Here is a 72,089-nt window from a genome sequence, read left to right as displayed (position 1 = left end):
CCTCAGTAGATGAATGGATCAAGAAAATAAGGTATATATACAAAATGGAATTCTATGCCTCTATCAGAAAGAGTGACATTGCCCTATTTCTTAGGAAATAGAAGGACTTGGAAAAAATTTACTTAAGTGAGGTAAGCCAGGCCCAATTAAACATAGGTCCCATGGTTTCCTTTGTTTGCAATAACATATATTTGTGAGACAAGCAGAAACCATCAGATAAGTAGATATTAGGTGAAATGAACCCCAATATAACATTTATAAGATAATTTCTTTGTTGCTTTGCAAGTCCCTCCCCAACAGTATAACCCCTGTTTTAACTGTATTTTATGTTGGTATAATTTGTGGAGAGGAAGGGAAAAAACAAATCGTTTAAATAGGGATACAGATGGACCCATTGCAACAATGAGCTATACAAGTCATTATTTTGAAAAATGAACTTTTCAATTTTGGCCTTGGGGGGGGTAGGGGAACACCTGGTGGGGGGATGAGAATGTGAAATGGCAACTGGAGAGGAGGCAACAATTCTTGATAAGAAATGTACTCATTACTTTGCTCGTGTAATTGTAAGCCCTCTGTACAGTATTTTCACAATTAAAAAAAGAAATATAGTATTCAGAAAAAAATATATAGAATGATGGCTAGAAAGGTGGCTTAATTGCAGAGCACTTGCCTTGCATTCTTGAGGCCCTGGGTTCGATTCCTCGGCACCACATAAGCAAAAAGAAAAAATCAGCAAGAGGCACTGTGGCTCAAGTGGTAGAGCACTAGCCTTGAGCTAAAGAGCTGAGAGACAGCGCCCAGGCCCAGAGTTCAAGCCCAATGACTGGACTCCCCAAATAATATATAGAGATAATTATAAGATATAAAATACTTAAGACTTGGATCATTGTAGCATTATCAAATGTGTCCCCTGTATCTGGTGGATATATTTTCACTTCTGTTATAGTGTCCTTTGAATTATGAAAGGTTATCATTTGATGTTATCCGGTTCATTCTTGCTTTTCTTTAGCCACTAATGAGCATCCTGAGCATCTAGGATAACAGGCATGACATATTGGTGCATGTTTGCCTTTCACTATTTTAAGGGTTTTCCCCTTTCGTTTGAATTCAAACATTGTCCTGTCAGTAATTCTGCCCATTCTCAAACTGTTGTTCTCAAATATGATAAGCATCTGTTTGATGGGTAATTGTCCTGTTCATTGTGTTTGACATAGTTTTCATTGTTTCTATTGATTTGCCCTTCCTAATTATTTCATATGATGATTAGAATATTTAATATATAGACTTCAGGTTTGCCTCTATGGAGATTGTAGAAGTCATGACAAAAGACAGCATTGGGAACTTTATACATAAAAACGAAAAAATTTAGTTGGACAAACAACTCTTGAATCCATTTTGACATCAAAGTCAGGAAATTCACGTGGAATATACCATGGAATCTATGAATTTTTAAATTAAGATATAGCTGTTATTTTGTATTATGAAAATAATTTGTAGGGACAAAAGGATGGACTGGCACTTTTGAAATGGAAGAAACTTAACCAAAACATTACTACGTAGGAAATAAATAGTACAGCCTTCCACAACTTCAAAGAGGTAATGATTCACAGTTATCCTTTTGGCAATATCAAATGTAGTTTCTTCCAACTTGTTCCTCAGACCCGGTTTAATACAATGGTTCAACAGAAGGAGATACAGAGTATCTTGCCTATTTCTATTCCGAGCAGCAAAAGGCAAGGGGGGGGGGGTCAAGAGTCCTTTAGTTTGGGGATTGATATCTCCTTCATTATGAAGTAAGAAAGATCCATTCTGGTATTATTCAACATATAAGCACTGTGCAGGAGTGCCAAGCCATTCAAAGTTATTGCATGAATATCTGCCTTGAGCTACCAACTCATGGACAATGTCTAAATGTCCACTCTAGGCTTCCCAATGAAGAGGGGTATACTTACCTCATCCTAGTATACATATGCATGGCCTTTTTGCAAAGTAGTCTCAGCACTGTAGTAAGCCGATTAATTTTGGCATCCCAAAGAAGAAATTTGCATGGAATCTTCTCCATTATTTTCTTGCAATTGATACCATTCCTCACGTTTTAATCTTGTTCCTTGTCTTTATCAGAATTGCCTAACCAGAAACTTTTATACCAGTGGGAATGAGGTGTCCATGTATTTCCCCAACAATTAACATTGGTTGAAATGTTCAGAAAAATCCGGTGAATTTTCTGCATATGTTTTTTCACCATGATTTATTTTCTCTTTTTCCATTTTTACTATTTTAAATTATTCTAACTGGAGAGTAGTGAATTGATAGAGAGCAGAGGAAAGATTTTCCTCCGTATTCAAATGCACAGACTGAAAATGAGGACCAGTGGTGTCTTCATGTGTAGCTTATTCTAGGAATGAGAAAATAGGAAACAATGCCTTCTATGTAAATGATTTGGGAAATACCATGGTATAGTATAAGAGAACTTACTATTCAATATATGAGCTTTAAGAGCTTTCTAATAGATCCATTATTTATTGGTACCCAACATTAGAAAAAAATGTATAATTCAGTAGTAAAATAGAAGCCCTTTGCGTGACTACTTAAATTCCTTGTTTTTTAAAAGACACTTGTTTTCATCTAAAAAAGTAGGCCTATCTATTGTCTTCAGGTGATTTTGATGATTGAAGATGCTTAATGAGGAGCCAACATGCATTAGTAGTCCTTTGATATAATTAAATTTCATTTTTTCTTCTTGGATAATATAATGATCAAAGCAATAGTTCAGAATCAGCAAAAAATAGTTCAGCATCATACTTCCAATGCAAATGGATCACCAGTAACTAATCCTCGATACCATTTTCCACAAAGTTTTGTCACAGGTACAATCTGTCCGTCTTTTCTAGCTGCTTTCCTAGCCTGGACCTTTTCTTTCATTGTGCAGGAAATGGGTGATTCAACCGATTTCAGTCAGATCTGTTCCTAGACTTATCAAGGATTTAGATTCGTTTTTTAAAAATTAGTTGTGGGGCCTGGACTCTGGGCTTAGGCACCGTCCTTGAGCTCTTCAAATCAAGGCAAACGCTCTACCACATGAGCCACAAAATCACTTCTGTGGTTCTGTTTATGTGGTGCTGATTTGGGAAATGGCAGAGCAGAAAGTGAAATGATGCAACCAAAAATATAAAAGGAAAATAAATTGGGATAATTATGGAGCAACCATGTAATCTATGAGAATCATGAAAGAGAGAGAGGAAGAGAGATACAGATGTGCAATGACCTAACTAGCCACAAAATACATGCTTCTGATCAATTTACAAAGCAAACAATTTTATTTTTTATTTGTTAAAAAAGATGGAAGTAGAATTTATGTATTTACTGGAATTAAGTAAATATATTTATATTGGCCTATATAAAGAGACATAGCTTTGACCAAATTACAGACAAGAATCTTAATCCTTGGGTTGGGAAGGTGGCTCAGTGGTAGAGTGCTTTTATTGCAGTTTACTACAGTGCGGAGTCAACTTTCCAAACAGGCCCCTCATATCAATACTAGGGATGAGGGTGAGTATACCCTCTTCATTGGGAAGCATAGAGTGGGCACTTAGACATTGTCCATGAGTTGGTATCTCAAGGCAGATATTAATGACATAACTGTGAATGGCTGGACACCCCTGCACAGTGCTTATATGTGAAACATATTGCAACAGCACACACACACACACACACACACACACACACACACACACACATAAACATCATATTTCTACTTAAGTATTTTTTGTGTATGGTCTTAAGAAGAAATTTACATTAGTAACTTCAATTTCTGACAGAACAATATAATAACTATACAACTTGCTTATATACTCTCAATATTAAAATTGCTATCTAAGTATGTGCAATAGATAAGCATAGGAAAAAGTAGGAGCCACACTGGTGGCTCATGTCTTTATTCCTAGCTAATCAGAAAGACGAAGTCTGATGATTGTGGTTTGAAACCAGACCAAGAAAAAAAGTCCATTAGATTCTCGTTTGAAAGTAACCAGCAAAAGCTAGAAATGGAGCTGTGGTACAAGCAGTAAAATGCTACCCTTGAGAAAACAAAAACAAAAACATAACAAATTCTGGGACAGAGCTAGGCCCTGAGTTCAAGCTCTAGTATTAGTATTTAATTAATGAAGGAATGAATTAGTTAATTAATTACCTAAAATAAATTAAGTGGTCACATGTGGAGGGGCAGGTAAAATGTAACAACCATGGTGAAGGTATTATGTATTATTTTGTAATGAGGCAAATTATCATTTGTCCTAATCACTAATGTTTTATTTGAACTTTTTGTACAATAAACCCTGAATTTGGCATGCGTGTATATGTGTGTACATGTGCACACATGTGTGTTTATGTGTGTGTGTGTGTGTGTGTGTGTGTGTGTGTGTGTGTGTGTGCTGTTGCAATGTTGCTTGCCAATATGAACAGGGTGAGGCTGAAAAGAGGTGTGTTGCAATGTTTTTTATTTATCAGTGTTGTGTCCTGTCATTTCAGTGGAACCACCCTTCTGTACATTTCATTTGTTTATAACATCATCATAATCAAAGCATTTACAACAATATGTTAGATAAAAGAGATCATTTTCAGCTCTTAGTATATGTTAGGTAAAAAGATACACATATAATTAGGCAGTAAGTTATTGCTGTAAGATGACTGTCAGTACAAAATATTTATTTGACCTTTTAAATTGGTTATATTTTTAAGAAATACTCATGGAGTGATTTTGACCGACTTGACCAAATAGTTATTTCTCTTTGATTATTTCTGGGAAACTCAAGGTCGATAAACTCTTTCCGGATTTCTGTTGAAAATAACTTTCTTTGTAAGATCGTATCTATTCACACTAAGATAATAAACCCCGTATATTTAAGGTTTGAATATCCCATCATATTGACTGAAAATCAGTATTGTGGCTATGCTTGTTAGATATATATTTCAAATAAAACCATAAACATGTGTCACCTCCAGATTGTGGATGCATTTGAAGTTGTTTTGTACATACAAAGATTTCTTCATTAATAGTTCTTTTGTGGGAGTAACTGTCACAACTTTAACAAATAAGGCATTTTGAATATCATTTACAATATAAATAACATCCCAGAGTGAGTCTTGCAAATTTGAAAACCAATTAACTATTTTAGTATTATTTTAGTTCATTGACTATACAACTAAAGACATTTCTGAAATAAATATTATTAAGATCTGAAAATGTAAGTGGGTATATAGGCTTTTTATGCTTCATTTTATGATAAGCCAGTTTTTATGAAACTAAAAGAAATAGAATAAAATAATGTAAGTGAATTGAGTAACCTAATTATTAGTATAATTTTGCTTTCTATTAGCACAGTCCTTTGAATGTAGATGATGCAGTTAAATTATTTTTTGTGTCACTGTGCTTTAGTTATTTTTAGAATCTTTGTAGTTATCAGAGTGAATTTGTAGTATAAATAAAGGCCTTTTAAAATGATTAGGATTAATCTCCAAAGAAAATAAGTTATTTTCAAGTGTTAATAGTTTATAATTGAATCTTCAGTATCATAAGAAATTTTGAAATAATTTGGTAGTATTGATGTCTTTTTTTAGGGGATGGGGCCCAGTAGTGGTGCCTGAACTCTGGGTGCTGTCCCTCAGCTCTTCAGCTCAAGTCTAACGCTCTATCACTTGAGCCACAGCGTCAGTTCTAGCTTTTTTCTTTTTGCTTGGGTGGTGCTGAGGAATTGAACCCAGGGCCTCATGCATGCAAGGCAAGCGCTCGACCACTGAACCACCTTCCCAGACCTTCATGTATTTTTAAACCAATAGTAGTTCACAAGTTGGAGAGTCTTTAATTCATACTTAGCTCTTGGTGTCTATGATTTTTAACCTCTGATTCCTAACATTAATGATAGGTCAGAGTGCATTTTTGGGTATAGGAAAGGTAAAATATTTATCTATGGTCAAAGTTGATTTTTATATCAGACTTGCTTTAATAGAATTTCTCTCAAAATGTTGGGTATAAAAAGCAATCAAAATACTTCTAATGGTAAACAACTTAGTTGAGCTACAATGTGGAAATGATTGGTCCATAAGACCTGCATAATGTTTCCATCAGGAATTGGGGAGGTCATTCTTTCAGTAAGACAGTGTTAAACAGAGATAGGTTCCCCAGGCCGTGCAGTGTTGAGTGAAGGGATAAAATATGATTTCTACTATTTTGAGCTAGATATCAAGAATGTTATACTATAGCAGTTCCTTTCACCAGGTAGGTATGCATTGATTATGAATTTTGAGTTTTCATATTACAGTTTCCTATTTTCTAACAAAGATAAAGTGAAATATTATGAGTGTCCACAATAATTATGGGAAATTTTCCTAGAATTAATAGATTAAGTGCTGGTATTTTAGACTTAAAATAGTATGAGGTTAATTGATACAGTGGGAGATGAACCACAGGCTAACACTTACAAGGTGTGCAATGCTGTACTAGTAATTCCAACTCTGAAGACTTCAATATCATCATCTGAGAATTAAAAATGTAAGGAGTTCCACTTTATGCGATTATTGTGAGGATTAAATTATATACCATAAGTAAAGTACTTGGAAAAACAATCAATTAGCATTTGGCAAATTCTACCTCTTATTTTATCATATGATGAATTCTAACATTTTTACTGTGATTTTATATGTGCAATGTGATGTATTGATATTCATTGCATTGATCACTTGTCTGTCACTATGAGGAAAATACCTGCAAAAAGAATTTCTGAGGAGGAAACTATTATATTGACTCATGATTTAAGAGAACACAGTTTAAGATTAAATATCTCCATTATTTTCAATTATATTTTTATTATCTTAACTAGGTGTACACGGGAATTTCCATTGAAAAAGTTAGTTTTTTAAGTAAAATTGATCTTTATATAACTTTTCCCTACCCTTGCAAACCTCACAGAACTTAAATTTTTTCTAGTTTCATATTATTTTCATTGAATATAATATCTTCAGTCTTACTCCATAACTCTCTTTATTCTTTCCCTTTGACTTCCCCTCACATCTTCCAAGTGATAGTTTTCTTGGACTCACTTTTTTGGATTAAAAGTTCAATTTTGTAGGAAATTACGCCTTTTAAAAACTGCTGTGAAAAATGAAAACTTTGGTTAATACAGTTGTTTAACTTGCATAAAATTCTGGCTTCCAAGTACGCGACAGAACATGGGTCCTTTCTGTGTCTGGCTCTGACTTCGTTTACTTAACATATTTTTAGATCTATCCATTTCTTTGCAAATAATGTAACAGTCCTCATAATGGATAGGTGCAATCCAATTGTGTATATATGACACACTTACTCCAACCATCCCTTCGCCAAAGGGCATCTTGGCTGTTTCCATAACTTGGCTATGGTGAATAGTGCAGTAATGAGCATGGTTGTGAAAGTGATTTAACTGTAACTTTTTGGAAGAATTCATCACTATCTTTCTGGGAGCAATCCTCTAGCCAGTTTTCCAGAATAAACACATCCTTCCCTTCATCTCCATCACAACGTATTGCAAGTAATCAAAAACACACTAACCCATACAGGACTCAATAAGCTAAGACCACACTGTGCCCATATTCTTTCAATATATTTTTAATAATTACATAAATTTAGTGAGAAACTTCTATGTACTTTCCTAATGTGAGAATGAGATACATAACAACAGAGTAAAAATAAGAAATATGCAATTAATTAGCTATTATCATATTTAAAATCTTTTTCACCTCTAACTCATAGACTCACTTACTATTATTTTAATCTTTATTTGATTACTTCATCTATCCCCTAAATTATAACAGACGAGTTAAATACAGACAAAAAGTGTGGTTTGATTTTGACACTCATGTGTGAGGATGCACAACATGGGCAAATAGATGGATAGGAATTAATAGCAATTACCCATTTTGTTAAAGTAGAGATGGTTTTCCCAAACTGATTCATATTTCATTCAACAAAAAAACCTGTAACAATTCCCTTTGTTTTGTTCCTCATTCACTTTTGTTTCCATTTTATTTTATAATGAAGGATTATTTCATATATGTACTGTAGATACAAAAATATGTTAAACTATTTCTATACATATGTATTGATATATACATACATACATATATTACACAGGTTACAATGATAATTTATAACTTCTGTAACTATACAATTTACTAAATTATTAAAAACATCGACGGTTCATGCCTGGAATTCTGGTTACTCCGGAGGCTGAGATCTGATGAACATGGTTTAAAGCCATCCTGGGCAGGAAAGTCCATGAGCCTCTTATCTCCAAACAACCAACAGACAATCAGAATTGGAACTGTGGCTCAAAGTAATAGAGGGGTAGCCTTGAGAAAAAAGCTCAGGGACCTCACCCAGGCTCTTAGTTCAAGAACTACAATCTACCCAAAAAAATCTATTTAATTTACACCTGTGTAAGTAGAGTATTTCCATCATCCAAATGCACATCCATGCTCATTTGCAAGGTAACTCTGTTTTGTCTGAAGTACCACTAAACAATATCACTTAAGTAGAAAGCATTGGAACTTGGGTTCATTCTATATCTTTCATGAATTTTTCTCAACTCAAATACTCAATTGTTACACTTATTCCAATTATTTAAAATCATACCTTTTTTTTCTTTAATACCCCTAATATTACAGTTTGAATTCAGTGTCTTGTGCCCCCTAAATGGGTGTTCTTATCACTTTGTCATGTGCCAGTCCTAAATTGTCCTGATTATTTTTCAGATAGAAACTGGCTTCCTACTGTGTATGATTTTGGCCTCAGTCCATTTGATGTTATTCTTCCTTGAATTTAGAATAATAAGTACATGGTATTATGTACAGATCTTTCTGTCTAGTCTGGGCTTTAGCCACTGTTCTCACAACAGTTCACTTCCAAGTCGTCAGGATTTTCATAAGCTTGTCATAGCTGATTGTTTTTAAATCTTTGCATTTCCTGCAGGTTCTTGAGTACTGAATTAATTTGTGTTTTCTTGTCTTGTTTTGTTTCATTTGAATGTATGTGTTGAGTTTTTCCTCACTTTTCCTTTTGTTTGTTTCTTTCCCTGAAGTTCTTACCTAAAGTGCTGAGAAACCAATTCTTCTTTCTCAAGATAGTCAGGATGAACATTATTTATTCCAAACAACTTCAGTTACATTTAAACACCTTCATATCCATGAATGATATAAAAATGCTAAGCACTGAGAAGGTTGTTTTGTTTTTACTTTCATGGTAGTCTTTGTCATACACAGATCATGAAATATATGAAGATAATATAAGTACAGATGCATGTCAGGAGGAGAAGAACCTATTATTAATTGTTTGACAGAGGCTTCACTTCTAGGGAAAGAAATATATTGCTTGATGCAGGATTTCACAAAATCATATTGCTAGGAAGAACCTAAGCAATCATCTAATACTATGGACTTAAGAGTGATGAATTGACTTCCTGAATAATTTACTTTGGTGTCAAATAAAAGCAGGCTTCCAAAAAGAGAGTAGATTTTAGAGAAACATGCTGAATTTTATGTAAATAGGTCCTTAGCTGATTTTGTTAATTTGTGGACTAATGCAGGGAAATAAAGTACAGCAAAGTAAAAAATTAAAGAACTTCACATTGAAATACTCATTTGTGTGTGTGTTCATGTGCATGCGAGTATGCAAACGCACATGTGCATGTGCTTATGCATGCATTCATCATTCTTGAGGCTTGATAGTCCCTGGCAACTATTCCTCAGCTTCTGTGCCCAACGATAGTGGGCTACCACTTCAGCCACTTCTGTTTATTTTTAGATAATCACTTGTATATTAATGATTGGAATGGCTTTGAACACTGGTCATCAGATCTCAGACTCCTGAGTAGCTAGCTAAGCTTATTCAGCCTCTGAGTAGCTAATGAAAATTCTGCCTGTCCTCTATGCTTCACTGCTCTTTTATTCATTTCCTGAGGTAATCACAAGCCTAAGTCTTATATATGTCTAATTGCTTTAAAAATACTGTTACTGCTTGGCAGCAGAGGCTCCCATCTGTACTCTTAACTACTTAGGAGGCTTGAGAACAGAACCCAGGCCAAAAGTTTAGTGGAATTCCTTCTCAATCTATAGCTGGGTGCATTGGATCATTTCCACCATCCTTCACTATCTAGTTACTATGATTGGAAGGACTGGGGATCCAGGCCAGTCACGATAGCAGGCTAGACAAGTTGGTGTTCATCTCAGATGCCATTGATGATGGGAAGGCTAAAGGACAGATCAGGTGCAAGTTCTTGTGGAAAGGAAACACCTATTCTAAAATTAGCCAATGATACGACGCCAGCCTAGCTAGAAAAATATACCCAGAGTTGAAATACCACAATTTCCCACAACCAAAATAAGTATATATGTGAACATTCAAAAACTTAGTACATTAAAATACATATCTAAATGTTCATTCTCTTAACATCACATTATCTTACCTTTTCCGCTTTAATCACACATATACTAGATATTGCAAATAAGGGAAACCATAGGACCTATGTTTCCTTGGGCCTGGCTTACTTCACTTAATATAATTTTTTCCAAGTTTTTCCATTTCCTAACAAATATTTTTTTCTTTCATACATGTGTTTCTAACACATTTATAAGATTACTTATTTGTTGCTTTGTATGTCCCTCCCCCACAGTATAACCCCTGCTTTCCCTATATTTGATATCATTATAACTTGTGGAGGAGATGGGGAAAAACAAGTCGTTTAAGGATACAGGTGGACCTTTTGCAACAATGAGAAGTACAAGTTGTCATGTCCAAAACGAGCTTTACAACGTTGGTGCCGGGGGGGGGGGGGAGCGGGGGGAGGGGAAGGATTGGGATTGGGATTGGGAGGGGGGAGACTGGGAAGGGATATGAAGGGTAAACAAAGGAGGAGGCTGCAATGCTTGGTAAGAAATGTACACATTATCCTGCCCATGTAATTGTAACCCCTCTGTACAGTATGTTCACAAGTAAAATTAAATTAAATTAAAAAATTAGGAAAATCTGTTCTTTGCTTTAATATCAGCTTTATCTGATTATCATATGATGTGAAAGAATAGTTTCTTCATTAAACTTATGATAATTTAAAAAGACCTAGAAAATTCTTTCTCACTTATTAAGTGGAAATGAATAGCAAATTGCCTCATTTCTTACATATTTGCCTACCACTATAAATTCATCTTATGATTATTATTAATAGTAATACATTCTGATTTATTACTTTACTTTTTAACAGTTTTTAAACTTTTTGCTTTTCTGCTGAAGTTGAAGTATTTAATTAGTATCATCAAACTATATTCCTTGGGTATTTAGGGCAGTTTTTTATAAAGTTTTTAACCAATAGCTTCTAAGAATTCTTAATTGGTATATCATTTGATTTATATTTCATTTCAATTTATTTTTATTTTAATGGTAATGTACACAGGGGTTACAGGTACATGAATAAGGTAAGGTTATGAGTACATTTCTTAGGGAAGGAACTTTGTTATCTCTTCCATTGATTTTTTAGTACACTCTAAACAAGAATTAGTTATGCTTTTGCTGTTGCTAGTGATCCATAGGTACTTTTGCTTTCTTTCTTAATGCATTTATATTATAAAATTGATATAGAGAGGATTTACACTTAATTAAGTCAACTTAAGAGTACACTTCATTTTATTTTCTAAATTTGAAATTTTGGGCTTAAATGTTTTCTTTTGTGTCTTTAGTGTAATTCATTTATTTCAGAGTTGTAGGATTAGTTAATTTATTTTTGCATGATTTTTACACATGTAAATTATTCACACACATATATTTTGCTTTTATAATATTTAACATGTGACTATTTAAAAATTGTTTTCTTAATTTTTATATGGTTAATGATTTGAAATAAATTTATTTTCTTATAATTATAAACATATTTGTCCAGGTAACAAATACTGTTTTTCAAGAAGCACATAATGTATTAAGAAAGGCTTCATTGGGCTGGGATGGTGGCTCAGTGGTAGAGCGCTTGCCTCGCATGCATGAGGCCCTGGCTTCGATTCCTCAGCACCACACAAGCAAACAGAAAAAAGCCGGAAGTGGCACTGTGGCTCAAGTGGTAGAGCACTAGCCTTGAGCTGAAGAGCTGAGAGACAGCGCCCAGGCCCAGAGTTCAGGCTCCACGACTGGACCCTCCCCCCCCCCCCAAAAAAAAAGCAAGGCTTCATTACTTGGTCACTTTTTGGAAGTATTTTTACTTTAATTAATAAAATAGTTTGAGTTCAGCATGGTGATTTTTGACATCCATTTTCTAGCTATGGTGGGAAGTGTAAATAGGGTTTGTAATTCAGGAGATACTGAGAAACTCTGTCACCTTATTATAAAACTATTCAGAGTGAATTGATTAGAGATATAGCCGTCGCTAGTGTTATATAGGGCACCTCCCTATCATATTCTAAATCTTGGGTTAAAACACCAGTAACATCAATCTTTTGTCAAAATAAAAGGACACATGTTTCAAAATGTTAATTATTTAAACTTAATTGCAAATATTCTCTTTTATTCTATTAATTTTCAATTTACCTAATCTATTAAAATCCAAGTATATTGTGATTATTTTATTTCTACTGAACTTTTAAATTGTATGAGCAATATTATGATTTCATATATTAACATACTTTTACTATTTGTGATAATTTCCACCCTTTAATATGATAATATCAATATTCCAAATGTGTGTATGTGGCGTGTTTATGTGGTTTTTGTGTGTGTGTGCTTTGTGTGTACTTTGTAATGCTTGGGAGATCACACCATTGCTTCACATATGCAAAGCCAATGGTTTACCACTGAGCAATACTGCCTAGTTATAAACCAAATAGTGTTTTAAACCATAAGTTTCAATCTTTCATTCCTAGTATGCTTTTTCAAAATTATATATAATAAAATGTGATCCATATTCTATCCATGCTAGCAATTTTTATTGTTACATAGAATATTCCCACTGCCTTTCCACTTCCAAACTCTTGTGTTTGTTATTGATAAAGGTTTTATTTTGCTTCTTTTCTCTCTTCATTCTTTTTCCCTTTAGAGTTTAGCTAATCTTTCTCTTATTGCTTTGTGAATTAATTGTCATATTCCTATTACAATTTCCTTACATTGTAACAGGTATATACAATGCTTTATTGTCTATTTTCTTTTTTTCCCATTTTCACTGACTTTTGGTCCAAACTATTAGATGCATTAAAAAGAAACTTGACTCAGGACACTTTACTTTTCTCCTTCTCTTCTCTGAAGTCATTTTGTTTTTTGAAACACAATATCAATAACATATAGCTCCTATGTGGTCCATCATTCTTTCCCCTCTCACTCTCCTCTGTTGTACAGCTCAAGTTGTTATCATTCAGATTTATTATGCTACAGCATTATCTAAATCTTAAATCATTCCTAAATTAATTTTAGTTGTTTCAAGTATCCTCTAAAGACATTTCTCTATATATAATATCTGGGGTCTTGTGTTTTTCCAAGGTGAAATTATGATTGACTATCAAACATCTAGATATCTCTGTAGAATATTGGTCCACCTGCTCAATAAACTCGTATGTAAATTCAAGGAAAACAGGTCAGTCAGAACAATCTTGTAAAATTGTGTAGCTTCAGGCTTCATACTAGCTTTGAATCTTTTTACCATGTTTAGTAGTGAAGACAACATAGTTCTACTACAATAGCAGACACATAGAAGAATGTAAGATTTGTCAAAAATAAATTCTCAATTTTATGGTCAACAGATTTTGAAAACGATCCTATGATTTTATGAAATAAAAATAGAATCTTAAATGGGTATATTGGCACTATTGTCTCTCGAGATTTAAAGAATGATCTTAGACTACTACCTCAATCCATTTTTGTTTTTGTTTTTTTTTTTTTTTTGTCATTCATGTGGCTTGAACTCTGGGCTTAGGCGCTGTCTGTGTGCTATTCCGCTCAACGCGAGTGACCTACCGCTTGAGTCACAGCACCAGATCTGGTTTTTCTAGTGGTTTATTGGATATAAGAGTCTCATGGACATTCCTGCCCGGGCTGGCTTTAAACTGTGATCCTCAGATCTGAGGATTTACTGATAGTGAGCCTCAGGCACCCGTCCAACCTCCATCCTTATACAAAAATTTAAAATAAAAAATGATTATCAAACTAAATGTGAGATGTGAAAACCTATAAAACACAAATGTAAAATTTCATGACATTGCATCAGTAAAGGTTTCTAAAAATTTGACATGGAAAGCATTAGTGGCTAAAGAAATGCAAGAATAAACTGGATTATATTAAGCGATAGCCGTTCATAATTCAAAGGAGACTATAACTGAAGTGAAAACATATCCAACAGATACAGGGAACATATTTGTTAATGCTACAATGTTAATGCTACAATGATTCTGAATAGTAAGTATTTTTATATCTTCTAATGCTATATAAATTTTTACCTGAATAAGATATTTCTTTGAAGAACATATGTAAATTAATAGTCAATAGGAGCAGCATATGAAATAAGTTCCTCTTTATTATCTAAGAAAAAAGACAAAGAAAACTCACTAGTATTACCTTAATATAAAAATACAGAAACAGGAACTCAATTTTCCATTTTTCCTAACATTCCACAGAAATTAGAGAATCCAGTAAAGATATAGCAATCCAAGGATGGTATAGGATGTTATAGAATCACTAGCTGGTGAAAAAGAAGATAACAATAATGAATTTCCTGATACAATGGGAAACAATATCTGCAACTTCAGATTGTGATATAGCTAGAAAGTAGTTTCCACTAGGCCGTCTTTGATATTTTAGGTTTCTTTACACAGCAACATTCCTCTCAGGAAATGATTTTATTAATACTCAAGGGTTTGCAGCTTATAACCCAGCAACAAATATTACTTCTAAATGTAAACACATATGATACTAGGAGTAACCAAGGCTACTTCCATTGCTATAGCTGATAAATAATAATGATCTGGGGAATACTCAGTCTTGAACTTTTTCATACCTTTCTTCTTCTCCACCATGAGAAGTCCAAGGCAAGATACGTAAAACATTATCAGACGATTTTTAAGTGTTTTATTGTTCAAACTGAAGGAAGTACATTTTCACACTTTGGGGGCCTGACTTTCAAAGAGACAGACCTTCACAATTATTTTATAGACAAAAGTTTACTGCTTTGGATTAGATGTTTTCTAGCCTTTCGGTTTTGTTCTCTATTATTTTGGCAACTACATTTAAAAACATGATAAATCTATCATGTGTATGTTGGATTGTTCAAAGTCAAGCCATCTCCAAACAAAGTGAAAATACTGTACAAAGGGATTACAATTACATGGGCAAGGTAATGAGTACATTTATAATCATGCATTGTAGCCTATGCATTTGTTTCCCCTTCCCATGCCTTCTGATCTTCACCCCCCCCACAAAATCCTCCCCCCCAACCCCACACCAAAATTGTAAAGTTCGTTTTCGACATAACGACTTGTACATCTCATTATTTCTTTTCCTTCTAATTGGTCAGCTTTGATGGCTTAAAATTCTTTGTTGAAGCTTTCTTTTAGATCTTGTATGAACTTCACTTCCTTAATTTGGTGTTCAGTGTTTATTCTCAAATCACTTAGTTGATTGGTTATGGTTTCCTTGAACACCCATTCCTTCTGTTGGGTTCCATTCAGCATTCCCTTTGTGGTCTCCCTGACATACTTCAGCTCTTTGGTAATGGATTCCATGAATGCCTTTAGTGATTTGGTGTATTCTCATCCTGTTCTCTCAATTCCTGTATTACTCTTTGATTAGCTTCCTCACTTTCACACAATTCTTGTAGTTCTCTTTGAGTGTAATCAGCCTGCTCATGCCATTCCTTCCTTTCTCTTTGAGTGTTCTCAAGCTGCTCACGAAATTCCTGTATCAGCTTTTGAGTAGCTTCCTCATGTTCATGATATTCCTGTATTAACCTTTGGTTTGCCTCCTCTCTCTCCCTATCACGCTCATACAGAGTCCTTTGTGAGTTTTCAGTCTTTTCATTTACCATGTTTACCAGCAATGTTTGTAGAGCTATTTGGGAAGTCTCCTCTGGATTATTCATTATCTGTTCTGTCCCTTGATTATCATGAGTGGGAGTTGAGATACCCGGACTTGCCATTTTTCTGGCTTACTCTGCCCATTTGGGATGAAAGTAACACCAGTTTTGTGCTAGAACACTATATTAAGGCATCAACCAAAGTCTGTAGTTGCACAGTCAAAAGTCCACAGATACAATCTAGTTCAACATGAAACAACTATATATTAATGGGCTACAAATCACAAAGAAGAATTAGGCAAACCAGAAATTATTAGTTTTAGGGAGAGATGTTGGTAAAAATAGGAATAGAGGGATGTGGGAAGGCACAGGGAGAGTTAAATTAACTAAGTTCTAATCTCAAAGCCAGAAATAGGTTGGATAGAATGAAAGTTGAGAGAAAGAGGAAAAAAAGAAGAAAGAGTAAGAGAAAAAAGAGACAAGAAAAAATAGAAAAGAAAAAAATTATAAATTAAAATGTGCCATGCTAAAAAATTATGCAAATTTAAAACAAAATGTTCTGAGAGGAACGTGGATAAAATGAGAGAAGGGGACAGATATAAAGGAGATATGAAAAACTTAAAAAAATGCTTAAAATATTATATAGGTATAAAGAAGTAGTACTGTTATTAAGGAATTTAAGTCTAAGAGGTTTGAATTGAATCATAAATTTCTGGATTAAATGTGTACACAATGGTGGATAAGGTCTAATAATCGACTATGGGTACATCTGAGGATGTGCAGAACATCAATTAAGTCACACAAAGAATAACGAAAGAGAAGAAAGGGTGAAAATAATGAGAAAGAAAAAAAAAGATCAAAAGTTCAGTAGAGCTAAACAAAAAACAAAAAAAATAAAATTTTTAAAAAGAAAAAAAGAAAGAAAAATGCACACACACATATACCCCTAAAATAAAAATTGTAAGAGGAAGCAAAAAAAGTTACTAGAAAATAATTTTTTAAACATAAAAATTATAAAAAAGTTTTAGAAAAAAAAATTTTATACAATGGACCAAAAAAAAGTTCTTGACTTTTTTTTTTTGAGGGGGGGGGCAGGATAAGAAGATCCTGTATCTTCCGTTTGTCCATAACCACTCTCTTGTTGGAGTGTCTCGTCTGCTTGTGGTGTTTGATTTTCTTGTGACTTGGTTGGTTTCTTAAGTCAGACTGTTTGAGCAGACCTCAAAATGCTTTGCTTTACCCAGGATTTTGTGTTCTTCCACCCAGGCTAGTTCAATGGGAAGGAGATCTGCTTTGAGTATCAGAAAACAGGGAGATAGCTGTTTGGTTTGGAAATGCTGTGATGAGGCTAGGTTCTGGGTAGAGTTGAGGCCTTTCAGCAAACAGTAGCATTTCACAGAGGGGCTAGCTTGTGAGACACTCACAGAGTCCAGCCTGGAGCCATATTCAGGGTTTATGTTTACTGACTTTCCATTGATTGACAAGGCTGCTGTATGGAGGTGAAGCCCCTGGCTCTGTTTACCCAGTGAAGAAAGCCACTCCTTGGGCTGGTGACACCGGCTGGGTGACTTTTCCCTGGGTGGAGCTGAGTGTGGCAGGTCAGGTTATGTTCTTGTAACCTGCTAAATGACTCTACTTTTCTTCCAAGGCCTGAGTTGGAGCTAGCTGCTCAGCTGGGCTTTTGTCAGTATCAAAGTTGGAGATCTCCAACTTTGTAGTGTGGGGGGAGGGGTGGCTTTCCCTCCTCTGCTCCCTGAGAAGGAGTGAGGATGTGAGACTTCTACTCACACCAAGTCTTGGTTCCTGTGTCCTCTCTGGTCTGCAAACTACAGGATGAAGATGCCTGCTCCTTTTCAGTTCTTGCTGGTATTGAGTAGAATCCGTTCGCCCGCCGTGTCTGGCTCCTTCATTTGGGACTCTCTGTCCTGCAGGTATGGCGGCAATGGCCGCCCTCACTGCAGCTCCAGCCGCAGCCGCGGCTGCTGGCAAGTGCTCAGATCTATCTCCTTGCCTGGATTTTCCCTCTCTGGCCTAACTCTCTGTACTGTGATGGCAGACTTGGTATGATTCTCTGGCTTAGGATTGTTCACTGGAACACTAAAACTGCTTTCTATGCGAGAACTCGTTTAGCCTCCAGCTTCTCCTCTGCCATCTTCCTGGAACTCCTCCAAACAAAGATTTCTGTTCCCTTCTTCACTGCTAATTAAAGTTGAATTCTTGCTCTTTAAATGATGACAAAACGTGTTACTTTAACGAATATTCCAATTGCATCAGGTGAACTCAGGAGTGTCTGTGATTGCTTTTTAAATTGTTTCCAAGTATTTTCCTCCACTATTTTAATTATTGCCTTTGTTCTGATCTTCTAATCAGGAACACAGAGTTACACAAAAAGATCTTCTAAAGATATAGGATGTTAGGCAGAAAAAAAATATATGTATAATTAAAGATTTTCATCTATTAAGATACTGAAAAGCTCAGAAGACACCTTGCTGTTACTGGCATGGTTATGATGACTTGAATGTTTTGGTTCTTAAATTAAGTGAAATGCATGTAAAATGTTACAGTTGTTCCAAACAATGATTATGGCTTATACTTTTCTGCTCCAATGAGACGAAACCTCTGTCAAGGTTGGAGGGCATATCGATTTTCTGCTAGAAGTGTTAATGTTAGAAAGTCAAGGGAGATTCCTAAAACAGCACTGCCTATCACGAATCAGTTCATTATACTTATGGCATATAAGTATATAAACATACAAATATGAATTGAGTGAGAAATGTCTGATTTACACAATTGATTCAGTGTCAACTAAAAGCAGAAAACACTTCTTGACATTTATATAAACTAGTATATCTAGTGAGGATTTAAAAAATTTTAGAATATATATTTTAACGTTTATGTCAAATTATTTGTTTATTTTTAACTGTTTATTTTATTTTTTTTTTTTTTTGTCGGTCGTGGGGCTTGAACTCTGGGCTTGGGCGCTGTCCCTCAGCTCTTCAGCTCAAGGTGAGCGCTCTACCACTTGAGCTATAGCGCCACTTCCGGTTTTCTGGTGGTTTATTGGAGATAGGAGTCTCACGGTCTCTCCTGCCCGGGCTGGCTTTGAACCGCGATCCTCAGATCTCAGCCTCCTGAGTAGCTAGGATTACAGGCGTGAGCCACCAGTGCCCGGCTAACTGTTTATTTTTAATTGTTGTCAGTCGTGGGGCTTGAAATCAGTGCCTGAACATTGTCCCTCAGCTCTTCATCTCAAGACTAGTGCTCTACCACCTGAACCACTGCCAGTTTTCTGGTGGCTCATTGGTGATAAGAGTCTAACAGACTTTCCTGCCTAGGTTGGATTTGAACCAAGATTCTCAGTTCTCAGACTCCTTAGCAGATAGGGTTGCAAACATGAACCACTGGCTCCTCGCTACACTATTATTATTTACACATTTATGAAAAATGGAGAGGTAATCACATTCATTTATATGTTGTGTCATGACCAAGCTACATCATAATCATTAATTTCTGTATGTAACATTCCTTTTTAGTGAGACTTCTAAAAATCTTATCTTTTGGCAGTGATGAAATATCTCTTCTTAAGTATAATCACTTTGCTTCTTGTGCTATACAATTAATATATTTACTTTTGGTGTTGGAAGTCTGTTAATTAAACTTATATAAAACAAGAAATTAATATGAAAGAAATTCATGGTTCTATTACTTGCTTTAGGAAAACAATTATGTCTGTTGTTTTCAACTATATTTCTGTGGGAATGTGTAAAATTAATTGATTTAACTATTAAAATCGATAACAGTTACATTATATCAAGTTGATTCAAACTTGAATGTGAAAAATTGCACACTTAACCCAAATATACCTCCACTTTCTTCTACCACATATTAAAATACCAGTAAAGCAAAGCTTGGTGTTAGCAGCTCATGTGTAGAATCCTAGATACTCAGTATCCTAAGACCTGAAGATTTTAGTTCAATGTCTGTCTAAGGAGACAAAAATGTGAAAACTTATCTCCAATTGTCCAGCAAGAAGGAGAAGTTGAGTATATGGCTCAAGGAATAGAATGTCATCAGCCATGAGCAAAAAATGCAAGGGAGACTATCAAAAATTGAGTTCAAACCTTAACAATGGCATATACACACAAAACAACAAAAAAGTAGTATGAACATGAATAATGATGTCAAAATAGTAGAGAAGATCATGAGAAATATTGTGTAAACATCTGGAAGACAGAAATCATTTGACAGGGTTTTAATTCATGAGAGGGAAAAGTCGCAGTCTCATTAGTACAATCTCATTGTACTGATTGTGTTGAAATCTGGCTAATGGGTAACCCGTGAAATAGTAGATTGGATGACCTGACATAGCAGACATTGCCAGTAATTAAGCGCCATGTCACTCTGGTGAAATCTAAAATTGTGCTTGTTGATTTAAATAAAACCTCATGAAAGAGAGTGTTTGGTTCACATATATAAGGATCTTTATTTTGAGGCTTCAGACCAGTGCTTTTGTTTATCACCACTCCTGCTTTACATTCACTCCCTTGTACATCTAAACCTTACTAAACTGCACCAAGCCAAGGCTTTGAACTAGAGCCCCCTGCCTTAATCCCTCCTTTCTCCTGTTACAACACATTTCACATGCTATCTCTGTCTTAGCATTAGTTGCTGTCATCCTAATCCCCACCAGAAAACTCTTTTATTCATGCAAACTTACAATAAATAACCTAGTTAGAAAAAGGAGTAAGGATTTAGCATTGGCTGAGGCTCTCATCTGTAGGTTTGTTCCCTAATAAATCTGTGCTATACTATCACTTTTGTCTCCATGGCTTTTGAGTCTGACAAGTGATTGATTAGGTTTGATGTAATCCAATTTATCCAGACTTACTTTGGAAGATTTGACCTGTGCCAAGGAGACCTCGTGTTTCCCGTAACTCTTCCTGTAACATTTCTAAGTATCTGGACATTGAGGTTTTGGTCCATTTGGAATAGATTCTGGTGCAGGAGGATATATAAGGAACTAAATTCATTTTTCTGTGTATAGCCAATTCTACCGGCACACTTTTTTGAAGAGGCTGTTTTTCTACCCTCCTGTGATTCTGGCTTCCTTATCAATGATTATGTTCCCATAGGAGTGGATTCATTTCTGGGCCTTCAATTCAGTTGCATTGATGGAATTCTGTGCTTTCATTGAAAGAATGGCATTACACAATTCCAGAGGAAATGGAAAGACTGGAAATTAGCTAGATTTAAATAAATATATGTTGCATGGTTTTCCTCATTTGTAATAACTAGATATGTCCATAAATCTACAAATTATCAATAGATAGTAAAGGACAAATAATTACAATTGGACATGATTAACTAACAGCACTGTAACCATTCACATGGCAAGAACAAGGGAAGCTATTCTTAAGAGAGAATCAAAATGGCTCAATAGCTATGTGCATATGACCATATAAAGTGATGATTATTGCAATGAACTCTAAGAATCAATAATACATGTGAAATACATATATCTGTATATAATTTTAATAGATGTCATAAAATTAACCGACTTCTCTGTAATCTCAAAAGCAAAATTTTAAGTTCAGAAGATAAAATTGAAGAAAGTTTTCAACACATATACTAAAATACAAAAGGGAAAATGTAAGAGAGAAAAGATAAGATGAAAATTAGAGTAGCTATCTATTGAAGAATTCATAAACATTTTCCAAAACTATACAAGAGAGTTGGGGTACAGCTCAGTCGTAGGACTAGACTAATATATACAAAGACATGGATTCAATATTCAAGAAGGACAAATAATAAGTTAATATATAGCAACAATAAAATAATTCTTTGAAATAAATACTTTCATATTAGAGAGGCCTGAATCCTACCAGTAAGAAAAAAATACTTTCAATTCTTGTATCCAATGACATGAAAATACAAGAATGAAGAGGAAATGGTTTTCCTTTTCTATCCTTTCCTTTCCTTTTCTGCTTTCTTCTTTTCTTTTTTCCTTTGGCACTACTGGTGCAAGAAGCTAAAGCTCTGACACTTTAGATTATTTTTCAGAGGATGTCTTGCTTTTGGCCAAGCCTTCCTTGAGCAATAATCTCTTAACTATGGCTTCCACAAACGGGAGATAACAGGGAAATTACACTATATCTAGCTTTCTTTGTTTTTGTTGTCTCTCACGAATTTACTATTAGATCTGGCCCTGGATATCAGTCTTCTAAAATTCTGCCTTCTAATTAGCAAGGTATATTTCATCTCAGGTTGGACTCAGACAATTTTTCAATGTAAACATTCAATATAGACTTCTGTTTTCTACATATCATTAAACTCAATCGAGGTTAGGATAGATCTTTATGATGTTATAAGAAGAAAACAGAGAAAAAATACAATCCTCAACAGAAAGAACAGTGCTGGAAGAATACCAATACCAAATTTCAAACTTTACCATAAAGCCATAGTAAAATCAACAGCTTGGTACTGGCACAAGAACAGACCTCAGGACCAATGGAATAGAATTGAAAACCCAGAAATGAACCTACAGACCTATAGCCATATAAACTTCCATAAGGGAGCTAAAAAATATAATGGAAGAAAGACAGCCTCTTCAGTAAATGGTGCTGGCAAAATTGGTTAACTACTTGTAGAAAACTAATGCTAGATCCTTTTATATCACCCTGCACCAGAATCAACTCCAAATGGATCAAAGTCCTCGGAGTCAAAGGAGACACTCTGAAAACATTTCAGGATGGAATAGGAAAAAACCTAGCTCTCTTTGGCACGGGCTGAAATTTTCTTAATAGAGACTCAGAAACACAAGAAATCAAAGAAAGAAAGCCCACAGATTGGGAGAAGATCTTCACTAGCCATACAACGGACAAGTGTCTCATATCTAAAATATACCTGGAACTCAAAAAATTAAATCCACCAAAAACAAATCTTCAAAGAAACAACTGCCCAATAAATAAGTGGGCTAAAGACATGAAGAGAAACTTCTCTGAAGAGGAAAGAAGGATGGCCAATACACACATGAAAAAATGCTCAACCTCTCTAGCCATAAAAGAAATGCAAATCAATACAACATTGAGATAACAACTCATCTCAGTTAGAATGGCTGTAATCAAGAACTCTAATAACAACAGATGCTGGAGGGGATGTGGACAGAAGGAAACCTTACTGCATTGTTGGTGGTAGTATAAATTTGTTCAACCACTTTTGAAAGTAGTATTGAGGTTCCATAAATGACTCCACATAGAGCTCCCCTATGACCCAGCAATCCGACTTTTGGGCATTTACCCAAATGTTCACAAAAAAGACCACACTAAAGCTACCAGCATGACTATGTTTATTGAAGCCTTGTTTACCATAGCTAAGCTATGGAACTAACCATGATGACTCTCAGTAGATGAATGGATCAAGAAAATGTGGTATATATACACAATGGAATTCTATAAGTGAAGTAAGCCAGTCCCAAAGAAACATAGGTCCCATGGTTTCCCTTATTTTCCATAACTGATATATGTCTTTCAAGCAGAAAAAGTCAGATAAGTTGATGTTAGGGAAATGAACCTAAGATAAGGATTCAAATGTTATTTTTCTTTCACGCAATTGTTTCTAACACATTTATAAAATTATTTCTTTGTTGCTTTGTATGTCCCTCCCCCATGGTATAACCCATGCTTTCATTGTATTTGATGTTGTTATAATTTGTACAGGAGAAGGGAAAAAACAAATCGATTAAATAGGGATACAGGTGGACCCATTGATAGAATGAGACGTACAAGTCGTTATGTCGAAAACGAACTTTACAAATGTGGTGGTTTGGAGCAGGGTTTGTTTGGGGGGGAGAGGGAGGATAGATGGGAAGGGGAAACAAAGGAGGAGGCTACAATGTTTGATAAGAAATGTACTCAACCTCTTGTGCATGTAATTGTAACCCTTCTGTACAGTATTTTCACAATAAAAAACACAAATAAAAGAACACAGAGAAATCCCTTGAATATTTTCCAGTTTATTTATATATTTCTAGTATGACATCACAAGTAATACACTAATACTTCAAAAGTACCTTATACAGACTTCAGTTATTTAAATTATTTTGTTCAAATATTAAGTCTATCATAGTTTTATCAACTCTATATGAATATACCATATTTACAGATACGTTTCTTACCAAAAATAAGTCTTTCTCGTTCTTCACTTTTATAATTAAACACACTACTTCTCTTTGTTCCAACTGAAACCTGTTTTATCCTGGCAACCAATGCATTTTTTTCCTCTGATTTCTCGATCATGCAATAAATAAGCTTTTAGGATTGCCTTCTTATCTTTGGTAGATTATTCCCAGGTATTGCATGCCTTAATATTGTATTGTGTTCACTCGAGTTGCTTTTTGGTTCTGTCATTATAAAATTTAGCATAATTTGTTTCCCATTCACCTGAAAAAAGCCTGAATTGATTTCCATTTTTTTGACTAAAGGAAATAATGCTGCTATAAACCTCTGTGTTTTGGCCTTTGGGTGAAAGTTACATTTTATTTCTATGAGACAATGTGTGAAGAGATCAATTCCTGTGCTATACTGTGAGTGGTTGCATATTTTATATTCTAGCAACCTGACAAAATTTGTTCAGAAGTGGTTTTCCTATTTGACATCCTGACAGTTTCCAGTTTCTCTGCTTCTTGATAGCATTTAGTATGGTCATTATTGTATTATGGGAAGTTATTCTCATACATGTTTATGATGTAATTTTAGTTTCAATGTACATTTATTTGATGACTGATGATGTTTTTCTTGTGCTTATTTTCCACAAGATGTATTGTTTTGGTTTGTAATTGATGTTCTTTTTTAACATTAGGTTTTGAGAGTTCTAGGCAGAGTCTAGACTTCAGTCATTCTTCAGGTATAGGATTTGCAAATATTTTATCCTTGACTACGGGTACCCTTCATCATCATTATATTCATCATCATCATCTACATCATCATCACTGTTAGTACTACTATTATTATTTTTGTACATGTACGTATCCTCTTGGGGTTTGAACTCAGGGTCCTTGAGATTTCTTGCAATTTGTTAACAATTTACCATTTGACTCATGCCAAACTTCTGCCTTTTTTGCCATTAATCAGAGGTACGATTCTCAGGGACTTCATTTTGTTGGCTGCCTTCAAATAGCAATACTCAAATCACAGCCTCCCAAGTAGCTAAGATGAGATACATGAGCCCCATACTCCCAACTTCTATTCACTACTTGCATATGAGCTTTCACAGACTAAACTATTTTACACTTTTATTGATTTCTACTACATCAAGCTTTCTTTTCCTATAATTTTAATGCCAAATTTAAGAATTCTTCATTTCAAAAATTGTCAAGACATCTTTCTGTGCTTTACATTTACATCACTATCTTTGTTTTATATGCCTCGTTTTAATCCTGATTGAAGTTAATATTTGAATAAATTATGTTTAAATCAATGTTCACTTTTTAATTCTCCCCAATACTCTCTACCCTATCACCACTTATTAAGGAGAATGTCATTCCACAAATGTTTGGTTTTACACTCATTAAATTTACCTTGATAATATGTATATGGCTCTAATCTGGTGCCCTACAGACCCATTGAGTTGTATAATCTTTCCTCTACAATTTGTATAACAATTTTACACTAACCGTGTTAATATTGTACAGAGATATATATTCCAGTTTATTTTTCTTTGTCAATGAGTCAAAAAGTGCTGATCAAGTGTTTTCAAAAATTGTCATAAAATTATAAATAAAACTGTGAAACTGGATACTGGTGGCTCATGCTTATAATCTTAGCTGCATAGGAGGCTGAGATCTGAAAATTACTGTTCAAAGCCAGCTGGAACGGGAATGTGTGTGTGAATCTGATCTCCAATTAACCACCAGACAACCAGAAGTGACACAGTTGCTCAATGGGTAGAGGCCTCACTTTGAGCTGAAGAGCTGAGGGACAGTGCCCAGGCCAGATTTCAAGCCCCATGAATGACCAAAAATAGCGGTGTGGGGGACAATTAATATCTTTGTTCAATTATATCCTCCAACCCACAAAAACTATATGTCTCCATTTATTTAGATTTTTGCTTTTATATTCAGAATTGTATAATTTTCAATGACAGTGGGTGAATAGCACTGAAATACATTTTGACGATGTGTGAAGCTAGCACAAAGCTATTCTAAGAAAACAGTTGAAAATTTTAGGGGCAATGGTAATGGAGAAAGACAGAAAAGGTTAATAAGGCCCTTGATCAATATGTGAGTGTAAAATATTTCAGTAAGATTACTTCTTACAAATAATATACACCAACTAATAAATATCTTCCAAAGGCATTGGTATTCAAGTATGACACAAATGATATAAACAGATTTTGTGTTGAAATGAAAGAAAGATAGATGAGAAAACGTAGCAATTGTGTAAATTAAGAAATTTGGTCAATATTTTGAGGGCTCATGGCTCACTGGATTAAAAGTCTGTTGGTATCTAAGATAATACTTAAATGTTAGACATGAGCCTATCTGTAGAGTGCTTAAATCTATTGTTTTTGAGTCAGTATTCTTTTTGCTGTTGTTGTTTACATGGACTTACTTTGGAAAGACTAATATTACATGGGAGAAATGTGTAAAATAGAGTACATTATCTAATTATATGAGGTTTTTAAATTGGCCCATCTGTAGATGTAGAATATGAAATAATTGCTGCTCAAGTGGAGGGTAAGTTGAAATTATGGCAGGAAATGACTACTAATACATATTGTATTATTTTGAGAGGGTAGTGATGATAAAATGTTCTAGAACTGAAGGTGATATTCATAGTCCAACTCTTTAACTTTCTAAGAATTGTACTTTATTGAAGAAATACAGATTGCATTTGCCTTAAACTTAGGAAAAATTTTAGATTAGTAGTGGGTGAATATGAGTGATAATTTAGAATTTAATATCACACAATTCTCAAAGGTATAGGTTTAGTATGTTGATGAATAAGACTATCAATAAAATATGATGTGATATATCTTCTGAGTGACTACATATGACATTGTGAATCAGTGAATATTCTACAAAATTATGTAAATTGCGGGATGAAATAGAATTGAGAGGGATGAGAGATAATGATCATCATGATGCAATATATTGGACTGGGAATGTGGCTTAATGTAGACTTAGTGGTATTGTTTTATATGCATGTGTATACTTGTGTAATACCCTCAATGGGCATGTCAATATGTTATTATATGTTATTGTAAAAGGTTTTGCTATGCATATTCCTGTATATGTGTCTCATGGGACATATGTTGAAATATATTTTGTATGTAAAGTTTTGATTCAAAATGTTGTATCATAGCGGCAACTTTATGTGTAATATCTAAAAGATTGCCTCTATGTTTAACAAACTGACAATATCACTTTAAGTGCCAACAACCAATGTATAAGGATTCCAATTTCTAGATAGTGGTTGTTCAGTGCTCTCTTATTGTTTCTTTTTCCACTAATCACTATATGTATGCAATGTCTAGGTATGTTATGACCTTTCAATATGTTCTTTGGTTGTTTGTATATTAGTATAGAGATACTTATTTGGATTTTTTGCTATATGTTACTTCCCCAGCCCTCGGCCCCTCTATAGAAGATTGGTAAGGGTCCATCTCTTGCAGATTCCTCTTGCAGGTCCCATAGGGCACCTTACCTCCCCCCAATAAGGGGAGTAGAGTGGGGGCCTAGGACTGTCAAGGGCACCCAATTCATAGGGGGTAACATTCACCCTCGTTTTGACTTCTACTGTGCATGTCTTGCTGCGTTCTTGGTGGAATTTGACCCATTCCATTTCTTTCATACTTCCCAAGTCCTCCTTTACTCCCTCTAGGCCTAATGCTGCCTCCTTCTCCTTCTTCTGTGAAATAGCATTACCCATACTAAGGGTTTCACGTACCTTGAGACAGTGTTTAGCTTCAGCCAGTATCTTTTCCTTTCGAGCCCCACGTTGGGAGCCAGATGTCGGGTCTTTGTCTGTCCCACGAAAGACGGATGGCGTCCAAGGAAAGGTTAGTGCGGCCGCTCACCTGTTCCCCAGCCTCCCTTAGCCCAAGAGACAATCACACACAGCGGGAATTCAAATCAAGCAACGACTCATTTATTAACACAGAGCAAGCCCTTTCTAAAGCAAAAGACTGCGTGGGAGGGGAGGAAATGGAACCAACCAATCACTGTAAAGGTCACACCTTATCATGTGCCTAAGTTTCCATAAGCTGTTTACACACTGAACATAAACAAATCAGGCTCTGCCCACTCAACTTCACCTCAGGGCAATCTTTGTTGCCTGTGTGGCCACACTGTCCTCATAAGTCCTGTGTCATGCCCTTTATGAACTCATAATCTGTTTTAAACCTTATAATATTTCATTTAGGATATGTGATATCAGAAATCCACTGTGACATCATGACCATTATGACATCATACAGACAGACATAGTGAACATTGTGATATCATAATCCTCCTGGGACTTCAAGAAATTTGCAAGGACACCTGCCTTTGTAGATACCACAATCCATTCATGAACTCATATTTTCTGTGATTTCATGACAAATGAGAACCTTTATGCCATTTGGATATCACCAACCAATTGTGACATCATAGACCTACTGTGACCCATTACCTGTATGGCATCACCAACTAATTATAACATCAAAACTTTTGTGATGTCACATTGTGACATGATGATCATGACATCTGTCAGTGTGATGTCACAGTTGTCATGATGTCAGTGGATTTCTGGTATTTCATGATACATAAAATATGAGGTTGAAAAATAATGAGGGCAGATAGGTCTAAGATATCACAATGTTAACATAACACAAAAGTTATGAGGACAGATGTTAGTGATATCACATTGTGTTAGTGATATCACAATGGCACTGTGATATCACAATGTGATTATGACTTCAAAATGGTTATGTAGGTTATGTAGGTACAAAAATGTGTTTCTGATATCAACTCTCATGCCACATTTGAAATACAATGAAATCACAGAATAAGCATTCACAATGTGTCTATGATGCCACAATGAGAATTGTTGTCATAATGGGATTATGTCATTGAGTTTGGTGATATCACAATGAGTTGATGCTCTCATAATGAAAATGTGATGTCACACTGTTGAGGATGTCACAAACACTTTTTGATGTTATAATGGCATGTCTGACCTCAATTGTCAGTTAACAACAAGGATATGGGTACACAAAGGGACTGTGCTGTTAAAAGGGCATGGATTTTTCAAAGGAGCTAAGAGGTCATAATAGACTTGAGATGTCACAAAGGAATCATGATGTCACAATGACAATATTGTCACAATGGGTTTGTGATGTTGTGCTGATGATGATGTCAAAATGGGATTGTGATGTCACAACGAGTTTGAAATATCACAATCAAATTTCCAATTTCAATTGCTACTAGTTCACAAGGAGGATACTGTAATAATCAGCAGGGCCCCAATAATCTGTAGGGTCTGATAATCAGCCAGGCACCATTTCCTGGGTAGCTGGAAAGGACAAAGTATGCCACCAAAGAAGGTGGAGCATTCTGTGGGAGGGGCTTGTGCATTAATCAACAGGTGTTTAGCTGTTAAGAAGTGATTGGGCTGTAGGCAGTTTGGGATGTGACAGTTGAAAGCTGTTAGGCAGTTGGAGTAGAGAAGGGTTACATACTTTATATAAGCTACTTGTTCAGAGAAATAGAAGGAAAGAGAAAAAAGGAAAAGTCCTGGAAGGAAGGAAGTGGTGTGATAGCAGAAGGGGAAAGAACCTTGGAGGAGAGGAAGTTGTGGGGGGGCAGGAGGTGAAGGATGGAAACTGACGACCCAGGCAAAGCAGTTCATACATGTGGAGAGTGGAGAGGCCTGAAGAGAAGAAGGAACTGGTAGAAGGGAAAAATGGAAAGACATCGAAGGATGTATAGTTCTGTAGCCAAGGAGAGACAAAGGGAAGGGGGAAAAAGGCTTGCCCTCCCCTTTGTTTGGAGCTTTGGCTAACATAATTTTGGGGGTTGGTGGTTTGGAGAACATTCATTATGTTAAATGTGTCTCAATGGATTCTCTTGAAATACAGAGTCCCTAATTTTCAGAAACCCCATCGAGATAATCCATTTGGATAGCATCAGGCCTTGTCCCAAGGGAAAAATCCTCATAGGTGAAAGTGTCAACCCTCAGTTTTAAGAGTCTACCTCAAGTGTTTGTCTCCAGAGGACCAAGATTGACAAAAGTCATTTAGGTTCCTTTAGGGGTGCGTCTAGGAAAACTTGCCAACCTGTTTTGGGGACCCCCTCTGGAGGTCATTTGTGGCTTCTGGGAACTCCTTGAGAGGTCATGTAGGGCTTCCTTGGGAAGCAATCTGGAACCTCATCAAGAGTACATCTGCTACTTCCTTGAGAAGCCATCTGAAACCTACCCTGGAGGTCGTCTGGGGCCTTCTCCAGGGGCCATCTTGGACTTTCTCCAGAGGTCATCTGGGGCTTCCTCAGGAGGCAACCCGAGAACTCTTCAAAATAGGCGTTAGGACTTCCTTAAGAGGCAAACTAGGACCACCTCCTGAGGTCATCTTGAACTTCTTTGGGAGGTCAGCTTGGGTTACCTTGATGAGAAATGTATGACCGTCTTCAGACATCACCTGGGACTTACTTGAGAAGCCATATAGGACCTTCTCTGGAGATCATGTGTGGCTTTCTCAAGAGGGTTATCTGGACCTTCCTCTGCGGTTCCCATATAGCTCTTTGAGTGGTCATCTGGGAGCTATTGGAGAGGTAATCTCAGCCTCATTGAGAGGACATCTTGGACCTCCTTTGGAGGTCATCTGACACTTCCTTGGGGAGTTATTTGGAACCTCCATGAAAGATTATCTAGGGCCTCCTAGGGACGACATATGTGACATTTTCCAAGGGTCATCTGCGGCCTCCACAAGAGGCAATCTGGGACATTCTCTATGACATCTGGGAACTCTTGTATTGGTCAACATTGAGACATATGGGACATGTAAGTTAAGCGTCTGTGGCTATTGGTCTGTTTGTGTATGCTGATAGTTTTACCTGTGTCCTGTATGCATCTCTGTTTACTCCTTTCCTCAGGATTGGAGAACAAGGCCATATCCAAGTTGCCATATCCAAAAAATATTCTCCCCCAGGGTTATAGAGTCCCTCAGAGGAAGATGCATTGATGTACTCTCTCCTATTCTTTGCCACCAGAACCTGTCATGTTAAGTCATCCTATACCAAAAGTGGTTACTTTTATCAGCCTGAGGTGGTACAACGTGGTATGTTACCATTATTACCCTTGAAAGAGGAACAAGGAGGAGATGGGGGGGCAGGACCCCATTTGAATATATGTTCCCTTTACAACTAGTGACCTGTATAACTGGAAACAGCAAACTCCATCCTTTTCAGAAAAAAAAAAAAAAAAAAAAAAAACAGGGGCTCATTATTTCATTACAGACATTAATTTTCACACACAAGCACATCCGGAATGAGTGTCAGCAAATTTTACAGGTGCTTTTCACCTGGTAGAAAAGGGAATGAATCCTGCTTGGTGATTTGAAAGTAGTACTTGGACCAGACAGTAGCCCCAATATTGAACCAGACCATTTAGAGCAAGTCTTTCCACAGACTTAGCCAAGCTGAGACTAACAGTGTTCGAGGTATGGAAGTGCTTACCTATTATTGCTAGGTTTGATTAGCAGGGATACTGCAGTGGCTAGAAAGCCAAGTCATCAAACTAAGGTGAGTGAGATGGTACAATTCCCCAGTGAGTACCCTAATGCTTTTCTGGACCTTCTCCCAGAAGACTATAGGACAAATAGGCCTATAGATTTTGAAGCCCTATAGAATCAAAGAGCCCTAAATATGGTCTTTATTACCCAGTCAGCCCCAGATATTAGAAGAAAGCTTCAAAAGTTAGAAAAATTTGAGAGAAAGTGTATTCTAAGTTGGAAGTGGTTACCCAGTAGGTGTTTGATAACAGAGATACCCTGGATAAAAAAGACTCTAAGATTTGGGCATTTACCCAAATGCTTACAAACAAGACCACACTAAAGCTGCCAGCACAACCATGTTTACTGCAGCATTATTTACCATAGCTAAGGTATGGAAACAACCCAGATGCCCTTCAGTAGATGAATGGATCAAGAAAATGTGGTATATATACACAATGGAATTCTATGCCCCCATCAAAAATAATGACATTGCCCCATTTGTTAGGAAATGGAAAAACTTGGAAAAAATTATATTAAGTGAAGTAAGCCAGGCCCAAAGAAACATAGGTCCCATGGTTTCCCTTATTAGCAATATCTAGTATATGTATGAGTCAAGCGGAAAAGGTCAGATAATGTGATGTTTGGAAAATGAACTCTTAGATATGTATTTTAATGTTTTTTCTTTCATGCATGTGTTTCTAACGCATTTATAAGATTATTTCTTTGTTGCTTTGTAAGGCCCTGCCCCACAGTATAACCCCCGCTTTCACTATATTTGATGTCAGTATAACTTGTGGAGGAGATGGGGAAAAACAGGTCGTTTAAGGATACAGGTGGACCTGTTGCAGCAATGAGAAGTACAAGTTGTCATGTCAAAAACGAGCTTTAAAACTTCGGTGCCGGCGGGGGGGGGGGGAAGATTGGGTGGGGGAGGCTGGGAAGGGATGTGAAGGGTAAACAAAGTAAGAGGCTGCAATGCTTGGTAAGAAATGTATGCATTATCCTGCCCATGTAATTGTAACCCCTCTGTACAGTATGTTCACAAATAAAGTAAAATAAAATAAAATTAAAAAAAGAAGACTCTAAGAAAGGGGGTTGAATTCTGATAGGAGCACCAGAATAGGGATCAAGGAACCCTTGGCAAAGACAGTACAATTCATTTGAAATGGCACTAGGGAACCTCTAGGACTACATCGGTGAGCTTATTGCAAGCAAAATGGACATTGGGAAAAGGAATGTCCAAGGAGGAGAGAGATAGAAAACGACAGGTTATGTAATCACATTAAACACCTGGAAAATGTGTTCATAGCTCTGGAGTAACATGCAAAGGAGCTTGGGGCTTGGAATTCCAACTGTGTTCAATTTAAAAAGCAGCCCTCTGAACTTAAGAAGAAATGTGGCAAAGAAGAATTCACACACTGCTATCTCAAAACACAGGCTTATAAAAGACTGAATCTCCAATATGTGCCCGTCAAAAGTTAAAAGCACATAGAAGAGCACATTGAAAAAAACAGAGAATAATTTGACGTGAAGAAAATATTTGAAGATATAAACTAGTGACAGTCAAAAATGAGAAGAAAATCCTCAAAAGGAACCTAGAAAACACTCAGAATCAAATGAAATTCAAGTTCATTTGTCTGGATGAGTATGAGGCAAATTAGGGGATCAGAGGCCAACAGAAGCACAAGACAGCAATACTGCCATCCTTGCTAACCACAAGAGAGGCAAAGAAGAGATCCTGATGCTGCATTAAAAAAATCGTGGACATGAAAAAGGAGCTGGGCCTGATATAAGAATGTATTAGGCTGAAGTACATGTCAGTTATAAGCTTTGAAGAGTGTCACCAGAAATTCAAAGCATTAGAGAAAGAAGGAAAGAATAGTTAGCAGAGAAGACTGGGAAGTGCTGTGTCATAGAAGATGAGGCCGAGAAAAGTAAAAAGGAAAATATCAGGTTAAAGAAACAGATTGTTCCTCTTCAGAAAGAGTTAAAGGACCACATGCTCTGATAGGGAATGCTGGGGAAAGGGAAAAGCATTAGGAAGAAAAACAGAACAGCTAAACAAACAGTTGAAAGATCTGTCACAAAAATACACTGAAGTGGAAAACTAGAAAGAGAAACTACTAGAGTAAAAACTCCAAAAGACTGCTGAGATCTTCATTATAAATGTAATGCAGAAGCATCGTGTCCCAATGGAACAGGTGGAGGTGGGAAAAAATACCTCGCAATAGCACCTTTGCGAATTTAAGGGAGCAGCTGAAGAGCAAGCAAAGGTGTTGTGAGAAGGAGCAGCAACCAAGAGGTTAAAAGCACAGTCAAAGGAACTCTCCTGTGACCCTGCCAAAACAGTTAGAGGTTAAGGAGCACATTGAGAAGGAGAGTGGGATCTTGAAAGCAAGTTTGAGAGAAAAGGAGGAGAATAAAATGGAAGAAGTCTCCAAGGTTCAGAGTACTGTACAGGAGGTAAAGAAACTATAGAGACCCTAAGATACAGGGAAACATCTGAGCTGATCAGGTAACTTGGGAGATCACTCTAAAACCAGTGGGGTCTCTAGAGCTGCTAGTCGTTAAAATTAAAGGAACAAGCAAAAAGAATTGTAATAAGTGTATAAGTGTTCACACAACTTGTAAAAAATTCATACAGGCTCAAGCTTTCTGTCAGTTTACATGTAGATATTTGCACCCTGGTAAATTTTCCAAGGCTACTACCTAAAACTCTTCTGAAAACCAGTGGGGCATTAGCCTGACAATACTTTGTAAGGTTTGTAGGTAATTTCCAACAGGTAAATGCTGAAAAGCTGGAACTTATGGAAAGAATTCATACGTGAGGAACCTCAGATGGTGAATTTTGGAAAGTGGACTTCACAGAGGTAAAGCCTGGAAAGTATGGGTATTGTTATCTATTAGTAATAGTGGACACTTTTTCAGGCTGAGCTGAGGCATGAAATAATTCCTTGATTTGGCTTAACCTTAGCTGTGGGGTCCAAAGATGGCCCTGCATTCATGGCCCAAGTTCTCAATTATTAACTAACACTCTAGGAATAAATTAGAAGTTACAATCCATTTATAGAACTCAGAGTTCAAGGCATTAGAAAGAATGGATATGCCCTCAAAGAAACTAACTAAATTAAATACAGAGACTGTCCATGGCTAAGTGAGCCTCCTCCACTTTGCTCTCCTTCGACCAAGATGTAGCCTTTATGTTAAAGGATTTAATCCCTTTGAAATATTTTAGGGTGTACCACCCTCTTTAGTTCCTAAATTTGGGAAGGCTATATTAACAGAAATATCTATCTACAATCTGCAGGCTTTACAACATATTCTTTTATGGACCTATCCTTTGGTAACCAAGGCCCACCGGCCACCTAAGAAAAACTCCACCTGAAGGGGAGGGGCCAAGATGGCTATGGAACAGCAGGGAAACACCACATCTCTCCCTAACGAAATGCAGAGTTTGGATTTCACTGGTCCATTTCTGCAAGTGACCCACAAAAAAAGGCGATTACTCAGAGAGATACCGGAAGTGAAAAAAGAAAAGGGAAAAACCTATACAGACAGTAAAATAGGAAGACTCTTTCCCCAACCCTTGTTGGTGATGGGGCTCCCCACTGAGCAGCTTAAGTGGTGGAGTTTTGTGCCAGGTTGCTTTAGTGGCCTGGCTCTGGACCCTCCGAGGACCACACACCCACAAGCATCCTAAGCCTCACAGAAGACTTCCCAGGTCCAGTGCCAACCCAGAGAATACAAACCAAAACCTCAGAAGAGCCAGCATGAAGATTCCCCTCACCCTCCCTGACATGGCGCCTCTGCCTGGCTGGTGAAAGCAGGCCAACCCAGTCAGGAGCAGCAGCAGCTGTCAGCAGTGGGGAACGACCCTAGACTCACATTGTGGCACCTCTCTCCTGCTGGTGTAAACAGCCTAGCCTAACCTGTAGCAGCAGCAACAGCTGGCAGTAGTGGCAAACCATCAAGACTCTGGGCACAATGCCTCTTGGCACTAGCCCACAGGAATAGCCCAGAGCAGCCCGGTGCGACAGTAATAACTGGCACGGGGACAGCTGCAGTGAACAATTCCAGACCCATGGTGCTTTGTGCCTCTCTATACTGGCCCACATAAGCAACCCAGCCCAGCCTGAGGCAACAGCACTGGTTAACACCTGACTACTGGTGGGTTGGAGGGCCTCTCCATATCAGCTTTCATGAGCAGCCCAGCGCAGCCCATGGTGGCAAAGGTGGTGAACAACCCCAGACATGACGCAGGGTGTGGTGCTGAACAACCCCAGGAAAGCTTTCCTGCCTGGTCTGGCTTTGAACCTGAATACACAGATCTGAGCCTCCTGAGTAGCTACAATTACAGGCATTTACAAGGGTCTAACTCTTGCCAACCCCTACATTTTTTCTACAATAGATCACTTTTTAGTTCATGAAAGGAATTTAAGCAACTACAAGAGGATCGACGTAATACCCTGTATTCTATCTGACCATAGTGCAATCAAACTTGTTCTCAATAACAATGCATAAAGTAGAAAAAGCTTAAACACATGGAAATTAAAGTGCACTATGTTGAACAAGACGTGGGTCACAGAAGAAGTTAAAAAAGAAATTAAAAAGTTCCTACAATTCAGTGAAAATGAAGAAACATAACAAAGAAATCTATGGGTCCCAGTGAAAGCAATCCTGAGGGCAAATGTATTGCTCTCAGTACACATATCAAGAAAACAGAGACCAAGTAAACAATCTTATGATACAACTGAAACTGCTAGAGAAACAAGAAAAAATTGAACCTAAATTTGCTAGCCAGAAAGAGATAACCGAAATAAGAGCTGAAGTTAATGAGATAAAGACTGAGAAAATTATAAATAAATTAATACAACAAAAAATGTTTTTAAGAAAAAAATCAATAAGACTGATGGACCACTGGCAAGATAAACTAACAAAATAAGAGAGGAGACCCAACTCAATATTATCAGAGATACCAAAGGAAAAATTACAACAAACATCCAAGACATTCAAACAATCATAAGGAAATAATTCCAAACTCTACTTACAAAGAAAGGAAAACCTAGCAGACATGGATGAATTTCTACACAAATACAAATTGCTATTTGCCCTTTCCTGGTGGGGGCAGCAGTTCAGTAAATAAATTTATTTCCTGCCTTAATAGTGTATGGTATCCTCTTCATAGGCTACCGAATGAAACCTACCTATTTAATATTCCTTACATATGATGCTGTAACTCAGATGGGGTTTTTGAGTTGGAAATGTTAGAATTTCCTAACCACTCCTTTTCTGTGAATTAAACTGCCCTGAGACACCACGGGAGACTTTTTACCAAAACCATTGCTGGCCTTCACATCCACATCCACACCACTTCTCTTCTCTGGTGAGTGAAACTACTCTCTATGGCTCTCTGTTGCTCAATCTCTGTTCAGATGTGGCACCATGCCAGAGAGTTCCTATGGCCTTCGGCGGAAAGGTTGGTCGCCCCCGAACCCGAGGTTGCTTGGTTTTGGGGTCTTGGCCATTTCTCTCTACAGTGTTCTAGGGGAAGTAGGGACATCGCTTCTGCCCGGTCAGCTCTCCTTCACTCACCAGACTGACTCTCCTACACATTTAATGGGGTGCTACGAGTCATGCCCGAGCCATGAAACCCCTTGAAATGACTCAGGCTCTCCCTGGATAGCCAGAGCACCTAATTTTTTATGCTTTTCTCATATTTAGACAATTTGTGCCTCAGCAATGGTAAATGATCAGAAGTCTGTTCACTTTCAGGATCTCTTTGCTCTCTGCTAATCATGTCCAACTTTCTATATCTCTCCCTTTCTTTTCTACAACTCTTTGTATTATGCCATGAAGGGTGTGACAGGTCCCATTCTACTTTCCCGCTAAAAGGCTAGCCTAACTAGGCTTGATTTTTTTTTAATTTAATTTTATTTTATTTGAGAACATACTGTACAGAGGGGCTACAATTACATGGGCAGGATAATGCATACATTTCTTACCAAGCATTGCATCCTCCTCCTTTGTTTACCATTCACCTCCCTTCCCAGCCTCCCCCCTCCCCCCACCCAATTATACCCCCCTCCCCCCCCCACACCGACATTGTAAAGTTGGTTTTGACATGACATTTTGTACTTCTCATTGTTGCAACAGGTCCACCTGAATCCTTATACGACTTGTTTGTCCCCATCTCCTCCACATGGCCTACATCCTAAATTCAGCCAATGACAAATGCTGGAAGGGATAAAAGAAAGAAACATTACTACATTGCTAGTGGGAATGTATACTAATACCACCACTTTGAAAAGCAGTCTGGAGGTACCTAAGATAGCTAAATATCCACCTTCCTATGATCTGGCCATACCACTCCTTGATATCTACTCTGAACAACAGAAATCAGTATACAAAGACACACACACACACACACACACACACACACACACACACACACACACACACACACACACACACACACAGGTCTATGATTATTGCAGCACTGTTCACAATTGCCAATATTTGGAAACAACCCAGATGAGCCATACGTGATAAGTGCATCCAAAAATTGTGGGGCCTATATACAATAGAATACCATGTAGCCTTTAAAAAGGACAAAATGATGGTATTTGCAGGGAAATAGATGGAACTAGAACAAATTATTTGAGTGAGGTAAGCCAAGAACAATGAGACAAACGGCATAGGGTCTACCAGATACGTGGATGCTAAAGTCAAAATGCAAGAAGGTATGACACAGTGAACAGAACTCGAGAAACAACGGGCAACCACTCATTTTGTTGTATCACCATTAATGACTTCATGTTCTTGACTATGTAGACGGTAGAAATATGCACCCAATGGAGGGAAGCCAGGAGGAGAAACACAGTAAGTGGTAAATGGAACAACATACAACAAAGGGGTCCATCAGCTGCACTGGACATAGAAGAAAAATAACTAAGCAACCCAAACACAGTGATGGGAAGAGATGAATGAGAGGGAAAGAAGACAAGAGGGAATAGCCTACATAAGCAAAAGGAAAAAAATGTAAATATCACCTGAGGTGGGAAAAATAATTTGGATTTTAAGAGCTCATAGAATTAACAAATTTTGGACCATGATAACAATAATATGCCTTGTCAAGGTTAAAATGTGTTTGTGACTTTAACTAAGTATCACAATTCCATAATACTGTGAAATATGTGAAATATATGTAATCACCTACCTCAATTTTTACAAAAATGTGTGAGAATGGAAGGGTTAGGAGGGATGAGTGACAATGTTGTCAGACACCTTGTATTTGTGTACTGTTTTGTAGAATGGGAACTTCTTTGTTCAACTATTTAAAGATAATAATAATAAAAAGTATTTAAAAATAAACATTAGGATGAAAATAAAATTTAAATTTAAAATAAGAAATTAAATCCAGTTGGAAGGAAAATTTCTTTGAGGAGAGTAGTTTAGTTTATTCTATAGCAAGTCTTACTTCAGAAATAAATCAAAAAACTAGACCCCAGGTAAGTGAAATAAAGTAAGAAATGGAGTTGAAGAAAGAAAATAGGAAACTCCACCCACTCTTTCTTGCCTGGACAGCTGGTGTGGGTAAAAATTCATCATGCTCCTGAATTGAAACCGAAGTGGCTAGGACCTTACTTGGTGGTGCTAACTTCACAGTCGCCTATTGAATTAGCACGAAAACAACATTGGATCCATCAGTCTCAAGTGGAATAAGTAGTGGACCAATATACAGAGAAGCTGCAAGAAGGACTGTTAAGGATATGACTTACTAAGTGTTAATTAGTGCTAACTAGTGTGTTTCTATAATTTACTTGTTTTTTATTAAATTTACCTTTTAAGCCTGTTCATTGGGTCGAGAGAAGGGAATTTTTAGGATTTGTTAAGAAGGAATCAAGGATTTGATTGGACATGAAAAAACAGTGGGGGATATATAAAGCAGCATGGTCCTAATAATGAGCAGGGCCCACTAATCAATGTTGCCCCATAACTTGGCCCAATGGAGTGCATGGGGCATGCCACACAAAGTGAGCATTGCATGCTGCTAGAGGGGGTAGGATGTCATCCTCACATGATGAGCTGTGAAGAATTGATTGGGGAACAGGCAGTTTGTGAAGTAATGGTTGAAAACTGTTAGGTAGGAGACCCACTGGAGTGATGGAGGGGTTCAACCTATATATAGGTTATATGGTCAGAGTAATGGAATTGGAGAAAATCAAGAAATGAAGGAAGGTAGGAAGGAAGTGGTGAGACAGCAGGAGGGGAAAGACCTGGGAGAAGTGGAATTTGAGGGAGAACAGGAGGGGAAGGAAGCCAATTGGCCACCTGTCCAGAGAAGTGTAGTTGAGAGGCCTAGAGAGAAAAAAGAAGTGATGGAAGGAAAAAAGGGAAATGCAGGAAAAGTCTATAAAAAAGGAGGGAATAAGGGAAAAGGATAAAGCCTTACCTATTGAAGTTTTGAGGGTAGAAATGATAATTTGGGGGGGTTGGTGTTTTGCAAACGAATTAACTATGCCTATTGGATGTCTGAGGTTTGGTGGTTGGGGTTGGGCTGTCACTGAGTGTACAGCCCAGGACAAGGTAAATGCAGGCCCATTTCTAGTGTAAATAAAGTTATCTTCAATGTGCCTCATTGGATTGTCTTGTGTTTTATGCATCATAAGTGTGCAAGTTCACAAGTTAATAGGCTCAAAGGCTAGGAGTTTTGTAAAATGTTGTGACGTAATAATAGGTTTGAAAAACCTAAAGGAACAGTGATATCACAATGGCAACATGATGTCACAATATCGAGTGATAATAATATTTTCATGTTATACTTAGTTGGTGATGCTATAATGGTGATGAGGTCACAATAGGTTTATGATATTAAAATATTCACAATAGGTTTTTTTTTAATTGTTAAAATACTTTAGAGAGGGGTTACAATTACAGGGAAACGATAATGAGTACATTTCTTATCAAACGTTGTAGCCTTCTCCTTTCTTTCCCATTCCCATACATTCCCATACTTACCTGGCAGGGGAAATATCACGATCACACAATAGGCTTATGAAGACAGTTATGATGTCAGTTATGATGTCAGTTCCACCCAGGAGAAAGTCATCCAGCCCAGGCAGTAAAAACTCTGCCCACAGAAGAGTGACTTTTACACCAGGTAAACACAGCCAGAGACCGCCTCTCCCTACAACAGCCTAGACAAACTATTGAAATTCAGTAAACTTAAAGCGCTAGAAAAGCTCCAAGCTGGGCTCTGTGGGTGTCCCAGGAGTTAGCCACTCAGGGTAAAGCTACTGTTTTCTGAAAGACCTAAACCATACCCAGAACCTAGGTGCATCACAGCATCTCCAAACTAAAGGAAACAGCCATCTCCATGTTTTGTGATTCTCTAAGCAGATCTCCCTCCCACTGAACTAGCATGGGAGGAGGATCAAAAAACATGCCTAACACAAAGCAGTTTCTGCCTGCCCAAACAGACAAGAAACCAATCAAGCCATAGGAAAACCAAACACCACAAGCAGACCCAAGACTCTAACAAGAGACTCGTTATGGACACAGGGAAGTTACATGGTCTTCCCATTCACCCCCGAAAAAAACAAAAAATCAAGGAACTCTTTTCTGAAACTTGTCTTAAATTTTTATTTATTTTATTTATTTTTTTAATTTTTATTTTTATTTATTTTATTTTATTTGTGAACATACTGTACAGAGGGGTTACAATTACATGGGCAGTATAATACATACATTTCTTACCAAGCATTGCAGCCTCCTCCTTTGTTTACCCTTCACATCGATTTCCAGTCACCCCCCTCCCCCCGACCCAACCATCTGCCCCCACACACACACTGACGTAGTAAAGCTCGTTTTCAATCGGACAACTTGTACTTCTCATTATTGGAACAGGTCCACTTGTATCCTTAAACGACTTGTTTTTCCCCATCTCCTCCACAGGTTATACGGACATCAAATATAGTAAAAGCCGTGGTTATACTGTGGGGGAGGGACATAAAGAGCCACAAAGAAATAATCTTATAAATGCATGAGAAACACATGCATGAAAGAAAAAAAAAACTTTTAAATACATATCTAAGGGTTCATTTTCCTAATATCACATTATCTGACCTTTTCCGCTTGACTCATATATATACTACATATTGCAAATAAGGGAAAGAATGAGACCTATGTTTCTTTGGGCCTGGCTTACTTCACTTAATATAATGTTTTCCAAGTTTTTCCATTTCCTAACAAATGGGGCAATGTCATTCTTTTTGATGGAGGCATAGAATTCCATTGTGTATATATACCACATTTTCTTGATCCATTCATCTACTGAGGGGCATCTGGGTTGTTTGCATACCTTAGCTATGATAAATAATGCTGCAATAAACATAGTTGTGCTGGCAGCTTTAGTGTGGTCTTGTTTGTAAACATTTTGGTAAATGCCTAAAAGTGGTTTTGCTGGGTCATAAGGGAGCTCTATGTGAAGTCTTTTCAGGAACCTCCATACTGCTTTCCAAAGTGATTGAACAAGTTTACATTCCCACCAACAATGAAGTAAGGTTCCCTACTGGCCACAACCCCTACATCATCTGTTGTTGTTAGAGTTCTTGATTTTTGCCATTCTAACTGGAGTGAGGTGGTATTTCAACGTTGTTTTGATTTGCATTTCTTTTATGGCTAGGGAGGTTGAGCATTTCTTCATGAGTCTATTGGCCATCCTTCTTTCTTGTTCAGAGAATTTTCTCTTTAAGACTTTAGCCCATGTATTTATTGGACAGTGGTTTCTTTGAGGATTTGTTGTTGGGGGATTAAATTTTTTGAGTACCAAGTATATTTTAGATATGAGACCCTTGTCTGTTGTATGGCTAGTGAAGATCTTCTCCCAATCCGTGGGCTTTCTATTGATCTTGCTCGATGTGTCCTTTGCCATTCCGAAGCTCTTCAACTTTATGCAATCCCAATTATCCAACCTTTCTTTGATTTGTTTTGTTTCCGGGTTTCTATTCAAATAATTTCAGCCTGAGCCAAGGACACCTAGGGTTTCTCCTATTCCATCCTGTAATGTTTTCAGAGTTCTTGCTTTGACTTCGAGGTCTTTGATTCATTTGGATTTGATTCTGGTGCAGGGTGATATATAAGGATCTAGCTTTAGTTTTCTACATGTAGTTAACCAATTTTGCCAGCACCATTTACTGAAGAGGCTGTCTTTCTTCCATTCTATTTCTTTAGCTTCCTTATCGAAGATTAGATGGCTATAGGTCTGTAGGTTCATTTCGGGGTGTTCAGTTCTATTCCATTGGTCCTGAGGTCTGTTCTTATGATAATACCAAGCTGTTTTGATTACTATGGCTATTAAGTAGAGTTTGAAATTTGGTATTGATATTCCTCCAGCAGTGTTCTTTCTGTTGAGGATCATTTTTGCTATTTGGGGTCTCTTATTGTTCCATATGAATTTATGGATTGCCTCTCCTATTTCCTTGAAGAATGACGTTGGAATTTTGATTGGTATCGCATTGAATTTGTAGTTAAACTTGGGAAGTATTGCCATTTTCACAATGTTAATCTTTCCAATTCAGGAGCATGGGAGGTATAACCATTTTTTAACTTCTGTGTTGATTTCCATTTTCAAGACTTTGAAGTTTTCATCATAGAGGTCCTTCACTTCTTTGGTTAAGATAATTCCAGGGAATTTTATTTTTTGTGGGACTATTAGAAATGGAGTTATTTTCCTAATTTCAGCCACACTTTTCTCATTGTTGGAATACAGAAAAGCCATTGATTTTTGGGGGTTAATTTTATACCTTTCTACTTTGCCAAAGTTTTGAATCAGCTTGAATAATTTTGGAGTGGAGTCTATGGGATTCTTTAAATACAAGATCATGTCGTCTGCAAAGAGTGAGAGTTTTATTTCTTCTTTCCCTACTTGGTTACCCTTTATGTCTGCCTCATGTCTTATTGCTGTAGCTAGGCATTCTAATACTAGATTGAAGAGAAGTGGAGAGATTGGACATCCCGGTCTTGTTCCTGAGTTAAGAGGGAACGGCTTTAGTTTTTCACCATTAAGTATAATGCTGGCTGTAGGTTTGTGATATACAGCCTTTATTGTATTGAGGAATGTTCAAGGGATTCCTAATTTTTCAAAAACCTTCATCATAAAGGTGTTTTGGATCTTGTCGAATGCTTTTTCTGCATCTATTGAGATAACCATGTGGTTCTTATTCTTACTCCTGTTGATGTGATTAATAATACTAATTGATTTGCGTGTATTGAACCAGCTTTGCATCCCTGAAATGAATCCTGTTTGATCGTGATGTATGATTTTTTGGATGAATTGTTGAAGTCGATTGGCCAAAAACTTGCTTCTGAGTACTGCCTTTGCTGTGTCCCAGAGGAACTTGTAGTTTGTGTGTTCATTTTTGTTGAATAGCATGAACATTTGAATTTTCTTTCTAATCTCTTCCATGACCCACTCATGATTCAGCAGTGAGTTGTTCAGTCTCCATATGATACCGGAATTTCTTTGGTGGCTTTTGTTATTGAGTTCTAATTTTTTTCCCTTGTGGTCAAAGAGAATGCAAGGTAAAACTTCAATGTTTCTGAATTTAGAGAGGTTTGCTTTGTGGCCTAAAATGTGGTCTATTTTAGAAAATGTTCCATGTGCTTCTGAGAAAAACGTATATTCTGATGCTGTTGGGTGAAATGTTCGGTAGATATCTGTAAAATATAGTTGATCTATGCAGCTGTTTATGTCTGTGGTTTCTCTGTTGAGTTTTTGCCGAGTTGATCAATCTAGTGGGGAGAGTGGTATGTTAAAATCCCCAACAATTAATGTCTTTGAATCTATATGGGATTTGAGGGAAAGTAGTGTTTCTTGGAAAAATTTGGGTGCTCCATTGTTTGTCGAGTAGATATTTAGAATTGTAATATCCTCTTGAAGGAGAGATCCCTTAATTAGTATGTAGCGACCTTTTTTTTATCTCTTCTCACAAACTTTAATTTGAAGTCTATTTTATCTGATATTAGTATTGCAACTCCTGCCTGTTTATGGGGGCCATTTGCTTGGTAGATTTTGTTCCAGCCTTTAAACATTGAAAATGTGTTTGTTTTTATGGGCAAGATGTGACTCCTGAAGGCTTCAGATATTAGGGTCTTTTTTTTTAATCCAACTAGACAGTCTATGTCGCTTAATTGGAGAGTTCACTCCGTTAACGTTAAAAGATAGGACTGAGAGGTATTGGGATTTCCTGCCTTGTTATCCTCCTCCTTGTGGGCTGTGAAAACTGGGTTCATCTTATGGTTCTTGGATTCTCAGTTTGGGTGCCGTTTCTTGGCCTTTATTGTGGTCTTGTTTGTTTTCTATGTGTAGGACATCTTCAAGAATCTTTTGTAGGGCTGATTTGTTGGAGATGTATTGTTCCAAATTTTCTTTGCTATGGAAGGTTTTTATTTGGCCTTCAGTTATGAAGGAGAGTTTAGCTGGGTACAGTATTCTTGGTTGATAGTTGTTTGTTTTTAGGGCATGTCATACATCATTCCAGGCTCTTCTTGCTTTGATTGTCTCTGCTGAGAAATCTGAGGGGATTCTAATTGGTTTCCCTTTATAGGTGATTAATCTTTTCTCCTTGACAGCTTTAAGGATGTTTTCCCTGGTCTGTGTTGATCCTGTGTGGATTATAATGTGATGGTGGGATGTCCTATTTTGGTCTGGTCTGTTTGGAGTTCTAAAAGCTTCTTGTATCTGAATAGGCCTATCTTTTTGCACGTTTGGGAGGTTCTCTGCTAGGATCCTGTTAAAGAAATTTCCTAGGCCATTAACTTCTGTTTCTAGGTGCTCCTCTACACCCATTACCCTTAGATTAGGCCTTCTGATGGTGTCTTCCAAGTGTTGAATAGATCTATCATATTTCTTGGAGTTGTCTTGAATGGTTGTATGTTCTTTCTCTATAATATCTAGGCTGTCTTCAATCCCTGAGATTCAATCTTCTGCATGGTCTAACCTGCTGTCAAGACTTTCTACTTTGTTTTTTATCTCTTTTCCGTCTAATTGGTCAGCTTTGATGGCTTCAAATTCTTTGTTGTAGCTTTGTTTTAGACCTTGTATGAACTTCTTTACCTCCTTAATTTGATGTTCAGTATATTCTCAGATCAGTTAGTTGATTGGTTACGGTTTCCTTGGACTCCCATTCCTTCTGTTGGTTTCCATTCAGCATTCCCTTAGTGGACTCCCTGACTTAATTCAGCTCTTTGGTAATGGATTCCATGTATGTCTTTAGTGATCTTTGTATACTCTCTTCCTGCTCTCTCAATTCATGTATTACTCCTTGATTAGCTTCCTCCCGTTTGTGGGACTCCTGTAGTTCTCTTTGAGTGTTCTCAGCCTGCTCACGACATTCCTGCCTTTCTCTTTGAGTATTCCCCAGATGCTCATGCAAATCCTGTATCAATTTTTAAGTAGCTTCCTCATGCTTATGATATTCCTGTATAAACTTTTGGATTGCCTCCTCTCTCTCCCTATCACGCTCACACAAAATCCTTTGTATGCTTTCAATCTTTTCATTTATCATGTTTGCCAGCAGTGTTTGTAGAGCTATTTGGGAATTCTCCTCTGGATTATTCATTATCTGTTCTGTCCCCTGATTATCAAGATTGGGAATCGAGATACCCGGATTTCCCATTTTTCTTGTGTTTTTCCGGCTTTCTCTGCCCACTTGAGATGAAAATGACATCAGTTTGGTGCTAGAACACTATCTTAAGGCAAGCATCAACCCAAGTCTGAATTTGCACAGTCAATAGTCTACAGATACAATCTAGTTCAACAGATACATCTATTCAACATCAAACAACTATATGCTAATGGGCTACGAACCGCAAAGAAGAATTTGGAAGACCAGAAATTATTAGGGTTAGGGAGAGATGTGGATAAAAAATAGGAATATATTGATGTGGGGGGGGGGGGCCTCAGGGAGAGTAACTAAGTCCTAATCTCAAAGCAGGAAATAGGTTGAGTAGGATGAAAGTATAGAGGGAATAAAAAAAGAAGAAAGGGAAAGGGAAAAGAAAAGAGACCAGAAAAATTAGAAAAGTAAAAATTTATAAAATAATTTAGAATCGATAACAATGTATTTAAAGAAGAACGTGTATATATTGAGAGAAGGGGAGAGATATAATGGAGATGTGAAAAACTTAAAAATAAAAATGCTTCAAATATTATATAGGTATAAAGAGGTAGTACTGCTATTAAGGAATTTAAGTCTTAATGGTTTTGAATTGAGTGATAAATTTGTGGATTGAGTGTGTACACAATGGGAGATAGGGTCTAATAATCAACTATGGGTTTATCTGAGGATGTGCAGGACAAGAATTAAGTCACATAAAGAAGAATAAAAGAGAGAAAAAGATGAAAAGGATAAAAAAAGGAAGAAAAAAAGATGAAAAGTTCAGTAGAGCTAAACAAAAAACAAAAAGATAATTTAAAAAGAATAAAAAAAGAATAAAATTCGTGAGAAGAGAAAAAGAAGGTCGCTACATACTAATTAAAGGATCTCTCCTTCAGGAGGATATTACAATTCTATATATCTATTCGCCAAACAATGGAGCACCCAAATTTATCAAAGAAACACTACTTTCCCTCAAATCCCATATAGATCCAAAGACATTAATTGTTGGGGATTTTAACACACCACTCTCCCCATTAGATAGATCAACTAGGCAAAAACAACAGACAAACCGCAGATCTAAACAGCTGCATAGAGCAACTAGACATAACAGACATTTACCTAACATTTCACCCAGCAGCATCAGAATATACGTTCTTCTCAGCAGCACATGGAAAGTTTTCTAAAATAGACCACATTTTAGGCCACAAAGCAAACTTGTCTAAATTCAGAAACATTGAAGTTATACCTTGCATTCTCTTTGACCACAAGGGAATAAAATTAGAACTCAATGCCAAAAGCCACCAAAGAAAGTCCGGTATCACATGGAGGCTGAACAATACACTGCTGAATCATGAGTGGGTCATGGAAGAGATTAGAAAAGAAATTCAAATGTTCATGATATTCAACAAAAATCAACACACAAATTACCAGCTCCTCTGGGACACAGCAAAGGCAGTACTCAGAGGCATGTTTATATCTCTGAGCTCCTACATCAACAAATTGGAGAGATCTGAAACTAACAATTTAATGACACATCTAAACCTCCTTGAAAAAGAGCAGCAAGATAAACCCCAATCCAGTAGATGGAAAGAAATAATCAAAATTAAATCAGAATTAAATGAATTAGAATCCAAAAAAACTATAGAAAGAATCAAGAAAACAAAGAGTTGTTTCTTCGAAAAACTTAACAAAATTGACAGACCCTTAGAAAACCTTATCAGAAAAAGGAGAGAACATACCCAAATTAATAAACTCAGAGATGAGAATGGAAACCTCACCACGGAAACAACCAAGATTCAGAACATTATAAGGGAATACTTCTCAAAACTTTACGCTAATAAGTTTGAGAACTTGACAGAAATGGTCCATTTCCTAGCAAATATTGTATTACGAAAACTAAACCAAGATGAGTTAATAGGCCCATATCAAGCATTGAAATAGAAAGAGCAATAAGAGACCTCCCAGCTAAGAAAAGTCCAGGACCAGATGGTTTTACAGCGGAATTTTACAAGGCCTTCAAAGCAGAGCTCACACCAATACTCCTCCAACTCTTCAATGAAATTGAAAGAGAAAGCTCACTACCGAACACATTCTATGAAACCATCATAACCCTCATCCCAATACCAGGCAGGGACTCATCAAAGAAAGAGAACTATAGACCCATTTCTTTGATGAACATTGATGCAAAACTTCTCAACAAAATTTTGGCCAATCGACTTCAACTATTCATCCAAAAAATCATACACCATGATCAAACAGGATTCATTTCAGGGATGCAAAGCTGGTTCAATGTACGCAAATCAATTAATATTATTCATCACATCAACAGGAGCAACAATCAGAACCACATGGTAATCTCAATAGATGCAGAAAAAGCATTCGACAAGATCCATCACCCCTTTATGATGAAGGTTTTGGAAAAATTAGAAATCCATGGAACATTCCTCAATACAATAAAGGCTGTATATGACAAACCTACAGCCAGCATTATACTCAATGGTGAAAAACTAAAGCCAATTCCTCTTAACTCAGGAATAAGACAAGGATGCCCACTTTCTTCACTTCTCTTCAGTCTAGTATTAGAATGCCTATATACAGCAATAAGACAAGATGCAGACATAAAGGGGATATAAATAGGGAAAGAAGAAACAAAACTCTCCTTCTTTGCAGATGACATGATCTTGTATTTAAAGAATCCCATAGACTCCACTCCCAAATTACTCAAGCTGATTCAAAACTTTGGCAAAGTAGCAGGTTATAAAATTAACCCCCCAAAATCAATGGCTTTTCTGTATGCCAACAATGAGAAAAGTGTGGCTGAAATTAGGAAAGCAACTCCATATGTAATAGCCCCACAAAAAATAAAATACCTAGGAATTAACTTAACTAAAGAAGTGAAGGACATCTGTGATGAAAACTTTAAAATCTTGAAAAAGGAAATCAACACAGAACTTAAAAAACGGCAAAACCTCCAATGCTCCTGGATTGGCAAGATTAACATCGTGAAAATGGCAAGACTTCCCAAGGCTATCCACAAATTCAACGCAATACCTATAAAAAATTCCACTCTCATTCTTCAAGGAAATAGAAGAGGCAATCCAAAAATTCATATGGAACAATAAAAGACCCCGAATAGCATAAACGCTCCTCAACGGAAAGAACACTGCTGGAGGAATATCAATACCAAATATCAAACTCTACTATAAAGCCATAGTAATCAAAACAGCTTGGTATTGGCATAAGAACAGACCTCAGGACCAATGGAATAGAATTGAAAACCCAGAAATGAACCTACAGACCTATAGCCATCTAATGTTCGATAAGGAAGCTAAAACAATAGAATGGAGGAAAGATAGCCTCTTCATTAATTGGTGCTGGCAAAATTGGTTAACAATATGTAGAAAACTAAAGCTAGATCCTTATATATCACCCTGCACCAGAATCAACTCCAAATGGATCAAAGACCTTGAACTCAAAGCAGACACTCTGAAAACATTACAGGATGGAATAGGAGAAACCCTAGGTTTCCTTGGCTCAGGCCGAAATTTTCTGAATAGAGACCCAGAAACAGAACAAATCATAGAAAGGTTGGACAAATGGGATTGCATAAGGTTGCAGAGCTTCTGCAGGGCAAATGACATAGCTAGCAAGATCAATAGAAAGCCCACCGATTGGGAGAACATCTTTACTAGCCATACAACGGACAAGAGTCTCATATCTAAAATATACTTGGAACTCAAAAAATTAAACCACCCAAAAACAAATCCTCAAAGAAACAACTGCCCAATAAATAAGTGGGCGAAAAACTTAAAGATTAACTTCTCTGAAGAAGGAAGAAGGATGGCCAATAGACACATGAAGAAATGTTCAACATCCCTAGCCATAAAAGAAATGCAAATCAAAACAACATTGAGATATCACCTCACTCCAGTTAGAACAGCAAAAATGAAGAACTCTAACAACAACAGATGCTGAAGGGGATGTGGACAGAAAGGAAACTTACTTCATTGTTGGTGGGAATGTAAACTTTTTCAACCACTTTGGAAAGCAGTATGGAGGTTCCTCAAAAGAATTCACATAGATCTCCCCTATGATCCAGCAATCCCACTTTTGGGCATTTACCCAAATGTTTACAAACAAGACCACACTAAAGCTACCAGCACAACTATGTTTACTGTAGCATTATTTACCATAGCTAAGATATGGAACCAACCCAGATGCCCCTCAGTGGATGAATGGATCAAGAAAATGTGGTATATATACACAATGGAATTCTATGCCTCCATGAGAAAGAATGACATTTCCCCATTTGGTAGGAAATTTAAAGGTTTGGAAAAAATTATATTAAGTGAAGTAAGCCTGGCCCAAAGAAACATAGGTCGCATGGTTTCCCTTATTTGCAATAGCTAGTATAGGTATGAGTCAAGCGGAAAAGGTCAGATAATGTGATGTTAGGAAAATGAACCCTTAAATATGTATTTTAATGTTTTCGTTTCTTTCATGCATGTGTTTCTAACTTATTTATAAGATTATTTCTTTTTTGCTTTGTATGTCCCTCCCCCACAGTGTAACCCCCGCTTTCACTATATTTGATGTCAGTATAACATGTGGAGGAGATGGGGACAAACAAGTCGTTTAAGGATTCAGGTGGACCTGTTGCAACAATGAGAAGTACAAAATGTCATGTCAAAACCAGCTTTACAATGTCGGTGTGGGGGGGGGGGAGGGGGGTATGATTGGGTGGGGGGAGGGGGGAGGCTGGGAAGGGAGGTGAAGGGTAAACAAAGGAGGAGGCTGCATTTCTTGGTAAGAAATGTATGCATTATCCTGCCCATGTAATTATAACCCCTCTGTACAGTATGTTCTCAAATAAAATAAAATAATATAAAATATAATAAAAAATGCATGAAGAAAAAAAAAAGAATAAAAAAAGGGAAAGAAAACAAAAAAGAAAGAATAATGCACACTCATCTATCCCTAAAATAAAAATTATAAGGGGAAAAAAAGTTACTGGAAAACAATTTTTTTTTCAAAAAAGGCAAAAATTAAAGATTAAGAAAAGTTTTAGAAAAGAAAAAATATTTATATAAAATACCAAAAAAAATTAAAAAGAAGAAGAAGAAGAAGAAGAAGAAGAAGAAGAAGAAGAAGAAGAAGAAGAAGAAGAAGAAGAAGAAGAAGAAGAAGAAGAAGAAGAAGAAGAAGAAGAAGAAGAAGAGTTGGAGGAGGAGGAGGAGGAGGAGGAGGAGGAGGAGGAGGAGGAGGAGGAGGAGAAGGAGAAGAAGAAGGAGAAGAAGAAGGAGAAGATGTAGAAGAAGAAGAAGAAGAAGAAGAAGAAGAAGAAGAAGAAGAAGAAGAAGAAGAAGAAGAAGAAGAAGAAGAAGAAGAAGAAGAAGAAGAAGAAGAAGAAGAAGAAAAAGAAGAAGAAAAAAAAGAAGAAGAAAAAAAAGAAGAAGAAGAAAAGTTTTTTGCTTTTTTGGGGGAGGGGTGGGAAAAATCCTGTATCTCCCTTGTGTCTGTAACCACCCTCTTGTTGGAGTCTCTGGTCTCCTTGTGGTCCTGTGGCTTGGTTGGTTTCTTAAGTCTGTTTGTTCAAACAGGCAGAAAAATGCTCTGCTTTATCCAGGATTTGGCGATACTCCTCCCTGGCTAGTTTTTTGGGAGGCAGATCTGCTTTGAGTATTGCAAAAGAGGGGGATGCAGTGATGTGGCTAGGTTCTGGGTAGAGCTGAGTCTTTTCAACAAATGGTAGCTTTTCCCGGGGCTAGTTTGTGAAAAACTGACAGAGCCCAGCCTGGAGCCATTCTCAGGGTTTCTGCTTACTTATTTTCAATTGATTGTTGAGGCTGCTAGAGGGAGGGGCAGCTTCTGGCTCTGATTACCCAGTGAAGAAAGCCACTCCTAGGGCTGGTGCCCTACCTGGGTGACTTTTCCCTGGGTGGAGCTGAGTCTGGCAGGTCATGCCGCCGTTAAGTTCTTCTGACCTTCTAAATGACTGATTTTATTCCAAGGCCTGGGTTGGAGCTATAGCTCCTCTGAGCTTTGTAGGTATCCAAGATGGAGATCTCTGGTGCTGGGGGTGGGGTGTGGCCTTCCTTCCTCTGCTCCCTGAGAAGGAGTGAGGACATCAGGCTTCTACTCACGCTGAGTCTTGGTTCCTGGGTTGTCTCTTGTCTGTGAACTACAGGATGATGATGTCCGCTTCTTGTAGGTTCTTGTTGGTGTTGTGTAGAATCCGCTTACCCGCTGAGTCTGGCTCCTTTGTCCCGGACACTCTGTGGCTCAGGTATGGCTCCTGTGATCGCCCGCCGCCGCCACAGCTGCTGCGGCGTTGGCGGCTGCTGGCAAGAGATCAGAAGTGTCTCCTTGCCTGGGTTTCCCTTCTCTCGCCTAGCTCTCTGTCCTGTGATGGCACACTTCATTTAATTCTCTGGCTTAGGACTGTTCACTGGAACTCTAAAACTGCTTTCTATGGGAGAGCTTGCTTAGATTCCAGCTTCACCTCCACCATCTTCCCGGAACATTCTATTTGTATATTTTTATCAAAACTATTTTAGAGCAAGCTCAAACCACTTCCCCATAATCATGAAAATGCTTGACTAGCTGATCTTCTATGCTTAAGTAAACAGAAGAGCTACTTCCTCAGCTCCCAGGAGTCTGACATGAGCTTTGAGATAAAGAGAGAGAACATGTTCCCTCTCTAGCTGGGCATGCCAAGAGCTTTCCACATACACAAACACAGTCCTCAGATAATCCTGAGGCCTGAGCCTGCATCATTCTGCCCCTCCAACACAGACTCTGAGTCTTCACACAGATTGTCTCACCAACTCTTCTATTATTTTAAGCAAAAACAAACAAAGCAAAGCAAACAAAATAAACTTTATGGTTAATTAAGCTGCTATTAAAGATTCCAGACAGAATTATACTGTTAAATGATGTTAATAAATATGTTTTGTTGATACTGATCTCACATGTGTCACAAAAATATCCATGGATTCAAAACTAGAAACTCTGAAGTATAAAGTATATTAATTAGGTGAGTTTCATTAGGTAGCCAATGAAGAGCACACCACGCGGTATTCAGTCAGGTAAAGAACTTTATTTAATGAACTGCTGCCTATGCCATACATGGTGGAAAGGCATGTAAAAAAAAATGGGGCCACCCAACCTCGGGCAAGAATCTATCTATGTAAAGGACCGGACCAGATGATGTGTGGCAGTTTGGGGGTAACTCTGGCCACACTGGATGTGGATGTGACTTCAAGTTCCGGGACTCACCTCTGGTCAGATGGAAAGTGCGACCAGAGGCTGACCAGGTTATGACTTAACAGGATGGGGAGATGGATGCCTCCAGGTGTGCCAGATACTTGGCAACACATAAAGGGTTGAAACTTAGCCAAGAAGTGGGAAGGTGTCTGCATAGGGTCTGCATGACCTGGGGCAGACCTAAAACCAAATACAGGGAGTAACTCTGACGTATGACTCCTGACTCCAAACAATTCATTCTCAATCATTTTCTTTCTTTCTTTCTTTCTTTCTTTCTTTCTTTCTTTCTTTCTTTCTTTCTTTCTTTCTTTCTTTCTTTCTTTCTTTCTTTCTTCCTTCCTTCCTTTCGTTCTTTCTTCCTTTCTTCTTTCTTCCTTCCTTTCTTTTCTCCTTCCCCCTCTCTCTCTTTTGTTTTTTTTTGGTCGGTCATGAGATTTAAACACTGGGCTTGGGCATTGTCCCTCAGCTCTTGAGCTCAAGGCCAGTGCTCTACCGCTTGAGCCACAGTGCCACTTCTGGATTTGAGTGGTTTATTGGAGATAAGGATTTCACGGACTTTCCTGCCCAGGCTGGTTTTGAACCGCAGTCCTCAGATCTCAGCCTCCTCAGTAGCTAGGATTACAGGTGTGAGCCACCGGTGCCTATCTCTCTCCCTCCTTCACTCACCCTCCCTCTCTCCCCTACCTCAGTGTTCTCAACTCTCAAATAATGAACACTTGCTGAGTTGAACTCACCGGCTGGGAGAGCAGCTCAATTGGCATATGTGAAATTTATTTAATGTTTCCTTATACCTCTACCACAGGTCACTGGAATCAAATAATGAACACTCTGTAGCATGGCATCTCAAGCCATTTGGAGGAGGAAAGCAAGCCCGCTCACTGCATTCTCTGAGGTCCACCCTGGGAAGTTGGGGAAGGATCCTCCCTCCTCTTGCTAAATCTCAGCCCACGTTCTGCATCAGTAGAGGTGACTGCCTCCAAGAGTCCCAGTTACTTAAGTGACACAGATACTAGGCAGAGACTTAGCCTCTTGTGGTGCTGAGATTAATGGCATGATTCAACATGATCCACTATTCGTTGAGATTGGGACTTCTTAAATTTTTGATTAGGCTATGTTCAAATTGTGATATATATATTTCTGATTGCTAATCATGATTATAGATGTGAACCAGCACATCAAACCATTCAAAGTTCTTTATCCCACATGGAAGACATGAAGTTTATTTTACCAAACGACATACAAGTTGACAGACAACAAAGTAAGTCCTTAATTCTGGTCAAGATGTGTTATTTATGTGAAAAAATTACTTAGCAAAATATCTCTCTACTGTGATTATACTTTCAAACTTACCTTACACTTTAATATCAAATCACCTATATTAGCCAATGATTCATTCAAATTACCTGGAGCTCACACAATTCACTAAAATGGTAGAATTTGAGAGGATCACAGTTCTGAATCAGTCTACGAAGGAAAGTATCACCCATATCAACCTACTAGGTAGGGATATTGGAATGCAATCATGAACCCTGCTTTTTGGGATAGGTGCAAAAATTGCTACTCTATGATTAAAGTAACTTAAACTAGAAAGGATTGGTGGAGTGACTCTAGTGATGGAATACTTGTTTGGCAAACACAACATCAAAACTCAAATCAACTCCCTAAAGATTAAATAAGAAAAGGAAAGAAAGAACAACTCATACTGAGCATCTGTTCAATGTAACGATTTACAATAAATTATTGTAGTTATCAATGCCATCATTTATTTCTAGGAGCACACACATTTTGTGTCAAGACTAAATAAAAAAAATAACACCATATGTATAAAGCTTTGGTAAAACACAGGTCTAGCTTACAATGGTGAACACTTAAGTTTGCGCGTGCAGTGGTGTTGCAGTGTTATTAAGGTTTGTGGAAGTCCATCTTTTTGATGAACTTAACATGATGAAATTACCTAACCATACATAAACATACACTTCACTGGACAGATACTGCTGATATATATTATATGTACATATATATGTATATATATATATACATATATATGTATATAATATATATATATTGCACACACATGTATGCATTTATATTTTAAGTGACATGTAAATAAAAATAAAAAAATTATAATGAATAAATTTAGTCTACCGATAACTTTTCCCAAGTATTACTTTGCCTGAACCAGTTCATGTCTTAAAGTCTCCAATGCTATATCACACTTACATGTTGTTGGTCCCCTTCAGCTTTTTTATGATATTGTTTTTTCTTGGTTTTTCAGGTGAAAAGCCTGCCAAAAATACACTTTCATGACATTCCTTTCTTTAGAAAATGAGAAGCATGTTGTGTTATCTGGCTCTATATGTATCATCAAAAATTATTTTTTTATAATTTCAAGTACATATTGTCTTAGATCTCACTCATTCTCTTCCAATAGTACCTATGGGAAGGAGAAAATGAAGGATTATTCTGTTACTTTGGGAGTTTCTGTTATTAATAACTGTAATAAATATGAAAATTAAACTCTGAAATTATTTAGAGAGGTAACTTGAATTTTACCATTCTACACACTCATGTTACTCCCCCAACTAAATCACAGACCTTAAAATAAGTAACATTTTTAGCTGGGTGCCAGTGGCTCATGCCTGTAATCCTACCTACTTAGGAGCTGAGATCTGAGGACAGTAGTTCAAAGCCAGCCCTGGCAGTAAATCCATGACACTCTTACTTCCAATTAACCACCAGAAAACCAGAAGTGGCACTATGGCTCAAGTGGTAACGTGCTAGCCTTGATCTGAAGAGCTCAGGGACAGCGCCCAGACCCAGAATTCAAGCCTCTTGACCAAGAAAATTAAAAAGAAAAAAGGGGGAAAAAGTAATATTTTAAACCTAATGTGCATATATACACAAAATTTGTCTCGAAATAAAACTATAACAGCCCCTGGACTGGCAAAAAAGAGATTAAAGAGAAATTGCCTTCAATAATTCATTTAGATGATCTATTCTGAGGGCAGGCTACTGGAATTCACATCACTAATTGAAAAGGTAGAATTAGAGATGATCACAATCAGAACCAATGTGCAAGGAAAGTAATGAGTCTCATATCATCCTAACTGTTCACATGTTGGAATGCATTTGTGATCCCCGCTACTTGGCAGACATAGGTGAGGAACTTAAACTGTGTTCGGCCCTCAGCAAAATGGATAACCTATGAGCAAAAGTAAATAAATCAAAAAAGGATTATTCTAATGGTAGAAAACTTGTTCAGCAAACAAAATATCTAAATTCATCCTCATTTCCTAAAAGAGGAAGGAAAAGGGAAGAAAGGAAGGAAGGAAGGAAGGAAGGAAGGAAGGAAGGAAGGAAGGAAGGAAGGAAGGAAGGAAGGAAGGAAGGAAGGAAGGAAGGAAAAAGAAAGAAAGAAAGAAAGAAAGAAAGAAAGAAAGAAAGAAAGAAAGAAAGAAAGAAAGAAAGAAAGAAAGAAAGAAAGAAAGAAAGGAAGGAAGGAAGGAAGGAAGGAAGGAAGGAAGGTGGGAAGGTAGGAAGGAAGGAAGGAAGGAAGGAAGGAAGGAAGGAAGAAAGAAAGAAAGAAAGAAAGAAAGAAAGAAAGAAAGAAAGAAAGAAAGAAAGAAAGAAAGAAAAAAGAGACAGAAAGAAAGAAAGAAAGAAAAGAAAAGAAAAGAAAAGAAAGAAAGGGAAGAAGAAAGAAAGGGAAAAGGAGAGGTATAAATAAAAACCTCAGCATGCGTTAGATGTTAACAATAACCCTAAATCATTTTAGCTATAAATGCCATTATTTAATTCTGGGCAGAGACATTTTGTATCAAGCCTAAAAAAATTCATAGCATACCACATACAAAGCTTGGATTAAATACAGGTCTGCCTTACACTGTTAGACCAATAGGGATGTATGTCTAGTGCTGTTGCAGGCATGTTAAGGCGTGTGGGAGTTTATCATCCTAATGATCTTGCAATGATGAAATTGAGTAACTACACAATTCCCTTTGTAGATCCCTGCTGAGACCTATATTAAGTCGAAGATTAACAAAGAACAATATATACAATGAAATATATTGAACAAGCAGGTATTTTGACCAAAATTATTTTTACCTGATTCAGTGTATTTTTAAATTCTATATCACATGTACAAGTTCTTCATTCCCTTCTGTCTCATTATGATGTCTTTCCTTGGTTTTGTTTTGTTTTCAGAACCATGGTATAAGAGAGCAATTCTTATATATATATTTTTTTTTTCTTTTTGCTTATGTGGTGCTGAGGAATCGAACCCAAGGCCTCAAGCTTGCAAGGCAAGCGCTCTACCATTGAGCCACCTTCCCAGCCCCACAATTCTTATATTTTTGTCTTCTAGTCTTCAGAAAGTCTGCAGTTAAATATGCTTAAGTTCCTTTCATTAGAAAATTTGAAACACATTGGCTAGGGTCTTTATCATGATTTTGTTATGATCTCAAATACGTTTTTATTTCTAGCATTCTACCTGTATAATCTCACTTCAACATTTTCCAAAGGGCACTTTAGTGGAAGGAGGATATTCAAAGTGGATTCTGGTAGAGAATTTCTGTTACTAAAACCTCTGGTTTGGGGAAATCTGTGGGGAACACAAGTAGCAAAGATGGCCCTGAGAGGAAGTTGAGTGGGCAGAGATGGATTGGTTTAGGTTCAGTGTGTAAACAACTCATGGAAGTTTAGGTGCCTGATAAGGTATGGCCTTTCAGTGATTGGTTGGTTCCATTTCCTCCCCCCCACACACACAGTCTTTTGCTTTAAAAAGGGGATGCTCCCTGTTAATAAACGAGTTCTTGACTTGCCTCCCTGTTGCGTCTGATTGTCTCCTGGGCTAAGGGAGGCTGGGGAACGTGCCAGCGGCCGCACATACCTCTCCTCGGACCCCGTCCGTCCAAAGACGGATGAAGACCCAACATCTGGCGCCCAACGTGGGGCTCAAAGGAAAAGATACCAGCCGAGGCTAAGCGGTCTTTCCGGGTCAGTGAAACCCTAAGTATGGGTAATGCTTTATCACAAAAGAAGGAGGAGGAGGAGGCAACACTAGGCCTAGAAAGAGTACAGGAAGACTTGGAAAGTGAAAAGGAAAAGGAAAAGGTCAAATTCGACCGGGAACGCACTATCTGGGCATGCAGGGGCAGAGGCAGATACTCAGGTGCCCCGGATGGTCCTAGGCCCCCTCCCTATTCCCCTGATTGGAAGGGAGGTATGGTGCCCTATGAGACCTGTGAGAGGGACTTCCAAGTCTCAGACCCCTACCACATGGAAGGGCCGAGGGCTGGGGAAGTAACCTACTCTGAGACCTCCTCTAGAAAGGAAGGGCCACCCAAGAGCCCTGGAAAGGAAGGGCCACCCAAGAGCCCACAGGCATTCACTTCCCTAAGCGTATCCAGTCAATGTGGCAGCATGGGCTAACAGGCCCTTGGAATGGTATCCATGGGAAGTTAAGGATCTTAAAGAGCTCCGCCAGGCAGTGGCAGAGGATGGCCCAAACTCTCCCTGGGCCACAGCACATACAGGAGAAAGGACTATACATTCGCAAGCACATTTTCTTCAATGCTTTACCACCTTGGGTCTACTAGCACAAGTTAAAACCCATAATGGACCCTGTTCTGTCAGTAAAGCAATGTCAGAGTTTTTTGACAAATGGCAAATTAATCATAGTACAGGAATTCCCTATAATCCCCAAGGCCAAGCAATCATAAAAAGAAATCAACAATGTCTTAAGACACAATTAAAACAAAAAGGGGGAGTTACCCCCTATATACAGTTAACATTTTCAATTTTTCAAAAGGGACAACTGACTGTGGACAACTAAACCCTAAGCCCCGAGTGAAAGTCAGGTGGAAGGACCCCCTGACACAACAATGGAGAGGACCTGACCCCCTAGTTACCATGGGCAGGGGATTTGGATGCATTTTTCCCATAGAGGAAACAGCCCCCATTTGGATTCCTGCTAGGAACCTTAGGTTTTTACCCATTTCCTCTATACAGGAGGATGCCTAAAGATAAACTAAACATCCTCAAGGGCAACCAGCCCTTGAGAAGCTCTTGTGTTCTTTAACAATTGCAGATGGTGATACTCTAGCTGATGGCTGTCCTGACCCTCCCAGTCCAGGCAATGGCTACGGAATCCACATCAACCTCAACGGGTGACCTGGGCAGTGATCAGCACTGGCAATGCAGAAATCATCAATAGCATCACAAGAAAAGCTGCCCCTTCGACCTGGTGGCCTGAACTTCATTTTGATCACCACCCTATGTCATTACGTATGGACTGTTTAAAACATATTTTTGTAGGAGCTATCTATTTTAATGTTACCTGCTCTAATTGTTCTTTTACTAATTGCTTGTACAGCCACCTTTTGTTATGTGTCCTGTAAATATGTCTAAAACCTGCTCTAGAACAAGCCCCATCTCTGGAATCTTAAAGTGGCAAAGACTGCTATCCCATCCCTAAGGTTAAAGGGCTAATGACATTGCTTGACCTGGGAATGCTTTTGCTGATGCTTTTTCTATGCCTTCCTTGCATTATACGTGCACTGCAAAACTCTTATGAGCCAGCCAGTTACATAAAATCAAGCTCCAAGTGAATAAATTTCCCCGAGAGTAACCGCAGCCAGAGACGGGTAAGAGGGGATGCCAGTCTGACAAACCTAAGACAGGGCCTTCAGCTTTGTTCTGAAGAAGTTCCCGATGACGGGTAAGACAGACAAGGCGATCTACCCAACCTAAGACAGGCGGGTTCGCTTCTTCAAACAGAGACGGGGTGTTGGGAGCTGGCAGTAAAGTTTAAAGGTCATCTTGACCTCTGTGCTCGCTTGAAGGCACGTACAAAGAACTGGCTTACTTGAAAGACAGCAGGTGCCCAGGATTGCTTTGCTATGTCTGCATAGTTTGTTTTAAATTTTACTATTTGGGACATTTCAAACTCTAACTGTGGTGGGGCTGATTATTATTGTGCTAGGTGGGGATCAGAGATAACTAGGAAGGGCTCTTCATACTTGCCTCCAACCCCATGCGTGGCCAAATGTAATCCTGTTAAAATAACTTTTACAGAGGAGCAGAAAAGGATAACTATCTGGGAGGTGGATCTGCCATTAAAACAAAAAGGGTGAATATGTGGGGAAATCTGTGGGGAACACAAGTAGCAAAGATGGCCCTGAGAGGAAGTTGAGTGGGCAGAAATGGATTTGTTTAGGTTCAGTGTGTAAAAAACTCATGGAAGTTTAGGTGCCTGATAAGGTATGGCCTTTCAGTGATTGGTTGGTTCCATTTCCTCCCCTCCCACACAGTCTTTTGCTTTAAAAAGGGGATGCTCCCTGTTAATAAACAAGTTCCTGCTTGACTTGACTCTCTGCTGCGTCTGATTGTCTCCTGGGCTAAGGGAGGCTGGGGAACGTGCCAGCGGCCGCACTTACCTCTCCTCGGACCCCGTCCGTCCAAAGACGAACGAAGACCCAACACTCTGGTACATAGTAAAGTAAGCAAGTCCAAAATTATTCATTAGAGATGATTTGAAAGTCATTTTTTTGGATCTTAATATGCTTTACTCAACCAAACCAAAGGATTTAAAATAACTAATATTTTTAAGTTAATGGACACAAATGTGCACGAAAATTCTAGAAATAAAATGATCACTCATGAAACTGTACTGATACTTCAAAGAATGCTTTCCAGTTAGAGGAATCATCTTCACACATTTTCACACAATGTGTATCTGCCTGGTAACAGAACCCCAAACTAGATTAAGGCATCTAATAGCTGTCTAATTTTTGTTGTCTTTTGGCAATATTGCTTTCTTATCATATTGATTAGTATGAATTCTGTAACCATTATAAAATCACATTTGTAATAAAAGTTATTAGGTGGGACCTTCATGGATAAGGTGGTGTGGGGTTTGTGGTGGAGCCCTGTCTGGTTCAAGGGAGGAGTTGGTATTGTCACAGCCTCTGTGGCAGAGCAGGGCAGGGCTTTGAGTGTGAAAGCCAGTCTGTGCAGGGCTTTGAGACAGCAGGGAGGGGACAGGAAAGACTAGACTTGTTAGGAGCAGTCTCTTGTGGAGTAGGTGGGACTTTAGCATGGAGACTGGCAGGTGGATGGGGATTCAGTGGAAGAAGGCAGGGTCACTGGGGAAGAGGCTGTTTGGGGCAGAGATTTGAAAGGGAAGAACAAGGCTACAAAGGAGGAATTTACTTAGAGGAGGGGTTGTGATGTAGCACTGTGAGCTCTGGTGGGATATGTAGGGTGAGGTTTCCCATAAGGCAGGGAAGAGAATGAAGGCAAGAGAATGACTGAAAATGGGGATTGTGGTGCAGGAATGTGGAGCTTTGAGGGAGAGGCTTTTCAGGGTCTGTGAGACCGCATAGCGGTACTGGGAAGAAGTGGGCCAGGAACGGGCGTGGTTTCTGGTGGAGAATGGCAGGCCTTTGGGAAGTGTGTTAGGGTGGAGGTCGGGTTTCTGGCAGAGCAGGATATAGTAATAATGTATGGAGGAATTTTTTCAGGACCAGAGCTTTGTGATAGCAGGGATAGGATCCAGTGGACTAGACACTTAGGACAGGGTTTCTGGTGTAGCCAGTCACCACTTCGAAAAGAGGAGTAAGGTTGGGTGGGGATTTCAGTGTTGCAAAGCAGGACATTAGACTTTGGACAGGGTTTCCAGTGGGGCAAGGCAACCTTCAAAAAGGGACTATGATGGAAAAGGGATTTACAGTTGAGCGTGGTGAGGCTTCCAGAGGGAGGCCAACAGATACAATGGTTTGCAGTGGAGCAATATGAGTGTCGAGAGATGGGATAGTGTGTTGGGTGTTGTCTAGTGGGGGTTTTCTAGAGCAGGTCAGGGCTTGGAGCCATGGGATTAATTGGAAGATGGACTTTGAGAAGGAGTGGATGGTCTACAAAGGTGTAGGGTAATTATGAACAGGGTAACTGGTTGAGTAGAATGTGGATCTGCAGGAGGATCCAATAAGGGGAGGATTCATCTCAGAAACAATACAGCCATTGAGAGAGTAGATATGGAGGCAGAGCAGCCTGTGGTGAAGCAGGGCTGTCTTTCCAGGCAGGAGATGGTCTGTGTGAGAAGCTTCTGGTTAACCAAGGCAGGCTACAAGGGCAGTTATAGAAAGGTGGAGGGTTTTTGGTTTTGCATGAATGGCTTTGTGGGAAGAGGCAGGTTCAGGACTGGGTTTAAGACATTAGGCCTCTTAGAAGTAGACTAGTTATGGATGGAGTTTCTGATGAAACCAGGAGGGGTCGAGGGAGAAGTCTGCATGGGAGTGGGGTATGAAAGGGACGATAGGAGCTTGGAGGTAATTGAATATGGGAGCAATGGGACAATGAGGGAATAGAATAGTTAGGGACAGGGTATCTGGTGGATGAAGTTAGGATTAGAGGGAGGAGCCTGATGTAGGCGGGGTTCTTGGTGCAGCAAGGCCGATCATAGGAAGAGATGTGGATGTGGCCTGGTTTCTGGTGGTGCAGAACAGGGATTCCAGGAAGGGGTGGAGTGGAAGAAGGCTTTCCCTATAGCAGAGGAGGATTTTCAGGAAGGATTCTGGTTGTAGTCATGACTTTGAAAGATTATAGCAAGACTACCACGGGATAGGTTAGTTAAGGTTGGGCTTTTTAAGGAAGAGGCTGGCTGCAAGTAGGTTTCCAGTGGATCCAGTCAAGTTTTATGGGAATGGGAGATAGGAAAGGGACAAGACAATGAAGAGTGGGGCTACAAAAAATAAACAATTACTCTAATAGGAACAACATTTTCAGTCGGTGTAGAATTATATTACTCTTATATATGTGACAGATATTGGAGAAAGTAAGCAAGTAATAATTCCTAGTGAAATTTTTCTTTATTCCAGTTGAGTGAAAATAAAACCACAGGTCAAATCAGGCTCAGAGTCCCACAGTAGACTAAGACACATGAAGCACTGGACTTGATTCCCCACCACAACCTTTAAGGACTACAAATAAAAAATATAAAATATCTCACTTGGTCATAATGGACACTCTATTATCTTAAAATTGTGAATGAATAGAACTTTTACTCTGACCGATTAAGAAATCCTAAAACTAAGTGATAATGTTTCAGCTTTATATAATATTGGGAAATATACGAAAATAATTAGGAAAATATAAAATTGTACTCAGAATGTTTGTTGTCCAGCATCAATTTTAATCTAAAAGAATTAAAAACCAGAAAATTGGCATGCAGTGAGATTGCAGCATGGTTTTTTTTCAGTCATCAAAATGGTGACATAAGGAATGTGTCTTCATCATTGGTTGCATCGATGTTAAAACATATCTAAAAATGTGAAGCACTACACAGACACTGAAGAAACTCAGAAGGATCTGTGAAATGAGGTTGGAATAAAATTAATGACTAATTACAGTAGGAATTGACCTTCACTAGGCCCATAAATATTTTCCAGAAGAAAAGACTACATTGAAAAATAAACAGTGAAAAGGAAGCAGGCAGGCAGACCTTGAAGTAAACATTATCCAATGAACTACATCTATTGAAGCATGATTGCAATAATCTTTTACCTAAGTTACAGTACTGACCTATGTTCTTCCCTTATGCCACATAACAAAGCCACGAAGACGCAGTAATAATTTTCAAGACACTAGACTTTATAGAAGGAATTCAATGAATGTATTTCTAGAAAGTAAAGGTAGATGTCTGAGATAAAGAGTAAAGCAAATATCCCCAATTTTTAGCCCTTCGAGGTGAGAGGGGTACAAGCCGAAGCACAAGGAGAATGAACAGAAGTACAGTAATGCATACCAGTAGTTCCCAAGATGCAATGATGAATGTAACAGGGGAGGAAATCAACATGAGCATCACAGGAATTAGCACTGGAGAGTAGAGAGAAGAACAGTGAAAATCCATGGAGAATTAGAAAGGATGCCCTTGCATATTTGGCAGAAGTGTGTATTGCATGGCATTGAGGTATAAAATATGTGTAGGTATTATAGGAAACTATTTGTGCTCATATGGTGCCTCAAGTAGTGATAAACTTATGATTTACAGCACATTGAATAATCATGAAGGTCTTGTTTCAGTAGTGCAGAGTTAAACATTGATAAATAGTTTTTAAACACATAACACCCTATAAAACCAAGACAAGAAGATTCAAATTATATATAAGTGACTTGACTGCAACAATGGAGTTCAAAAAATCAAATCACATAATGTGGATGCAAAAGATTACATTATTAAGGTAATCTTTAAACAACACACATTTTACGTGAATAGTCCTGATTATAAATTATTTGTTTTCCATACAGATTTTGGATGAACAAAAACAACAAAAACAAAACCAAACCAAACAAAGCAAATGACACTTGGCAATAGAGCTAGATGCCAGAATCTCATCTCATGAGACTAAGATTGGAAGAACATGGTTCACAGATGGCTGAGGTAGCAATCCATGAGACATTTATGTTCAATTCTTCAATCAAACACAGAGTGAAACCTTGGTGAAAATAATACAGATTCAGTCAGTCATGAGTGAAAAAAACATGCAAGATCTTGAGGCTCCGAGTCAAGTTTCATTACTGCAAACACACACACACACACACACACACACACACACACACACACACACACACACACACACACACACACACACACACAGCGAATATTAAGAGTGTAAGAAAATGAACCTATCTGCCAGGACTATCCTAAGCATATATTAATTAATAAAAATGAGGGAAACCATAGAGCCTATGTTTCTTTGTGTCTGGCTTCCTTCACATAATGATTTTTTTCCAAGTCTTTCCATTTTCTTAAGAAAGGGGCTGTGCCATTCTTTCTGATAGAAGCATGAAATTCCATTGTGTGTGTGTGTATATATATATATATATACACCACATTTTCCTGATCCATTCATGTATTGAGGGTATTGAGGGGCATCTGGACTGGTTGCATATCTTAGATATTGTAATAATGCTGCAAAAAACATACCTGTGCTTGTAGTTTTAGTGTTTTATTTTTTGGAGTCTGGTCATGGGGCATGAACTATGGGCATGGACGCTGTCCTTTAGCTCTTCAGCTCAAGTTTAGCACTCTACCACTTGAGCCACAGCGCCACTTCTGGCATTTTTCTTTTTGCTTATGTGGTACTGAAGAATCGAACCCAGGGCTTCTTGCATGCAAAGCAAATACTACCAATGTGCCACCTTCCCAGCCCGAGCAAGATATTTTAACTTATTTTCTACAAGTAAATTAATATTAAGCAAAGCTAATTAAAATAAAATAAAATAAAATAAAATAAAATAAAATAATAATAAAATAATTCTCTTCAGAGGATGAGTATAGTACTCTTGGATATCTTGGAGGAAAAGACTTTAGACTCATTACAACTGATGACTTTCATTGAAATTACAGGCTAAACTTCCTTCTTCATGAAACAAAACTTCAGTTCTTTCATATTAGAATTACAAAAATCAGAATACCTGCATGATGATTTGTTATTCTCTGCTATTTTCAATTCCATTTTTCATCCATTAAGTATCTAGAGATAATTTTGACAAATGCCCATGAGTGGGATTGCTGGCTCCAGAGCTATGTACATTTGACCATACAAAATGATGCTAATTGAAATGAACTCCAAGACATGGAAACAAGTACTTTTTTTCAGATATCAACCTTGATGTCGGAAAGTAGTGTATCTAGATCTTATTTTATTTTGTCTTTGATTTATCCCTGGACATCTCTGTCTTGATTCTGGTACCTTCCATTTTGTATATACATGTTCTGATTTGGAGAAGGAAGGGGAAATAACATAATGATGAAAGAAGTGATCCATTGCAACCATGATATTCACAATACTATACTGGCAATGAACTTTACAACTTTGGGGTAGGGGGGTAAGTGTGGGGGTGGGAAAGGATAGGAGAACAATGGTGTGGGTAACAATATTCAACATGGAATGTACCTTACTCATGTAACTGTAACCACTCTGTACAGTACCTTTTAATAAAATACAATTTAAAAAAGTGAACCTACCCTAGAAAAAAATAGCCTTTCAAAATAACCGATCTGTAATAGTACTTGTGAGGGATTCTAGAGTCAAACTGTTATACCTGGAAAGGGATATATTGGGAAGCCATCTCAAACGGCAATCAAAAGGCTGAGAGCTGTGCTCTGGAAAGGTCAAACAGTTAAGGGAAGACAGGGGTATGGGTTATTAACTCAAAAGTATTTAAGTTAGAGCTGTTGTACATTAAAAGTTTAAGAATTTGGAGACAAGATGGATGTCTGTGCTATGGTTGTAATGACTATTGTTCCCTTCTGCTCCCTAAAAATAAGGGATTCAATTATCACTATGTATACAAACAATACCTCAGTTAATACTTGTAACCACAAGCTAGATTGATGCCTTAGTTTGTGGACATACCTGTAGCCACTCACTACCTCACCCCTGTAGTAGAATGAATATAAAGCATGTTAAGCAGGATTTGAGGATCCAGAAGATAGCAATGAGGCTTTGGGTCCTCTGGTGTCTCTTTCCTATCACTTCCTGTGATTTCTCAGTTCTTTGGCAAGGTATCCCATCATCTTTGCTGTTCTATGTTTGTGGTTAGTGACAGTACTGATATTTTGAACACCTCAAAACAAACGATGGAAAAACACTTCCTCAAAGAAAATTTACAAGTCTATAGGAGCACCTGAAAAGGTACCAAACATCAGCAGTCTCCCTATGATCCTCTAGCAAGAAAGTATAATTCAGGAATATCTTAACTTCTGATAATATAAGCGATAGACAATTGTACCATTTTTACATTTGGTATTTGATACTGCATAAATTTTCAGAAATGCATATACATTGTGAAATAATGTTATTTTTTATTTTGGGGAGGTTTTTAAATTTTTTATTTATTTTTTATTGTGAAAATAATATACAGATAGGTTACAATTACATGGGCAAGGTAATGAGTACATTTCTTTTTTTATTTTTTTATTTTTTATTTTTTTATTTTTTATTTTTTTATTTTATTGTGAAATTACTGTACAGAGGGGTTACAATTACATGGGCAAGAGAGTGAGTACATTTCTTATCAAGCATTGTATTTATTTCATAGTTCACAAACCTCGTCACTGGAGTAATGAGCCTAATGTCTTATCTCAGTTGCCTGATTCCGACTTAGATGAGTGTGAATTGCATAATTATGAACATTTCTCCATGAAACTTAACAGAATGAAATTTGAGGGTCAGGCCACTTCATACCTCTAAAGATTTTACATATATTACAGTAATACACACCTAAAAGGCTCAGTACTCACAGCAAATTGGTGTGTTATAATTGTCTTCAGATCAGAAATACTCTAGAATTTAAAGTAGAATGATGGGCTGTACATTTTCAATACAAGAGTGATGATCACCCCCTGCAATTATTCTCAGTGGAAAATCCTTCCTATACATTTTATTGACTTAGCTTCTACTCTGTGCTATACCATTATCAGGGAGGGTCACACTGTATCGAGCTACAATAGTGCAGCAACCTTAGCTGCCTTTGAGTTTTACCTCTAATCTTAATACCAAGGTAAGTTCCGCAACTACAATCACATCATTAGTGGACACCTGAACTTTCCAAGCTTGTTTAAAAATTCAGCTATCATTTCTCATTGCCAGTGTTAAAGATCTCATTCCATTAGATTTATTGTGTTTCTTCTTGTATTTCCAACACTGCCTTAGATGTTGGTTTTTGATATAGAGCTTTTAGTTTGCATTTGATTTATGGAAGTGTTAGTGATGCCAGTTGAACTGCATATATTATAATGTACGTAATTTGATGTTTTGACATATGAATTTAATTTTGGCAATTGAGGAAGTCAATCCACATCACTCACAAAAGTTTCTTTATATGTACTGGTATTGCTTTATTGTGAAATTCCTAAAAGCCAGTCATTGGAGCACATGTCCTAATCCCATCACTTCTGTAACTGAGACGAGGCTTGAAAGGTCCAGACGACTTGGCACTTCATAGTGAGAAGGTTTCTACAATGAAGGATGAGAGAATAGAAAAAAGAGCAAATGAATCTTCCAACTGTTTTGTTACATGTTCTTTATACACTTAGCCATTAAGACACCATAATAGTATTTTTATGACTTCTTACCTACTCTTTTCCTGTTCTGAGATGTTTTATTTATGGATCTCTAAGAAATCATATAAGAATCACATAATAAATATATAAATCATATAAGAAATCTTAATAAATGGTTTGTTAAGGATATATAACCTAAAAGGAATAATTATAGGATAGTACTAAGGACATAAAATGTAATGCACACTTAAAATTGTCTCTTTATTTAAAACCTCAGCAGTTGTAGTTTATTTATTCTGATAACAAAGATTATAAACTAAGTTAAAATAGTATTCCAAATGGAACACAGAACTAGAAAAATTAAGGGTAGCACAAAAAAATGCTACTGATACCACTAATAGAGTAAGAATAAAATTTAGGCAAAACTTCAGAGTAAAAGCCACAGGACAGCCCCAACATTACTTTCATTGTTTCATATGAAGAAAAGACTTTTTTTTAGTAAAGACATATTTTCACAGATATTAGTATCAATTGGGCATATATGTCTTAAGGCCTTCAGGAAGGATGCTGGGACCATGTTGATGGAAATTGACTTCTCTGGGACCTAGTACCAATGTGCAGACACCATTCCAAGAACTGCACATGCATTAGGGTAATTTTAGTGCTCATGATAGTTCTTCCATTTAGGAAATGAATTATTTTATGAAAAACAGAAGTAGGAAAGAAGGCCAAACAAATTTCCCAAGTACCTAATACTGATCAGCTGTCGACCCATAATTCAAATCCAGGTTTCCACCAGGCATATCTGAGGATATTCTGTAAGTTTCATATTCATTACCTTTCAAGATGTATGGAGCAGATGAACCTACATTATCTTCCTAATTATGGTTATAATGTGTAGTGACCGCCTACTCGACCAGCGAGGAAAAACGACCACCACTCCAGGAGTCTTCTCAGATCACGCTTTATTGGAGAGCCTTTTAGTTGTAGGAGAGCTTGGGCGCGAGAGAGCGTGCACCCGAAATACAGCCGCTTATATAGGGAATTCGAACACGGGTCTTTTCTATTGTTGGTCGCCTGCCTTTTACCGTCACCAGGTGTAACCTTGTCCCTTCTGGTTTGGGCTCGAAGGCGACAGACCAACCATAGGCAGACCACGCATCCTCCCAAGCAGCAGGCTAAAAACATTCCGACTCCCACCCGCTCTTTGACAAAGGACACCGCAGAGGCAATCCAGTCAGTAAATTGTAACAGCCCACAGCATCATTGGTTTAGCTATCACAGGGATTGCTATTAGCACTGTTGCTAACAGCAGGAAGATCAGCTGCATCAGGAGAAGAGTGGATGGCATCTTCAAGATGGGGTTCTTCTGCAGTCTCCACTGGCCTGGTCAGTCTCGTTGGCACCCAGTGAGGTACTTCTTGACTCTGTGGAAAAACACAAACAGCTCCCCTGGATCTCGTTATTACCGGATCCGGTCCATACCATTTAATATTAATAACATCCTTCCACATAACCATGTCTTTAGTATCCATGGAGTCTCTTGTCATATGCCGATCTGCGGCAGACTGATCGTTGTCATTTAGAATTAAAAAATTAAGGGTAAAGAGCGCAAGAGAAAGTCTTTCCCTGGGGGACGCGGACTCAGCAACTCCCCCTTTTTGTTTTTGAAGCATTTCTTTTATGCTTCTATTAGCTCTTTCCACTATACCTTGTCCTTGAGGATTGTAGGGCAATCCGGTGGTGTGGGCAACCTGCATTTGTGCGCAAAAGGCGCGAAAACCATGGGAAGTATAAGCAGGGACATTATCCGTCTTGAGTCTAAGGGGCTTTCCCCAAGCTGCCCAAGCTTCTAAGCAGTGTATTCTGACGTGAGACACCTTTTCTCCTCCCAAAGGTGTGGCATGAATGACACCGGAAAAGGTGTCCACAGACACATGTAAATATTTCAACTTACCAAATTCCGTCAGATGAGTAACATCCATTTGCCATAGGGCATTTGGTCTCAACCCCCTGGGGTTTACCCCCACATGGGGAGGATGAAGAAAGGTAACACAAGATTTACAGGCTTTAACAATATCTCTTGCCACATGCCTGGACAAATTATATCTTTTCCTAAGGGTATTAGCAGGTACATGATACAATCTATGAAAGTCTTTTGCCAATTCTACAGGATCAGCAGCAACCAGAGCCATAGCCCGAGTTGCCTGGTCCACCAAATCATTACACTTTGCCATTGGGCCCGGCAACATAGAGTGGGCACGAATATGTCCAATATAAAAAGGATGTTTTCTGTTTAAGATAAGGGATTGAATCTGTAACAAAACATTAGAAATTGTACTGGCCTGCTTAACTGAAGCAGCAACTTCAAGAGAAGCAACGGCATTTACAACATATAATGAATCAGAAAATAAGTTAAAAGGTTGATCAAATCTTTTAAAAACTTCAAGCACAATTAAACATTCAACAGCCTGTGGGACATTCGGCCGAAAATTAAAGACTACCGGCTGTTTGTGTCCTTGAACAAAAAAGGCACCTTGTCCAGATTTTGATCCATCCGTAAAGATGGTTAGAGTATCAGCCAAGGGCTCCTTTGAAGTGACAACAGGAAAATACACTAAATTTTTGTTAACTATGGCAAGCAGAGGATGCTTAGGATAATGATTATCAATTACATTTGGAAATGAGCAAACAAGAATTGCCCACATATCCATTGTGGCTGCTAAAATTTCAACTTGCTCACGGGTGTATGGAATAATTAATTTATCTGGAATTTTTGCAAAGTGCATTAAACAATACTTCATACCCAAAATTGCCTGTTTAGCCACTAATTCAGGAAAATATTGAACAGTTTTTGCTCCCACAGAATTGCCGTGGAGCCACAATAAGGGGCCATTTTGCCAAAGAACCCCCGTGGGATAATTTTTTGTTTTTAATATACATAAATCAATAGGTAATTTTAAATCAACCCGTGAAAGTTGAGCCCTAGACAAAGCTGCCTCAACCTTTTGTAGGGAATTTAGTGCTAAAGGTGTCAGGGATCTAGAGGAGGTGACTTCAGGGTCGCCTTCCAAAATAGCAAATAAAGGTAACAACTCTGACCGAGGGAGATTAAGAAACCCCCTTATCCAATTAATATCTCCTGCCAATTGCTGAAAATCATTAAGTGTTTTAAGATGACCAGTTCGAATGGAAAGTTTTTGTGGTTTAATCTCAGTAGGGGAAACAATGGTTCCCAGAAATTGAACAACACTAGTCTGCTGAACATTCTCAGGGGCAATAATTAAT

The sequence above is a fragment of the Dipodomys merriami genome, unplaced genomic scaffold (assembly GCF_024711535.1).
Source record: "Dipodomys merriami isolate MVZ:Mamm:240054 unplaced genomic scaffold, mDipMer1.0.p SCAF_905, whole genome shotgun sequence".
In the NCBI taxonomy this organism is placed as follows: domain Eukaryota; kingdom Metazoa; phylum Chordata; class Mammalia; order Rodentia; family Heteromyidae; genus Dipodomys; species Dipodomys merriami.
This window is presented reverse-complemented; position numbering follows the sequence as displayed.